The sequence below is a fragment of the Aquarana catesbeiana genome, linkage group LG03, assembly GCF_042186555.1.
Source record: "Aquarana catesbeiana isolate 2022-GZ linkage group LG03, ASM4218655v1, whole genome shotgun sequence".
Lineage (NCBI taxonomy): Eukaryota > Metazoa > Chordata > Amphibia > Anura > Ranidae > Aquarana > Aquarana catesbeiana.
The window spans coordinates 607,557,893-607,629,981 of record NC_133326.1 but is presented as its reverse complement, the minus strand read 5'-3'; the positions used below and the strand labels follow the sequence as shown (position 1 = coordinate 607,629,981).

Here is a 72,089-nt window from a genome sequence, read left to right as displayed (position 1 = left end):
GAAAAACTCCTAGGACGTTGCTAAGAGAAGCCTAGTTGTTACTGTTCACCTTCACCATCACATGAGTGAGCTCTCAAACACTGAGCTCAGAACTACTGAACCAGGGCAGAGAAAGTGCATGTGAGGGGTTTGAATCGCTCCTGTGATGCTGGAGGTGAACGGCGACAGCTAGGCATCTCTTAGCGACGTCCTTAGTAACGTCCTATCCTAGGAGTATTCAATTCAGGCTTCATGAGGTATGTAAATGGCCTACACTTATAGCAAGGGCAGGTGACTGACAGGTGACCGGTCAGGAAGGGTGCCACCCATGAATAAGGGTTGTAAACACATAAACATAATCAACCCATGGAGGTGTCAGGAAAATGCAGAGATGTGTAGTAATTAGAAAAACAACCCAAAGGCCTCATTCAGAGAGGCGCTGGCACCAATCCTGAGGGCAAGACCTGCATCTGTCCCGAGCTGCACAGCCTGTGGAAGAGGACAGGGCTGCTGTTAGAAATCATGGGGGCCCCATACTGCCCACCTTACAGGGCCCCGTTCCCCCCTCAACCCCTAGAAGATATCAAATTATATTTTCGCTAAAAATACCCCTTCTCCACTCTCTATCCTGAAACACCCCCAGAAGCTGCCAGCAGGAAAGGAGGGAAGCTGGCCAAGCTGTGGGGAAAAGGGGTGCACAGGGGGGCCCAGAAAGTAGAGGGATGGAGGGCGTGGATGCTACAACTGATCCCCCTGCAGTACAGCTGGAGGGAAAAAGGAGTGGAAGAGAAGCCTTGCAGCGCTACAGGGGAAGGCAGAAGGTAGTACAGCTGGCTCTACTGCTCAGCAGGTGTCTGGGCCCCACTTTTGGTCTGATGGGGCCTGGGTCCAGTACTGAAGGGCTGGCTGTACCGCCTTATCAGTGGCCCTGGAAGTGGATGCAGGTGCAACAGCTCGTGGATGCAGCTTAGGGTTGCCACCCGTCCAGGATTCACCCAGACAGTCCGGGTTTTGACTCATGTGTCCAGGTTTCAGACCACCTGAAACCTGGACACATTATTCTGACTGGTCTGTGGCTTCAAGTAACCGAGTGCCATCACCACCAAGTTTTTTTGAGGCACAGCACACCAGGGATTAAAATGTGGCCAGGACATTTGAAGCCCAGTAGCTAGCAGATACATTGTTGATAAAAGGTGCCAATGCCTGATCCTCCATCCTCGGGTAAGGGAGCTCACCATCCACTCTCTGTGCCTAAAGTCTCTCCCTTCCCTCCCTTCTCTCTCCTACCTCCGAAGGAGTGAGTACACTAAGGTAAGGGGGACTCAGATGTAAGGGGTGCTCTGCAGACTATGATGTAAGGGGGGCTTTGGGAACCTTGATTTAAGGGGGAATGCTGGGAACTCTGATGTAAGTGAGGGCTTTGGTGAGCAGAAACCCCCCTACTTCAGAGTTCCTCTTTACACCAGAGTCCAATTTGCTGTGCGCCGCTAAAGTGTTCAGGTTTGGCTTGAAGAAAAGGTGGCAACCCTAATGCAGCTGCATGTTGAAATTTAACAGGTGTTCAGGAATGGGTGCACGGACCAGAACACACACTGAGGGACAAAATCTGTAGCGGCTGTGCATGGCAACCAATCAGTTTGTATCTTTTCTTTTCAAAGCTTAAAGTGGAACTTAAGTCTTAGGCTTGGTTCACACAGGCATATCTAGGCATATCTCAGAAGCCACAGGGGAGCCCCTAGTTGCACCGGGTAGCCGCAGGGGGGTTCCTAGTTGCACTGGGTAGCTGCAGGAGGCCCCTAGTTGCACTGGGTAGCCACGGGGGGGCCCTCGTTGCACCAGGTAGCCGCAGGGGGGCCCCCTAGTTGCACCGGGTAGACACAGGGGGGCCCTTAGTTGCACAGGGTAGCCTCAGGGGAGCCCCTAGTTACATGGGGTAGCCTCATTGGAGCCCCTAGTTTCACGGGGTAGCCTCAGGGGAGCCCCTAGTTTTACAGGGTAGCCTCAGGGGAAACCCTAGTAGACATATCTTTTGGTGTTGAGACCAAATCATTCAATTTTAGTCTGGTCTGACCACCTTAAACGCACCTTGAGGATTCTGAGGCCATGTGGAAAAATGTGTTGTGGTCAGAGACTAAAATTGAAGCGTGAAGGAGACTAAAGAGTTAATTAGGGTTGATTGGAGTAAAGTAAGGGTTAATAAGGGGGTAAACAAAGGAACATTTTATTATTTTTTATTTATTTTTATTATTTTTTTTTTTTACTTGTCAGGATGCTTTAGCTGACATCATTTGCAGATCTAGGTTCATCCCTTTTATCTGCACATGAATGAACAGAATGATACAAAAGCAACACTATGTTACTTTGTTTCTTTCTATAATCACTTGTCCCCCGAAAGGTTTTACCCCTTTTATGACCATGCCATTTTTTGCTATTCTGCACTATGCTACTTTTGTAATTCCTTTATTTAACAAAAAGTTGCATTTAAAACATGTGCAGAAATAGTGCATAACAACGTCACATGAATAGACAGACTTGCAAAATCAGTGGTATGCACTGCGCTACTTTAACTGGCAACTGGGCGGTCATGCAACACTGTACCCAAATGAAACTTATATATATTTTTTCACACAAATAGGGCTTCATTTTGGTGGTATTTGACCATCACTGGGGTTTTTATTTTTTATTATATAAATGAAAAGAGACCAAAAATTTAGAAAAAAATAAATATTTTTTACTTTCTGCTATAACAGTTTCATAAAATAGGCCAAAATGTACTCTGCTACATGTCTTTGGTAAAAAAAAAAAAAAATCCTAATAAGTGTATATTATTTGGTTTGGGTGAAAATCATAGTGTCAACAAATTATGATATATACACTGGAATTTGTATTTTTACATTTTTTTTGTACTACTAATGGCAGCGATCAGCGACTTATAGTGGGCAATATGACACTAGCAGACACTGACTGGAGGGTAACTGATACTGACATCAATAGTGACACTAATACAGTGATCAGTGTGAATACTATACACTGTCACAGTACTAATGAAATGACTGGGAAGGGGTTAACATCTAGGCGCGATCAAGGGGTTAATTGTGTGCCTAACAGTGTGTAATGTGTGTACTGTGTGCTGCTTTTACTAAGGATTTTTTTCCCTGCTTAGCAGGGAATAAGAAACAGCAAGATCCCCTGTCTGTGAACAGAGTTCTGTATTGTTTACAATCACAGAGCTCCGTACCATTAAACACTGTAACGAATCACAGCACAGCCAGGCTGGCAGGCATGCAGATCATGTACTAGGTACGTAATCCAGCACAGAGCGGCCACACTGCCGTCGTAAATGTAAGTTAGGCAGTTGGCAAGTGGATAATCACCTCTGGAGCAGTGCTGTTTATAAACACTCATTCAAACTGCTTTTTTGACAGCTACCGCTGCTGACACTTTTTCTGAGTACACAAAAATTCCAAGTTTGATTAATCAAAGCTGGCAATTACTGTATATAGGAAGGGGGTCCCAACAGCAGGGCAGAGAGACAGAATGCGTTCTACGCGTTCTACCTATAACGTGCCCAAATCTGCAACTAGTTAAAAAAAATAAACATGTAATACATACCTGCTCTGTGCAATGGTATCAGGATTGGTCCTGATCCTCCTCTTCTGGGGTCCCCCACTGGCACGCTCTACTCCTCCTCTTCTTCATGTGCCACCATAGGGGGCACACCTGCAGGCTCACTCTCGAGCCAGGCTGTGCGTGTCTATGGACACACAGCCTGGCTCAGCCCCGCCCCCACTCCCTCCTCACAAGATTTGACTGACAGCAGCAGGAGCCAATGACTCCCCCTGCTGCTTCTGTGCCTGTGTGAACATGGAGAGAGAGCAGCACTGGCTGCAGACGGGCACAGCGCTGAATCGATGTAAGACTCAGGTGAGTAAATAGGGAGGTGAGGGGGCGATACACTAATGGAGACACTTTTTACCTTAAAGCAGGAAATGCGGTAAAAATGTCTTGCCTTTAGAACTTTAATATTAGTTTTAGGTGTCCTAAATATGTGCTGAAAAATCATGTGTGGCATGTCTGTGCAAATTATATGTACAGGTGGCAAAAATTCACTTTTATTTTGCGTTCAAGGATCTGATACCAGAACTTTATGTAACAAAAAAATTTGCATCAATACTTTTACATGAAAGAGGATCACCCTAGTTTTTAAAAGCTGACAAAACAAAAACAAAACGAAGCAAAGAAAAAAAACCAAATTTCCATTACCCTAAAATGATTGACATGCAATTAGCTTCATAGTTCATGTAAGACAAGATATCCCAAGTATCAGAACTTTTAAATATTACAATTTTTGTTTGGGAATGGTATGAGTAATCCTTACATAGAATTTTGTTATATTTTCTATTATATAACCAACACATTGTGTGGGCCTTGCTGTGCTGCTAACACATTTGTTGTAATTGTTCCCTGGCTGAAGACACAAGAAACAGTCACATCCAAGCATGTAAGCTGATCTTGATGGATTTGGAAGTGCGTTGGGAGAGATCCTATCAGTGGATAATGTCTCCTTTATTCCCTACCCAGACACACACACTGCAGTCTTTATGTCCTAGCAGTCCCCAGCAGAATGCAACTAGAGTTACCCGCGTTCAGCCGAGCAAGACTGTTGGAGAAATAGGCCTCTCAGGACCCCCCAATAACCAGCACTGTAATTTTACTCTGGGCCTGGGAGCACGGACATGGGGGCAACTTGTAAGTGAGAAGTGTAGGATGTCCTGACCTAAACACAATGGTCATTGTCTCTATCCTGTATTCTGATATTACATCCCAAAAGGTGCTGAGTGCACAAATCACGGAAATATTTTTAATACGTAATTATTTTCTTTTTCTATTACTTTGATTTATGAGTTGAACAAAAAAGTGTAGATTTAAAAGCATAGGGAAATGTTCCCATTTAGATTGTAAGCTCTCAGCAGCCCTCTTGTCCTTGCATTGCAACTGTATTGTCTGCCTTTAAAACAATGTGCAAACTGTTGGTGCTATACAAATCATGAATAATAATAATAATAATGTGCAATTTCTCCAACATAGACAGCCAAAAAATGTTTTTTGAATTCTAGGCTTTTGTAGATTGCTTCTACTCCACAACAATATATTTTCATCTGTTTTAAGAATTTTTTGACCTGGTAAGATACCCTTTTTGATATTTGGTACAAAAAATTAATACTACCTGCCTAGATGTCAACTCCAGCATGGATGAGGGTGTCATCCAAGTGTTTGTGAAACAAACAAAGTTGGTAATGGTAACAGTAATTTCTTATCATGTGTGCATACTTGGTCATCGGGCAGGGTACACTAAAGGCTCCATGCACATTGGGTGCATGAGGCATCGGCATTGAACTGCGGGAGGAGGGCATAGGTGCACTGTCCAGTCCTAAATGTTCATACCATGGCAGCTGTCACCCTCTTGTAGAGTTTGACAGGCTAACGGCAGCTTAACACCTGGAGCCTCATGCACCATGCACCAAGTGTGCTCGGGGCCTTACAGTATACCTGTCATGAAAAGAATGCATAGGCTGTCATTACTAGTCTCCTTTGGAAAATGCTAGGTCCTTGCCTGTGTCTGACTTCAGTGCTTGAGGACTCTTTCACCATTGTTGGTAGATCACTTTTTAGAGGTGGCTGTGAAGAGGTTTGCAGGCATTCAGGAGGTGATTTATTTTTACAAAGGATGCGCAGCACATGCAATGCAGAGTTAAGCCTTCTTCACATGGACAATTGTGTGCACACACCAAATTCCAGCAGCAAGAATCAAAGGATTCTTGCGCAGGGATCACACATCTATAGAAGCAGCGGTGGACACTCAGACTGTAAAAAATAATGACAAGCTGAGAGGAGCCATTGCTGTTTACATACAGTACTATGCAAAAGTCTTAAACAGGTGTGAAAAAAGCTGTAAATTAAGAATGCCTTCAGAAATAGAAATTAATAATTTTAATAGTTAATAGTTTATTTTTATCAAAATGAACAGAAGAGAAATCCAAATCAAATCAATACAATATTTGGTGTAACCACCCTTTACCTTCAAAGCACACAGTTTTGAAGGAACTCAGCAGGTAGATTTTTCCAAACATCTTGGAGAACTAACCACATGATGTTGAGATCAGGGCTCTTTGGGGGCCAAACCATCATTTCCAGGACTCCTTGTTCTTCTTTACTCTGAAGATGGTTCCTAATTATCCTTATTATTATTATACAGGATTTATATAGCGCCAACAGTTTGCGTAGCGATTTATAATATGAGGACGGACAGTACAGGTACAATACAGGAAGAATAAGAGGGCCCTGTTCGTTAGAGCTTACAATCTAAAAGTGAGGGTCAAGTTATACAAAAGGTAATAACTGTGGGGGATGAGCTGATGGAGAAAATAAAGTACAGTTATTAGGTGGGGGCAGGATAAGCTTCTTTAAAGAGATGGGTTTTCGGGAATCGTCTAAAAGTAGACAGAGTAGAAGACAAACGGGCAAATTGGGGTAGGGAATTCCATAGAATGGGAAAGACTCAGGAAAAGTCCTGGAGGCGAGCATTGGAGGAAGTGACAAGGGAGCTAGAGAGCAAGAGGTCTTGGGAGAAATGAAGAGAGTAATTAGGTTGGTACTTTGAGACTAGGTTAGTGATGTGGCTGGGGGCAGGGTTGTGGGTGGCTTTGTATGTTGTTCTTAGCATTTTGAATGTAATTCTTTGGGTGAACAAAAGCCAATAGAGGGATTGGCACAGAGAAGTAGCAGACCCTGAATGGCTGGTAAGGTGGATAAGTGTGGCAGTAGCATTCATAATGGACTGGGGGATAGCCTATGTAGAGGTAAGCGAACGAGGAGGGAGCTGCAGTAGTCGAGGCAGAGATGACCAGGGAGTGAGTTAGAGGCTTTGTGGGGTCATTGGTTAGAAAGGGGTGTATTTTGGAGATGTTGCATAGGTTGGGGCGGCAAGCTTTGGACAGTGATTGGATGTGGGGCCGAAAGGATAGTTCAGAGTCCAGGATTACACCTAGCACCTTGGCATGTGGGGACGGGTTTAGGTGTCATCCATGTAGAAATGGTATTGGAAGCCATGGGAGGCTATCAACTGACCCAGGGAGGAGCTAAAGATCGAGACTAGGATAGGTCCAAGAACAGAAATTTGTGGGGCCCCGATGGAGAAAGGAAGAGGAGAGGAGGAAGTAAAATTGTAATTGACGCTGAAAATGTTGTGGGATAGGTAGGATGAGAACCAGCGAAGAGTGCAATCACGGCGACCAAAGGAGTGGAGTTTTTTGAGGAGGGGATAGTCCACTGTGTCAAAGACAGCAGAGAGGTCCAGGAGTAGGAATACAGAATAGTGCTCATTAGTTTTAGCCATTAGTAGATTGTTTGTTTTAGGAGAGCAGTTTCAATGCAGTGTTGTGAGCAAAATGCAGACTGAAGGTTATCAAGAAGGTTATTTTTCAGTGAGATGGCTGCTCAGTTGGTTGTAGACTAGACGCTTAAGAAGTTTGGAGGAAAAAGGCAGCAAGGAGATGGGGCTTAGATTAAGATTGGTGGGGTCCAGTGAGGGCTTTTTAAGTATGGGGGTGACTAGTGCATCTTTTAGAGTGTTGGGGAAGATGCCAGGAGAGAGGGAGAGATTGAAGATGTGAGTTAGACAGTGTAGGATAGAGCCAGAGGGTGAACGTAGCAATTGCGAGGGAACAGAGTCTAGGGGGCAGGTGGTTTAGTGGGCATCAGAAAAAAGTTTAGCAACCTCGTCTATAGTAGTGAGGTTGAATGAGGAAAGTAATGATTGTACCTGTCGACATGGAGTGTTAAGTGGGGGTGATATCTGTACAGAGGAGATCTCATCACAAATTGTATCAATCCTATTTTTTAAGTAATTGGCAATCTCCTGGGCAGTGAGTGAATTAATGTGTGGAGGCAGTGCAGGAAAAAGTAGAGAGTTGAAGGTAGAGAAGAGTTGATGGTGACTGGATGAGAAGGTGTTAATGAGAGTGATAAAATAGGTCTGCTTGGCAGTGTGGAGGCAGGGATAGTATTTTTGTAGGGCGGGTTTATATTGGTTGAAATCTTTCTGAGACTTAAGCTCCATACACACTATTAGATTTTCTGCAGACTTTTGTCTTCAGATTTACTAAAACCATGTAGTGCAAGGGCCTGCCTGATTGCATACAAATTGAAACTCTTAAGGTTTGACCTCATATTATATGGTTTTAGTAAATCTGAAGACAAAAATCTGCAGAGAATCGAATAGTGTGTATGGGGTCTTATGCCCTGTACACACGATAGGATTTTCCGATGGAAAATGTGTGATAGGACCTTGTTGTCGGAAATTCCGACCGTGTGTAGGCTCCATCACACATTTTGCATAGGAATTTCCAACACACAAAGTTTGAGAGCTTACTATAAAATTTTCCGACAACAAAATCCGTTGTCGGAAATTCCGATCGTGTGTACACAAATCCGACGCACAAAGTGCCACGCATGCTCAGAATAAATTAAGAAACTAAAGCTATTGGCTGCTGCCCCATTTATAATCCTGACCTACGTGTTTTACGTCACCACGTTCAGAACGATCGGATTTTCCGACAACTTTGTGTGACCGTGTGTATGCAAGACAAGTTTGAGCCAACATCCGTCGGAAAAAATCCATGGATTTTGTTGTCGGAATGTCCGATCAATGTCTGACCGTGTGTATAGGGCATTAGTCTTACACCACAGGAGCTCAAGAGGGCAGCTATGTTTTTTCAGACTTCTGGTGTCATTGTCATAAATTTGGGGCCAAGTACACGCCTCCCTGATGGTATGGCATGATGAATGAGTATCTGCCTTTATTTCTCAGCATTGAGGACACCATTGATCCTGACCAAATCTCCAACTTAATTTGCAGAAATGTTGCGCCAAACTTGCAAAGAACCTCCACCATGCTTCACTGTTGCCTGCAGACACTCATTACTGTACCAATCTACAGCCCTTCGCAAACAAACTGCCTCCTGCTACAGCCAAATATTTAAAAATTTTGACTAATCAGTCCAGAGCACCTGCTGACATTTTTCTGCACCCCAGTTCCTATGTTTTTGTGCATAGTTTAGTCGCTTGGCCTTGTTTTCATCTCCTATGCATGAAAACATAGGAACTGGGGTGCAGAAAAATAGGAGCAGGTGCTCTGGACTGATGAGCAAAAATTGGAAATATTTGGCTGAGCTCCTGCAAAGTCCTGATGTCAACATCCACGAGTCTGTCTGAGATTACATGAAGATTACAGCCTACCTGCGGATTTCCTGCAAAAACTGTGCAGGTGTACCTAGAAGAATTGATGCTGTTTTGAAAGCAAAGGGTGGTCACACAAAATATAGATTTGATTTGGATTTCTCTTCTGTTCATTTACTTTCCATTTTGCTAATTGATAAAAAATTAAACTATTAACACTTCTGTTTATGAAAGCATTCTTAATTTACAGCATTTTTTCACACCTGCCTAAAACGTTTGCACAGTTCTGTATATCCACACCCCCACCAGCAAGTGAAGGAAGTCCTTTATTTGCTGTAGCATGTGTACAAACCCTTCTGGAAGCTGTGTTAAGGCTTAGTCGCGCGAATGGAGGACGGTAAAAAGATAGAATTACCATCTGTTTTTATAGCCCCTTTGCGGCCCATGTGAATGGGACCTAAGAGTCATAATACCAGAACAAGCATGCAGGATTTGACAGAGGAAGCTGAAAATTCAAGTATATACCTTTTCAGTGAAAATACTGAAGTCAAAGCCTAAGTAAAACAGTTAGACAATGGTCATTTTCTGTATTAGAAGTGAGCAAGTGCAGGGGGCGCATGCGCGGGAGTGAGAGAGATGGCTGCTTGATCCTCTCGCTCCGTGCCGCCGGAACACTGACACCCGGCCGACGAGGCACAGGCACAACGCCGGTGCACATAATCCGACTCCCGAGGCGGTGGACAATCTCAGGCTCCAGGCGGGCATGCACCGCACAACCCGCAGTAACCAGCGGTACCGTCCACAGGCGAAGGTCTCTCCTGCAGGGAAAGGCAAAGGCAAGGGCAAGATGTCGCCGGAACCTCCGGAGCCTGATGACTCCACGCGGCTATCAGCAGCAGACCCTGCTTCCCCAGCAGACAGCCTGAACCAATTCCCATCGGATCTGGTAAGCCCCTTACCTGTTGAATCAGATGCTTTGCTGTGCAAATTTAGTTCTATAGTGAGGCATGAAATAACAATGGCCTCCCGCAAACTCTCAGCAGACTTAGTAAAAGGATTTAAAGAGATAGGCCACCGCACTAATCAGTTGGAACAGCGAATGGACCTCGCCACTACCGTTCTTGAGGGGCATGAAGAGGAGGTAGATAAGCTGAACGCTGAACTTGTCAGTTTGCAGGATAAGCTGGAGGATGCCAAGAATAGGCCCGCAGAGATAACCTCCGCATCCGCGGGGTCCCTGAGGCCATCACTGATTTGCAGGGTACTGCTAGGGAACTGGAACCCGAGATACCCATTGAACGTTTGGAGTTTGATCGTATACACAGGTCCCTTGCCCCCAAACCTACTGATGGCCCCCCAAGAGATATCATTATCAAGTTTCATTACTTTTGCAACAAAGAGCGTCTCCTGTATGCTGCAAGGGATCGCCAGGATCTCTCCTTCCAGGGCAATTCCCTGCAACTCTTTGCTGATCTTTTCCCAGTTACCATCGCTAAATGGAGGAACCTGAAACCTTATCTGCGGGTTCTGCAAACAGATGGGATCAGGTACAGGTGGGGATTTCCCTTTAAGCTCCTTTCAAGATCTCACCTAGGCCGCCAGTTTCACGACTCTTCCCCATCTGACCTGTGGCGTCATTTTCAGGACCTACAGTTTGCCCTGCCCCCTCACAAAAAGAGATGCCATCCTCTTCTGCTCGCCTGAGACCTACTCAACCCTCCCACAAGTCTTCTCAACTGTCTCACCAAGGATCCCAGGCACTTCATTCCCTTCACGAACAGCGATTCCAGGACGTGCCCACAGGATGACAGAGCGGACTACACTTAAGTGACATGCTTTTTACTCCACCCGGAGTCTGACATTTCCTCCAACTCACCTGCCTTTAATGCCCATTGAGGGCCTTGATCCACATTTTGTTGCCAGTCCTATGGAGCCCCAGTCCAGCAGTACGGCCCCATCAATACTGTGTCTTTTACCTGCCAGTTGGTCCCTTAATGGAACTGGATACTCCTTACCTTCCCTGGGGGGGATTCCTGTATATTGGTCCTTCACCTTGGCTTGCCCAAGAGAGAGATGGCAGTGCAGGGCTGTAGCGACTTGACGATTTATTATGAACATTTCTTCGTACCCCCTTATCCCCCCCCCTTTTATTTATTTTTTTTAAGGGCTGGCGGTAGGAACACTCAGTCGCTTGCAACTGGGACCTACCCGGTGTTGCTCAGGTGGTCTTCACCTGGTTGTACGAGACTGCTTGCTGACCAGGGGCTCCTGGCTGAGTTTTATTGCCTCAATAGCACCAACTAACAGACGTGGGCTGTGCTGTTTAATGTTACCCTGAAGCACAACGTTTTTGACCATGTTGTGGCCGCATTGCAAGATTATAATTACTGATGTAGCTTTGTTACCTTTATAGTGGCTCTCCGCCTTGGGTTCCCATGCTTATACGAGAAGAGCCTCGGGCTTTGGTAGTTTTAGTAATTTTAGTTGAACCCCTATCCTGTATATTTGACTGTATTGGATGCTGGGTGGTTGTGACAGACCACTGCTCCCCCAGATGTGTCGGAACTTGGCAAGGACATCTGTCCTGGTCAACTTCCGTCCCTCCAGTGGGCCCTTCGCCCCACTAATAGTGACAACTCTGTTAAATGGATTTACACTATTCCGAGTTTTACTCAGCCTTTTCCTGCGTCGTTACATACTTTTCTTTTGTCCTTTTCTGGCATCTCTTTCCCTTTCTTTTCTTCTCTCCCTTCTGATGTCCACGGGGGTTGTGTCTGATGGAATTGTTCTATCTTATCACTTCGCCTCACTATGACGCTAAATTGGTTGTCCCTGAATGTTCAGGGCATAATTCTCCTCAAAAGCGGGTGAAAGTTTTTAAATATCTCAAGAGACAGCAGATAGATATAGCTTGTTTGCAGGAAACACATTTTTAGCTGCCTCCTGTCCTAAATATTTTGATGCTCAATACCCCCAGGTTTTTACAGCTACGGGCCCAACCAAACAAAGGGGGTTACTCATCACCTTTCGCAAGTCGGTCCCTTTTAGTTGCAGCAAACAGTAGCGGATCCAAAAAGTAGGTATCTTTTACTTCAAGGTACCATCCAGGACTCAGAAATTAGGATTATGACTTACTATGCCCCTAACTCTACCCCGGGATCTTTTTTGACCCATGTCTGCAGCCTTTTGTCATCCCACCAAAGGTGTACTCTCCTAGCGGGAGATTCGAACCCAGCCTTACATCCCTCCTTGGACAAATACCCTTCAGAACACTACCCCAACCCCTGACGCTAAAAAGTTTGCTCGCTCCTTACAGTCTCACGATCTGGTTGATCTCTGGAGGGAGCTCCACCCCCTGGGCAGGGATTACACGTATTATTCCCACCCCCATCATTCCCACTCGAGAATAGACCACATGTTTATGCTGAGTGGTATCTTCTTATATTCTAGCTGCCCCATGGTCAGATCATGATCCCATCTTGGTTGTGTGCCGATCCATTCTTGACAAGCCTCAACACTCACCCTGGATCTTGAATGATTCATTATTGTCCCTCAAGGAGGTTCAAGCTGTTATCTTAGAAGCTTCTGTGGAATACTTCAGCACTAATGCAGGCTCAATATAATCTCCTGTAACTCTCTGGGAGGCGTATAAGGCAGTTCTTAGGGGCTGTATTATACAGTTAGCTTCAAAGCGTAAACGAGAGCGCCTCCTAAAACAACGGGACTTGGAGGCCCGTTTGGAGGTACTCTCCACTGCTTTCAAGCAGGCCCCTACTCCCGCCAATCGCAAGCTTTTAGACCAAACTCCCCACGAGTTGGATCTTTGTCTCATGGACAGGGCTGAGCGCATTTTGCTCTGGTCCCGCAAGAAATTATATTCTAAGGCGAATAAGCCGAATCGGATGATGGCAAACAGGGTACGCACTTTCGCCCCTAAATTCACCCCTATTACTCTAAGAACTCAAGCATAATGTGCTCACTGGTAATCCAGTGCGAGTTTTAGAGGAATTTCGCTACCGCCTTGCCACGTTATATGAAGCTTCATCCTAGATGTATAGTGGGAACACTGATACCTTCCTGAGTCGCGTCTCGCTTCACACATTATCTGAGGCTCATGTGTCCCTAATGGACCGAGATATTCAGATCCCAGAGGTTCTCCAATGTATTAAGGATTTGAAAGTGGGCAAAAAGCCTGGCCCAGACAGCTTTACAGTACTATATTATAGGAAGATGGCTGCCGTTATAGCCCCACATTTGACAGCTATGTACAATTCTGTTAAAAATGGCCAAAGATTCACATCAGACCTCATAGTGATGCTCCCTAAGCCTGACCATGACCGCTCTTCATGGGCTAACTTCAGGCCAATTTCCCTGATCAACGTGGATATGAAAATACTGACAAAAATCCTGGCCAATCGCTTGAACACTTTCCTTTCCCGTTTAGTTAAGAAAGACCAAGTGGGTTTTATCCCGCAAAGACAAGCAAGGGACGCTATTCGACGCATACTGTAGCTGCAGCATGTAACCCATAGTCGCTCTTTGGAATCGATGCTTCTGTCTCTGGATGTGAACAAGGAATTTGATACTCTGTCTTGGCCATATCTTATGTCCGTGCTGCGCCACTATGGTTTTGGAGCATCATTTTTGCAATGCATGACAGCACTTTACCACTCTCCTAGGGCCAAGATTAAATACTACGGATTTGAGTCATCTGTCATTAATATTAGGAGGGGTACCCGTCAAGGTTGCCCGGTCTCGCCGCTTCTTTTTGTTGTGGCCTTAGAACCCTTGGCAGAAGCAGTCCGTTCCCATCCCGATAGCAGAGGTATCGATATAGTGGGCTCCACACATAAAATATCTTTGTTTGCCAATGATATTTTGTTAAATTTACCTTCCCCCCGAATCTCCCTACCAAACCTATTCTCCCTTTTAGACTCCTTTGCTTCCCTCTCGGGACTAAGAGTTAACCCCTCTAAATCCAAAGCATTATCAGTCAATCTCTCCCCTCCAGTACTGAGGGACTTGAAAACAGCTTTCCCATTTCACTGGCCTTTTTCCTTGCCCTACCTGGGCATCCGCCTCACTTCCTCCTATGCGGAATTGTATCAGGCCAACTTTCCACCTTTGCTGAAACAATTGTCCGACATGTTATCCTCCTGGTCTCCCTCACCTTTATCTTGGTTTGGAAGGATAACTGCGGTTCGCACGTCTTACCTTCCGAAACGACTTTATTTTTTTAGCGTTTAAGCCATTCAAGTGCCTTCATATATCTTACGGATACATCAGCGTAAGCTCCAATTTTCCTGGTGGACCGCGAATGGCTTCACAGATCTCCATTCCCTGTTTACTCCTACTAGGATCCTAGCTTTTGATGCCCTATGCTCTTCTCACAATATCCCTTTGCGAGAACATTACAGCTATCTTCAACTTAGGCACTTTCTTCAGCAGCTTATTAAATCTCGCCCTACTCCATATACTCTGACTCCTTTTGAGAGAATATGCAGAGCTAGACCCCACTCCCTGGGCATTATAGCCCTGGTATACTCCTCTATAATTTCGGTGAGAAAACCCCCGTTGAGGCCATACCAACTCCAATGGGAAAAAGAACTAGGGAGGCAATTAGACCCAGAGGACTGGCAAATAATGACTATAAATCTTTCAAAGTGTTCCCACAATGTCCTTATCTTAGAGAATGCCTATAAAGTACTATATAGATGGTACTACATGCCGGCTAGATTGGCCCAGTTTATCCCATCCTACTCTCCACTCTGCTTTCAGGGGTGTTCACAAGAAGGGACAATGGCACATATTTGGTGGTCTTGCCCAAGGGCATGCAGGCTGTGGGTCAGAAGCTATGCTCTTCTACACAATCTATTTCATGTTGACCTCAAAAGAGATCCCTACTAGGCAAGCCAATTGTTGAACTACTTCGCCCGGAAAGGCAACTGGCCCAACATCTGTTTGCCTCGACTAAATTGACAATTGCTAGGGCATGGAAGACTCCTGCGCTTAGCTTTGAGGTTGTTAAAAACCGCATGAATGACATTATGGTAAATGAGAAACTAACGGCCATTCTCTTGGATACGCACGATAAATTTCTCAAAGTTTGGCAACCGTTGATCACATATTTTCATCCCTCCCGCTTCGACAGTACGCTCCTCTCAATTTAGCACTCCCCCGACACATTTCCCGTGGACTCTCCTCACTCCCCTTTTCTTTCTTCTCATCTTTCAATTTCTTATCTTTCCTTACTTTCTTCTTCTTCACCTTTTCTGTTTAATATGCTTTATGCATTCAGTTAATGTGGATTTCGGACCGACAGGGATTAGCCTGGTTCAGGTGGTTATTTTGATTATATTGTTTTTTACGTTACCATTGTACCTTTTTTTTTAACCCTCTCCCACTGGGGGGCACTGGACTATGCCTTCATTCTCGGATTTCACATCTGGTCATTTGTGTCTGTAGGCATGAAATGTTATTCATTATACCCCGAAAGGTGGTTTTTGGACTCTTCCTTACATTCTTATTCACCTAGGCCATTATGTTTGTGACTTATGTAAGGTTATTGTCTATGTTCTCCTCCATTTTTTTTTTGTTTTGTTTGTTTTTGTTTTATTTATATATTTATTTATTTTGACCTTATGTCTGTTTATTACAAATCGTAACCATCTCAATGTTGTCCGTATATGTTGGATTGTTTATTAATAACATTTTTGTAAAAGAAGTGAGCAAGTGTAGCCAACATATGACTTAGGCTCGGTTCACACATGGGCGGCACGACTTGCAGGTCGCCTCAGCGAGGCGACCTGCAAACGACTGCCGGGGCGACTTGCGAGACGACTTCTGTATAGAAGTCTATGCAAGTCGCCCCAAGTCGCCCCCAAAGTAATACAGGAACCTTTTTCTAAGTCGGAGCGACTTGCGTCGCTCCAATTAGAACGGTTCCATAGCACAGAACGGGAGGCGACTTGTCAGGCGACTAGGTCGCCTGACAAGTCGCCCCAGTGTGAACCGAGCCTTAGACCTCTTTCTTTAGTTTAAATTAGTTTAAAGATTAATTTCATCATCTTTCCACACCCTGGAAGCCCAGTTGCAGTGTACGGCCTCCCATAGCCATGAATGGCTGTGTGCTGCTGTATTCTGGTATATGCCACTGCTAACATAAACAAGGAGTATAGTGTATGGGCGTATGCAAAAAAAAAAAAAAAAAAAAAAATCTTTTTTTGTTGCATGCTTCTACAGGATATGATATACTTGTGCTTACAATAGCACTGGCGTTTATCCGAGTATAGCAGTGCACAGCCATTCACCTGGGCTTCCTAGGTGGAGGAGACACCTCAACATTTAAGTTGAACGTGCTCAGTCACCTGTGTGCAAGGACACTTATTCTGCTGTGTGCTGGAGATTTTGAACTGTGCACTTACTTGAGAACTGTCCCTCCTGTATTTACCTCTATTTCCAGTAATAATGTGATTAATTACAATTTGGCCTGATAACAAATCCCTCCAATACTGAGGAAATGTCCTAATATGTACTTGAAATGGTTATTATCCTTATAACATTTAAATATTTGAAACCTGCATATCCACATCAGGTTTTAATCAAATCCAAATTCCTGCTTGACAATTAAATATCAGAGGCAGGAGAGTCTGGAGCTTGTGCAGGAAATTAAAGCCTCTGTCTCAGCACCCCAGATTTCCTGGTTCAGCAGGGCTGGCACAAGTGTCCAAATCTCTGCCAAAACAACCAATGACACAGCCTGCAGTAGACTCTAGAATATTCACAGGTCGGCAGTATTTGCCATATTTACATTGCACTTCTCTTGTGCGAAAAGCAGAGATTCGCCACTTATTTTACTGAAAAAAAAAAAAAAAAAAAACAAACGTAAAATTTTAATAGTTTTAATGTTAATTGGTTATTATTTTAACCACAGTTTCCCTCAAGTATATGTAAAACAATTATTGTGTTGCGCTAATAAAGTGCATAAGCAATCCATACAATAATTCATGTGGTAAAAAAATATTAAATATATCCCTGAATTGATGAATAATATATATAAAAAAACCAATAAATATTGCCAAAATGTATAAAGTTCATATAGTATGAAACAGATCAGTCCTAAAGAAAGTGCTGAAAAAAAATCAAGGTCCTCTACTTGTGCATCAGAAAACATCCAAAAATTCTTGTGCTTTCAGTGATCACCAGAATGTACTCCACCAAAAGGGATATTAAAGCCTCTTCCCAGATTCTAAGACCTTCATGAGAAAGGTCTAACCGCGCTTAATGGAGAAAACCCTCCAATGGATGGATGGAATTGTGTTTTTTTTTTTTTTATTGTGTTTTTCAACACAAGTTCCTTTAATTTGATACTAAAATTATTCTAAATAGAATTGTAACTCTAATTGTGCATGTCAGACCCCAGATACTGAGCAGCGCACAGCTAAGGGAAGTTCTTTCAGAGGCAGACTCCACTCTGAGATGTCACATGACCCCACTCTAAGATGTCACATGACCCAAAGCAGAAGGGAAACCTAGAAGGACTTCCTGTCAATTTGCACCAGGTGCTGCTCGGAATCTAAGGTCGGAGAAAGATTTAGCATGGAGGGAGGGAGAGGACAGATCATTATTGGAGGGTGAAATTGTGCTTGGGGATAGCTGAATTGGTGCTGAAGGAATTGGCAATATATTGTTTGCTTGTTGCCCACATATTGCCACAATTGCCCATATTCTGCTTGTGTATGAAAACTGTTGAGTTTGTTGCACCTCCTATATTACAATTGCCCCTTTGTTTCCAATATATTGTAACAATCAACTGTTTGTTGCCTGGGTAATGTATACAATTGCCCATTTGTAGCCCATGTAGTCAGCATTGCCAGTTGGCAAGATGCAGGTTATGTCATTGTTTGTAGACTGGGCTCTCTGCTGTTCTTGGTACCCCCTGAAATAAATCTGTAAATACCATTTAATCATGCCAGTAGAACCACCTGATACAATGCCAACACTCTTCTTCACCTTCTTTTAGGACATTTAACATGCCCATGTGACTTGAAAATGCATATTGCTCCAAAAGGAAAACAAATAGAAGCATTAGATAGATTTTCAAAGCAGACACACATTGCACATAAGTGGTCCATTGTCAGTAACAGTAAGACTCTTCTGAGCAATGATGTGCTGACAATTCTGGAGCAAGTGGAGGTGAAGTGGCTAGTCGAGATCAGCACAACAGAAACTAAGGGATTGTGTTAAAGCTGATCTTCATCTTTTAGTGAAGCTTAAATCGTTTGTTTGGACCAAACTGGTCCAAACAAACTTTTACCTTCACTACTAGATGAGCTTGCAGTGTTCGCTGTATTAACCCAATGTAGCCTCACCTACAGGATACAGCGCTGTGTTCTGGCAGTGGGACAAGACCTACCTGTCCTGCTCCCACAGCAAAAAGTCGAGCTGAGCACCACTCAGATTCATAGGGAGCTTTGTAATTTACAAATGAATACAAAGCTTTCTCTGATTGGCTGAGTCGGCACACCTCTCCACCTCAGTCAATCAGAGGAAGCTTTCTTCATAGCAGTGCTTAGCCCGACTTGATTTTGTACCTGGAGCAGCTGCCAGAAAACAGCACAGTATACTGTATGTAGATGAGGATACATACAGCACTAACAGTGGGCTTGGTCTAAAAAAAAGTCACTAAAAAGATAGAGATCAGCTTTAACACACAAAATACAAATATACTAAATTCACAATCACCCTCCTCATATGTACAGGGGAGGAACCATATTTACTTAAAGTGGTAGTAAAGTCTGTGTGTTTAAAATCCGCTGAAAGGCAGGGTTTTCATAAAAAGAGACCATGAGGCTGTGTTCACATAGCAGGAGAATATGACTATCTCTCTATGGAACCACTTTAGATATCTCCGGGGCGGCTGCGGAGCGCACTGCACAGAAATGCTGTGCATCTTTGGCTCCGTTTCAGGGCCGAATTCAGGCACAGATTTGGCCCTGAACCAGAGAATGGGGACGTACAGCGTTCCTGTGCGATCCACAGCCAGTTCCAGTTTGAACCGAGCCTAAAGGTCTCTTCTGACAGAAGTGTCCCCTCTGTGTGTCAGCGGGTAATGTGATCTGAGCTGCACATGCGCAGCTCATATCACATTTAAACCTGCTCTGTGTGCTGCAGCGAGATCGCTCCTGTGCGCATGCGCAGGAGTGACGTCACCGGAAATCCAGAAGGAATACCAGGGGAAGACAAAAGCGCCGGGGGAAGCCGTTACAGCTCCCTGCTGGAGGGCTCCGTTTGCAGGTAAGTCTGTCATGATGTGCTCGTACGTGGTGCATACTAGTACATTATGACTTAAACCTGCAGGGGGACCAGCTTTTTTATTTTTAGGACTGGACTTTACTACCACTTTAATACATTGTCATGTGCTTTCTGCTTAGTCATTTTGCACAGTGATTATTCTGTTCTATTCTCTCTCAAAGCAAATCTATCAGTTCTGTTTAGAAACCTACAGGCTGTCTATTGAAAGCTTACTATTAACCTCCACAGCTATTCGATTTTGACTACACAGCTGATATAGACCACCTCTACAGTGAAATCCTGAAAATCTAACCATGTAATTATGATACAGCAAGCATTTAAAAACGTGATATAAAAAATGACTCGGTTAAATGATACAACAGTGCAAAAAATGTGAAAACACTAAATTAATGCAATTAACTAAAAATATGATAAATCACACAAAGACTTCCCTATAAATTATGTTTATTCATAATAAATCTGATGCATAAAAGCACATGATGTGTGACAGTGACTTAATGTACATGGCATGAGCAATCGGCTTATATATATAGAAAAACCACAGAACCAGTTACCACACACAGCCAATCTGTTAACCATTCCGTTACAAGCAGCTTGCACAGCAGCAAGATTGTCCTGGAGAGGAGGAAGGTGGTAGAATAGGGCACCAGTCAGCAGCAGCTGTCATACTGGAATGTGAATTGGCATCACAATTGCACATTTTACGATCTGTTTCAGTCAGAGCTGCCCAAGTTTCAGCCAATCAATGTATGTGTATAAAAACTGGTACTCTTTGTGTGGGCCACATCACAACTACCATTTAAGCACTTCAAAATGTGCCAAGTGAAAATAGGATCAGCACCAACTTCATAATGAAAAAGTCACATGTCTAGCGTTATACAAAGGAAAAAAAAAAAAAAAGAAAATTAGGGAAAAGCTTAAAAAAAAAAATATTAAAAACGCAAGAAAAAGTGAGCCAGGAAAGGGATAATGTAATTCTAGCATATAGAAATAAATAATAGGATGACAGAAGGGGAATATTCTATTATGCTTTATCAACAGGCCACTCAACTGACAGCCTGGCACCAGAAAATCATGTCCACCCCAAAACCGCCTCCATCTGTGAGAATGAAATCCCCCATCATGCAATGAGCTTCCTCAAGCCATTGTCTGTTCTATACTTTCTACACATCACTTCCACTCTACTGCTAGAGAAATACAACAGATACTGTAAGAAAGATGCCATAGCACAGGAGTTCCATACAGTGATCAGAACATTGGCACAATCCCAAGCCCAGGATTCTCCCCTGAAAACGATATCCATTCCGCTAAGCCATCTTCATCCGTCTTCTCTGCATGTTCAGCCATAAAGACAGCAGGCTGGCAGGGTCACCGATTGGCACGGGAGGGGGCACTGGGTCCATGAGGTAAAATAACGAGGAGAAGTCATGAAGGATGATAGATATGGGAATGGCGATTCAAGGAATGTCAGGGAGGACGGTCTTTGAAGCAGAAAGTATTTACAGCACAAAGGATTGGTCACCTGTGTAAAGAGATGGTGCACAGCTAATTATTCACTTGTGGGTAAAATGATTTACACCGAGACCTACACCCACCAAGCGTACCCATTTGTCATGTACAGGTATAAATAGATAGGGACCCCTACTGTGACCAGAAGTTAGATCCAATGGTTGGCAATACTTTCCTTTGATCTGTTGGTTTTCTCCCTATTTCCAATGCTGTATCTCCCAAAGTGATTGGAAGTTCTGGTACTGAAGTCAGAAGATTCGATATATAACTAATGACCGAGGATCTTGATTATAGCAGACCCCTGTAGCAGGGCTCCATACAAGGGTAGAAATGTTCCTTTACACAGGTGATTAACACATCCTGCAAATTCCAGCAGCAAGAATCTGCGGATCCCTGCATCTGGACTGACAGGTGTGCGTCAACAGCTGAAGTGATTGTTTGCACAACCAGCAATTAACTGCAGTTATTGGGGGATGATCCTGGCTGGACACAGTGGGATTGATTTACTATAACTGTAAAGAGCAAAATCTGATGCAGCCCAGCATGGTAGACAATTAGCTTCTAACTTCAGATTGTTCATATAGGGCTCTTTTCACAAAGGTGGACCAATTAGTTTTTTAGGCAGACCCAATTGGACCATCCATTGCCCTTTATGGAGCAATGTGTCTGTCGACACCCGCCAACATCCGATCTTATCAACTAAACACAAACAGACAGATGGGGGATCCGATCCCCATCCATCTGGTGAATCAGATGACAGTCGGATGTAAATGGACAGGCAGTCCGTTTACATCCAACTGCCCACGGAGAAAAGCAGACTGTGTCCGTGTCCGCTCTACATAAGCGGAGCAGACAGGGACCTGTCATCTGCCCACTCAGCGGACAGATATCCCGCTGAGCGGGCGGATCCGCCCGTGTAAAAGAGCCCTGACAAAAAAAACCTGGAAGCGGATTGTTTTTATGCAGAGCTGCACCAGATTTTGCACTCTCCAGTTTTAGTAAATCAACCCCAGTCTGTCTGCATCCAACCAACCACATCCACTGTAGGCAAATGCTGGCTGTGCAAACAGCTCTTTAGCACAGATTCCTACATCTGGAGTTACAGGTGTGTAATTTCCAGTGTGAATGCACCCCAATTGCACAGATATATGTGGATATCATTTTAATTTTTTTTTCCATCTTTATACTTACCAATAGCAAACACCAGGAACGTGAGTTCTCTGATGCCTCTCTCTACAGGTGTTGTGCTACAAATAAACTCCAAAAGCAGACACTGGGCGCCCGTAAGAGGAGCACAGATGGACCTCAGAAAGGAGTTTCCTGGGGGATAGTATGGGCAGGGGAGATAATACAGTAAGAGCTTTATTTTTTATCCTTCTTGGCTACAGGATCTTTAATTTAGCATCAGAAGTTAATTCACTAAATCAAGGTTTTCCTATTTTGTCCCTGCCCCTCCCTCTTACACAAACGCTAAAATAAAACAAAAAATAATAAAAAAACAAGGTGCTGCAAGGTAGTACTTCCTGGTTTCCAGCCTAGGACAGGCCCCGCTGCCTCCTGGAATTGCTAAATCACAGCTATCCCAGAAGACACTGGAGTTTATTTACTAAAACTAGAGTGCAAAATCTGGTGCAATTCTGCTTACAAACCAATAAGTTTCTAGACTTTATTGCCAAAGCCTAAATTGAACTAGTTAAAGTTATGTGCTGTGCCAGATTCTGAGTGCACCAGTTTTAGTAAATCTCCCCCAGTGAGTTTCTAAGTCACAACTTTGCATATAATTTCTGTGCATGCTCACAACTGCCGCAGGGCGCTATAGAGCCCATCTACTAGAAGCTGGTGGCATATGTGCGCATGTGTAGACTTCTCACTGTGCATGTGGAGATGCACCACTTTAACCGCTTCAGCCCCGGAAGATTTTACCCCCTTCCTGACCAGAGCACTTTTTGCGATTCGGCACTGCATCGCTTTAACTGACAATTGCGCGGCCCTGCGACGTTGCACCCAAACAAAATTGACATCCTTTTTTCCCCACAAATAGAGCTTTCTTTTGGTGGTATTTGATCACCTCTGCGGTTTTTATTTTTTGCGCTATAAACAAAAAAAGAGCGACAATTTTGAAAAAAAAGCAATATTTTTTTACTTTTTGCTAAAATAAATATCCCCAAAAATATATTAAAAAAAACTAAGTTTTTCCTCAGTTTAGGCCAATATGTATTCTTCTACATATTTTTGGGGAAAAAAAAAAAAAATTCGCAATAAGCGTATATTGGTTGGTTTGTGCAAAAGTTATAGGGGATAGTTTTATGGCATTTTTATTATTATTATTATTTTTTTTTTAATTAGTAATGGCGGCGATCTGCGATTTTTATCGTGACTGCGACATTATGGCGGACACATTTGATACTATTTTGGGACCTACCACTGACATGACAGCGATCACTGCTCCCGATCACAGGGAGCGGTGATCTCTGTCATGTCACTAGGCAGAACGGGGAAGTGCCTTGTTTACATAGGCATCTCCCAGTTCTTCGCCTCTGTGACACGATCAACGGGACGCCGGTGGACTTCAAGTCCACAGGTCCAGCGGGCACGGTCACACTGTGCGCGCCCGCTAGCCCCTCTAATTAAAGGGGACATACAGGTACGCCCATTTGCCCACCGCTGCCATTGTGCCGACGTATAGCGGCATGCAGCGGTCAACAAGTGGTTAAAATGGTAGTGCGGAAGAGGGAAACCATTCGTGCACAGTTAAACTGATCAAAAACCGTTACACCTTTCCTTTAAGCTTAAAGTAGAACTATAGGCAAAACTTTTTTTGTTTTTTTTATTTTATTTTTTTTTTGGATAGAGCAAGGGAAGGTTATAACCTCGGTCAGATTTTTTTGTTTTTCGCCACCTCATTGCAGAGACTTCAAACAGGAAGTGAAATTCTGGCAAATTAAGGAAATCCCTTGGGGACCTCCCAGCTCACCAGAACTTGTGTCCCCATTGGAAGGTTTCCCCTCTATTACTTTTCTGGGGACAACCCAAAATTTGTGATTTTCTTTTACTTTAACTTTCAATGATAATGGTAAACAGGACAAATAGAGAGGGTGAATTACCCTAATGGGGGCACAGAAAGCAATAAAAACTGACAGGGGTTCTAATCCCTCTCCACTCCATCCAAAATTTAAAAAAAGTTTTGTCTTTAAATATACTTTAATCCTACTATGCTTTTAGCTGAGTATTTTTTTTTTAACAATATTCTCTTTAGGTGACTGCACTTCATACCTGTCACCAGCTTTTTTTTTCCTCTTTAAAGCTATTACAATAATACAAATAAGGAAGATAACTCAAAATGTATTCCTTGCATGTTTCAATTTGCACCAAATGCACCATGAGACTTCCAATTTGAAAGTATAAAATCGTTCTTTTAATGCAAATATGTGTGAAGCAAACCACAATAAAATTCACTGCATTATAGATCAGACTACAATAGAAAAAAAAAAATATTACAATAAAAGTGAATGAACTATATTTTTCCAAATGTAAGTGTAACACTAAAGCTGCAGTAAATCCAGCACATAAATATTACCAATGATTTAATGTTCATTGGATGGATTGGTAATGTTTCAGGGTAGTATCAGTCCTTTTTCAAGCCAGGAGTACAAGCGTCAAAAACATTCTCCTCCCTTTAAATAGTTGGGTAAATCACCAACAGAGGTGTGATAAAAATGGCCAATCACAGAAGAGCACAGTGGAGGAACTGAAGACAGGAAATTGCATGATATACACTTTACTCTGAGATCAGCTGTTTTTACAACACCTCTATTGTTGTGATAGCTGATTCACTTAAGTGTTTAGAACTCCTGTGTCAAACACAAGGCCCGTGGGCTGAATCCGGCCCTCCTGGTCATTTCATGTGGCCCTCACTCCTCTCCTCCAGCTGCAGCACTCCCCTCATCTCCACCACCCCGTTTTAGCAGTCGGCAGCAGCGAGGACAACAGAACTCCTCCTTGAGATCCTGCTCCTCTCGGTAAAGCTCCCCCCCCTTGTCTCAGCATTCAGAAGACTCAAGCCCTCCTCTGGTCCTCCTCAAGACCCTGCACTTTCTGCTTCCCAGTTCTGCCCCCCACTGTGATGGAAGTTTTGAAAGAATGAGAGCGCCACACCAGCTTGTACAGCAAGACCCCACAGTTGCTGGGGAGCAGCCTCTAGGACCACAAACCACCTATCTCATCAAAACACATCCGTATAAGATTCAGTGCTTCTAGATCACAAAGATTGCATGTACCCACTGTGATGTAAGGAAGGGTGGGGGGCTCTTGACTTTTGATGGTGGGGGCTCTTGGAATCTAATGCAAGGTGGGTGGTGTTCTGGACATTGTCTTGGATACAAGCAGCCCTTTGAGGGTGACCATAATGCTGATGCAGCCCACAATTAAATCAAGTTTGACACCCCTGGTTTAGAATATATAAAGTGTTTTTTTTACCTTAATGCATTACCTGCATTAAGGCAAAAAACCTTCCACTAGTTGTCTCCCCCCCCCCCCCTTCCCTACATACTTACCCGAGTCCTGTATTGATCCAGCGATGTGCCCATCTGCAGCAGCGCTGGTTCACTCTCTCCCCTCAGAGAGGCTCTTGTGCCTTTCAATCAAATGCTGTATGGAGGGAGCAGGGGGCAGGGCCAAGCCGAGCTGTGCGTGTCTATAGATGCACACAGCCAGAACAGGAGGAGCTGAGAGTGCTGGTGGGGACACCAGAAATGGAGGTAAGCAGGTAAGTATAACATGCTTGCTATTTAAAATAAATAAATAAATAAATAAATTTACAACCACTTTAAAGAGATGTGGATTTTTTAAAATTACTGTACCTTTGGCTTGAGAAATAATTGATACTAGTCCATGCAATTGCTGTATAATGGAGAATACTGCACTTTATTTTGCTGGTGGCATATCTGCATTAAAATAGCTTTTTTATAGTCACTATATCTTTATAGAAATTTATGTTTTGCTCTGGTTTATTCCAGCAATGCTGCTGTCAATGCATTCGGCAATTTTCAGATACATTTTGCCACCAATCTTTCCATTTTATGAATTCTTAAAGCTGATGAAATAGCTAACCATCACATACCTGTCCTATCTGCCAGTCAGACTTCTGTCCTCGTAGATTGTGATTTCAATCTGTATGTTATGTCAAGGAATGGGATCTACATGTTTATCAGTTCAACATACACAATATTTCCCTATAAACTTTTGTTAACGCTTGATTGTTTGATTTTTGTTAAAATACACTAGTTATTAACATGACATGTTACACTGTAAATGGCTGTTGCTGGGCACATCAAAGTCTGAGTCACATTGTCCTCAAACAAGATATTTGGGGGGCACACCCTCTCATTATAGATGGTGCAGCCATAAGACCATACAGTAGAAGAAAATTTTACAGCGCACACAAACATTTAACTCCAGCAAGGCTAGTTTAAAAACACCTAAACATTATCAAAAATAGAGGGATTTGGTCTCACCATATTGCTATATGGTGCTAAGCCCACTTACTGCGACAAAGTACCCCATGATTATTGGGTCCTACACTGTCCATAGACTGGGAGATCCTGCATCTCTGAACCATGAGAGCAATACACTCTTCTAAATGGGAGAATCTTGAGGTCTCCACCTATGACACAAGTGGACACTGTAGGACCCACTAATCATGGGGTACTTTGTCGCAGTAAGTGGGCTTAGCACCATATAGCAATATGATGTGACCAAATCCCCATATTTTTGATAATGTCTTTTTGAAAATGTTTAGATGTTTTTAAACTAGCCTTGCTGGAGGTAAAGGTTTGTGTGCGCTGTAAAATTTTCTTCTACATTGTCCTCAAATTCTATAACTACTCCATAACAAGTGGGCAATTTGTGCCCAGGGGGGGGTTTTAGGTCTCCCTACTTTGTCAGGTGACCCCAAGTGAAAGTTGGTACATTCAGCTCATTAAAAGATAAGAAGTGCATTTACGCTACTATCTAACCCCCTGACTGAAAGCACACTCCCCATTGCAGATGTATACTTACTTGGAGTTCACAGCCAAAGTTCACCAAACATTTGCCCACAATTGAAATCTTGGCAGTTTCTGTGCAGTTGATCCCCATACACTTCTATGGCACTGTCTCTTGAGCTATATACACACACCGGCCACTTTATTAGGTACACCTTACTAGTACCGGGTTGGACCCCTTTTGCCTTCAGAACTGCCTGAATTCTTCATGGCATAGATTCAACAAGGTGTTGGAAACATTTTTCAGAGATTTTGCTCCATACTGACATGACAGCATCACACAGTTGCTGCAGATTTGTCGGCTGCACATCCATGATGCAAATCTCCCGTTCCACCACATCCCAAAGGTGCTCTATTGGATTTTGATCTGGTGACTGTGGAGGCCATTGGAGTACAGTGACCTCATTGTCATGTTCAAGAAACCAGTGGCGAGATAATTTGAGCTTTGTGACATGGTGCATTATCCTGCTGGAAGGAGCCATCAGAAGATGGGTACACTGTAGTCATAAAGGGATGGACATGGTCAGCAACAATACTCAGGTAGGCCGTGGTGTTTAAATGATGCTCAATTGGTACTAAGGGGCCTAAAGTGTGCCAAGAAAATATCCACCACACCATTACACCACCACCACCAGCCTGAACCATTGATACAAGGCAGGATGAATCCATGATTTCATGTTGTTTATGCCAAATTCTGCCCCTACCATCTGAATGTTGCAGCTGAAATCGGTGACTCATCAGATCAGGCAACGTTTTATCAATCTTCTATTGTCCAATTTTGGTGAGCCTGTCCAAAATGTGATTTTAGGTTTGAACTTCAGCAAGTCATCTTCACGACATCTAGATGCCTAAATGCATTGAGTTGCTGCCATGTGATTGACCGATTAACTATTTGTGTAACCAAGTAACTGAACAGATGTACCTAATAAAGTGGCCGGTGAGTGTGTAGTTGCATGTACAGGTCCACTTTAATGCAGATATACAAAATAGAGATTATCTACAATTACTTTAGTATATCTGCCAGAAGGCCTACTTAATCATGGCACAGATCTACTATTCAAGAGGAAACAAAACAAGAATCACCAGTTAACAGATCCAAAGGGTGATGAGGCTAAAAAAAACTTGTAGGCCACTGGCAATATTGGAATAATAGCATACTTAACTAGTAAGGGTACATTCACACCAGTTACAATGCGGTGGCTGGTGTGCAGTGTAATCCATTCAGGTCAGCATAATGCTGATGCGCCAATCTCCGTGCATCACAATGTTCACTTTTTTTTTTGTAAAAAAAACTTTATTGAGGTGTCACGCAGACATCTCTTAAAATTTAATTGGCCTTACATATTTTTCTCATGATAGGTGCACTTTAACCGTAGATCTACTTGTAAAAGACATTGAATATAAAACATTTTAGAAGCAGTCAGATGAGAAAAGGATACCACCCGGAGCCCCCTCTCTATAGGGTCAGTGAGGAGAAGGCCTTGCGGAGCATAAATCTTCTCATTCTGCTCCTGAATAAACTTTGCAATCTTCTTCAGAACCTGAGCATACAAGAAATAAAAAAGAAGATGAATAAACACAACACATACAAAAGGAAAACAAAATAAAAAATTTATAGAAAGAAAAATGAACTTTCCTAATAATATTGAAACATTTACAGATGGTGGACTCTACAAACTGCCCTTCCTTGTAATGAAGTACTGAGGAAAACATGGAGGCTGTCATTGCCAATTTTCACCTGCCATATTTTTCTAAGCTGACTGACCCAAAAGAAGCTTGCAGTGAGAGAAGTCTGAACTGCTTATGCTAGTTCTAGGCCAGTGATTCTAAATAGAGAAAGCACTGAACTGGGATGAAAGTCGAGGGAGAGAGAAGGAGAGAGAGAGGGAGAGGGAGAGGGAGAGGGAGAGGGAGAGGGAGAGAGAGAGGGAGAGAGAGGCTACAAATTTCTCTTAGTAACATTTTCTCTTCATGTTCCATAAGTGGTATTAGAACCCGTTCACACAACATGCAGTGCTCTTTTCTCTGCATCAAAAAAAAAAAAAAAAAAAAGAAGAGCATTGCAAGTAGGTTATACGGGTTACAAGGGCATAGTTCACACCAGCATAGTGCGTTCCAGTGCTTTACAGTTCCAAAAAAAAAAAAAAAAAAAAGTACATCATGCTGTTTTTTTCTTGCACAGAACTGTACTGGAATGTGGAGAAAAGCATTAAAAAGAGTTAGAAACACAAATGCAGAAAAGCATCCGAAAAGAATTTGGAGGATGATGTTTTTGTGGTGTGAACAGGCACTTACAGTCCTCTAAAAAAGTACAAATAAATCAATACCAAATCATAGCAGTAGTAAAAATGCACAGCAAAAGCTGTGATCAGGTTCCCAAATGGCCTGCAAAGAATTTCCCAAGAACAGCAAATAAAAAAAAAATAAGTGCTTTCAGGCCTTATCGATGACAATAGTCACCAGAATAATCTCTCAGGGCTGCCTTTCCCAGTGCTCTATGGGAAAATGAGAGGAGTTGAGTGTTTCCCAACTTTAGGCATTAAGTACCACCAACAAGGCAAGTTTTAGGCTGCAGCCACACTTCTTTTAGACACATTTTTCATTGAAATAGATGTAAAAGTACGACAAGGCACACTGATGGGCTCTGGAATAAGCATTACAATGCACAATGTTGCATTTAAACATGTTTTAGCATTAGCTGACACGTTTCCAGTTACTCCAATGGAAATGCAGTGCAATAAAAACACAAAGGTTTCCAGATTTCCTTTGGATAAAATGTAAAATGATGAAAGATAGAAAAACATGATTTACTGTGAGACAGACTGTCCAAGACAAAACGAAAATGATGTTCTCAGACCAAAATTTATTATTTTTTTTCTCATTAATCAGCATTGTCTTGACCAACATCTCTGGAACCATATGGGTTAATGGACAGGAACAGAGTGATGAAGTAGTATATAAACCCCATTTCTTAAGTGCATGTTTGCTTTATATATCTCTGAAAGAGGCGAATTCATCCACAGCCACCACTTTCCTTGAGCCATTTAAGAACTGTCCAACGACCCAATATTTACTGTCAGGTTGAAGGGGGGGGTGTGTTGAGGACACTGGCTGCTGCCTATTAACCACTTTGGTGTTGGGCCCAATAGTATACATAGGAAGGCTGCTTCCTGATGCTCGGTGGAAGAGAGAGGGTTTACCGGAGTCTGGCCAGCCCTGACTGAATAAATAAATCCAGGATCTGTCTGTACGTGGCAAGCTATTTCATCTGCAAGCTGCTGAAAGGTCTCAATTCATTCTCCAAGAAACCTCAACTAAAACACAGCTGACTGCAAATAAAAAGGGCACATTTTAAATCCGCACTCAGCTTTAATTCTTCAGGAGGAAAATAAACGACTCGGCAGGGGCTTAAAAGAACTAATATGGAGGCTTGCAAAACCTTTTCCTTCAGTAGAATAGACATGCTATGGCATCTACAGGCCCTGCAACAGGGTGCAATCAAACCTGGCCGAAACACCCACCTTCTCGTAGTGCGTCTCCATGCACAGGAATATAGTATAGGCAGTGAGACAAGCAAGGCAGCCTTCCAGATACGACTGTCCCCCTAGCTTCTCTGCCTCAGCATACAAGTTGTTCAGTGTCCTCACAGTCTCTTCAAACTGCTGTCTGTCAATCTGGGAAAAGAGAGAGCAAACGGTTAGGAAATTATCTTATAATTTATCTGCAAATCCATGATAACTATTATTTATGGTTCTTGCATCACTGGCACATATTAAATGTCATGGTTCAACCACCTACTATTAAGCCAATGATGTATATAATGCATGTCTGAGAATTTACAATAACAAAATGTTATATACAGTGCTCAGCATAAATAAGTACACCCCTTTTGAAAAGATTTTAATCAATATGTCAATGAACATAACAATTTCCAAAATTCTGACAAAATTGAGTTTATAGAACACTTGTTTAGCTCATTACATGAACATAAAGTTATTAATATAACTTAGGATTACAAAATCTTCAGGTTTTACTCAAAATAGTTGATGCAAAAATGAATACACCCCACAACAAAAACGACTACAGCTAGTATTTTGTATGACCTCCATGATTTGTAAGGACAGCACCAAGTTTTTCCGGCATGTAATGAACAAGTTGGCAACATATTACAACATCTATCTTTTTCCATTCTTCAAGAACAACCTCTTTTAGAGACTGGATGCTGGATGGAGAGTGATGCTCAACTTGTCTCTTTAGAATTCTCCATAGGTGGTCAATTGGGTTCAGATCACAAGACATACTTGGCCACTGAATCACTTTCACTCTGTTCTTCAGACATGCATGTAATCTGTAAGCCAATGGCCTTAGATGTGTGTTTTGGATCATTGCCATGTTGGAAAAGTGCACGACGACCAAGGGCACGGAGTGATGGTAGCAGCTTCTCTTTCAATCTATAGCAGTACATCTGTGAATTCATGATACCATCAATGAAATGCAGCTCCCCAACACCAGCAGCACTCATGCAGCCCCACAGAAGGACACATATTCCCTGGCCACCTATTATGACCAACCATTTTTAATCTATTTCCCCGTTCCAGGCATATATATATATATATATATATATATATATATTATTCAATAATTTATATGTACCGGTATATAATAAACATCATTTTATCAATGAATACTTTTTAGTCAAATTAAATTAAATTGGTTTATTTAAATTAATTTAATTATTTCACATTTTAATTATTTATATCCCTATTCATCACTTGTTATTTAAAATTATTCATATGAACTCCTATCCCATTACATTATTGCATTCTTTTTAATCAATCTCCCAATTGACTTATATAGACTGTCTGTGATTAGTGGATGATATAGAATAACCTTTTACTCTGCCTATTAAATTATTTTTTTCCGTGTACATATGCAGCTATTTTCAGTCAGTCTGCAGGGTACATCCACTTACTATAATGCCGTTTTGTATATATTTGGTTATACTGGTTTTTACCTTACATTATAGTGATATTATCATCGCTTATATGATGCATGAATTGTTTCTCTTTCCGGTGTATTTTATCATTAGGATTTATGTGTTTAGGCTGATGCATATTAATTTCTTGCTTCCACCAATGTTTATTACACCAACCTCTCTGACCCCTCCCCTCTGCTCCACTCTTTAAGACTGTCCCCTTATCCTATACACTATGCTTGAGAAAGGAGCGTGGCTACCATAACACTCGTGGCACGCATGCTAAGCAACGCGTCACATTTTTTGTGACGTCACTGCCCTGTACGCTGTCTCTTGCTTTTCAAGCCTCGCTCTGGATTACCCATTGCATGGCTGTTCTCCATCATAGCGGTAACCAGCAAGGACTTCAGGAGCCCGCAGAGCTGTAAGAACCTACAGGCTTTGACAGTTCACCACCCAATCTTTCCTTCCTGGGATCTGATGTGCCACATATCGCCAGTGAGAAGTGGATATTCTGTGACCTGGTCACCCTCCCTACTCCTGGGCACAACTCAGCCCAGAGATAAACTCAACTTTACCTTCTCTTATGTGAGTGGATATTGTTTTTACTATTAAAGTGTTTGATTTATACATTCAGGAGGTGCCCCTCTCCCTGTTTTTTCTCAGCTTCACTGGAATTGGCTTCTTGTCTCCACTGGTGGCAGCCCTGACATACAGACCTACTCCTCTACACGCCTACTTGGACTATTATGGACTATAAATGGTCATATTGAGGTACTAGAGTACTGCGCCTTTTACTTGTATATATTTCCATATTGCTGCAACACTTCCTAGGAGCACCTTGAAATTACATAAAGGTCTTCTGTGTTCCTATAAATAAATACTTACCTGTACTGTACATAGAGATTGAATTGGTTTCATTGGTCTGCTGTTTCAAGATCAACACTGGGACTTATAGGATGTCACATTAATATATGATAAACCAGCCAGTATGCACATACTGTAAAAATCTTGACAACTATATACTGATTGAAATTGAATTTATAATAATATATGATAGCATCCAGTTGGATATGTTGATGATTGGGCATAACCTTGTCATTCCAGAAGCAAGAATCCATCGTTAGCAACAAACTGGCCGCATGAAAGGGGCCTTATTCTTTTTTAAATGATAGCAGCCATTTTATTTATTTATTTTTAGGCACAAAGGCTCCTAAAATAAAGTAAGCCTTATATTTTAAGCAGTTGATCTGTTTATACAGTAACAGTCATACTTAACAGATATATATATTTCCGGCTATCCATCCTCACAAATATAGATTTTGTTCAGGCCATTACACTTTAGGGCGCCCACATAACATCTTACCCCACGTTGAACCTCCTCTATCTATGGAGATGGTGTCTAATCACTGCGCACATCTTTATAGCTCCATAGACAAACACTCCCAGGCAGACACAGGACACAGCTCTCTGTGTGGTAGAACATACAGCAGAGAAGAGGTCTGAACTGGAGAGAGATGACCTGCAGAAGATGGGGTCTCGGCCATTTCATTTGCAGCTTAAAGCCGAGCCAACAAGATCAAATCAGACCTGGATTTCGTACAGAAAAATATTAGTTTTATGCATGTGATATAGAGAAGCCCTGAGGCAGCATAGAACAAGGAATGTGGAGAACAGAGCACAAATGATGGGAGAACTGATACATGATGGATTGCCTCCTTCCCTCTTCCTGGATCATGGCTGCTATTACACAGTAACATAATGCTCTCTGGAGACCTCTAAATTACAGCTGACTACTGCTTTCTGCCTCATTTTCTGCAACCCAAAATCACAGCAAAAGCAGAAATGACACTGAAACACAAAAAGACATAAATTTAAACTGGCTAGGCACTGTACGAATGTCGTCTGGTTCCTGACGAACCAGTCAAAATCTGCTTAGTCGGTGGCCCCCTCCCACCCAACATCTTTCGACTGACAAATCGAAGGAGAAAAACATTGCCCAAACTGTGGCTACACCAAATGCAAATCTTGCAAGAACAAAACCGATGCAGGGTTTTATTTATTGCGTCCACTGACACCTGATTCTTGTAGTTCCTACTACTGATGCCAATATTGGGGGTTATTATTGTGTCCACTGACACAATGCTGGAGGCTATTATTGCAGTCACTGACACCAATGCTGGGGGGTTATTACTCTGTCCAATGACACCAACGCTGGGGGTTAATATTTTGTCCACTGACACCAATGCTGGGGGTTATTATTGTGTCCACCGATGCCAATGCTGGCGGTTATTATTGCATCCAACGGCAATGCTGAGGGTTATCATTGCGTCCACCGACGCCAATGCTGAGGGTTATCATTGCGTCCACCGACGCCAATGCTGAGGGTTATCATTGCGTCCACCGACGCCAATGCTGAGGGTTATCATTGCGTCCACCGACGCCAATGCTGAGGGTTATCATTGCGTCCACCGACGCCAATGCTGAGGGTTATCATTGCGTCCACCGACGCCAATGCTGAGGGTTATCATTGCGTCCACCGACGCCAATGCTGAGGGTTATCATTGCGTCCACCGACGCCAATGCTGAGGGTTATCATTGCGTCCACCGACGCCAATGCTGAGGGTTATCATTGCGTCCACCGACGCCAATGCTGAGGGTTATCATTGCGTCCACCGACGCCAATGCTGAGGGTTATCATTGCGTCCACCGACGCCAATGCTGAGGGTTATCATTGCGTCCACCGACGCCAATGCTGAGGGTTATCATTGCGTCCACCGACACCAATGCTGAGGGTTATCATTGCGTCCACCGACACCAATGCTGAGGGTTATTATTGCGTCCACCGACGCCAATGCTGAGGGTTATTGTGTCCACTGACACCGATGCTTGAGTGCCTACTGCATCCACAGACCACGATGCTGAGGGTTATTATTGCAGTCATTGACACAATACTGGAGGTTATTATTGCACTCACTGACACCAAAGCTGAGGGTTTATGCTGCCTCCACCGACACCAATGCTGGAGGTTATCATTCCGTTTACTGATATTGATGCTTGGCGTTTCTACTGCATTCACAGACACCAATGCTGAGTGTTATTACTGTGTCCACTGACACCAATCTGTGTGTTTTTATTGCATTCACTGATACCGATGCTGGCAGTTCCTACTGCATCCACTGACACCAATGCTGAGGGTTATTATTGCGTCCACTGACATCAATGCTGGGGGTTATTATTGTGTCCACTGACACCAATGCTGGGGGTTAACATTGCGTCGACTGACACCAATGCTTGGCTTGGAGTTCCTACTGCACCCACTGACACAATACTGGAGGTTATCATTGCACTCACTGACATGATACTGGAGGTTATTATTGCACTCACTAACATGATACTGGAAGTTATTATTGCACTCACTGACACCAATGCTGAGGGTTAATACTGCCTCGGCCGACACTGATGCTGGGCTTATTATTGCGTCCACTGACACCAATGCTAAGGGTTGTTGATGTGTCCACTGACACCAACACTGGGGGATATCATTGCATCCACTGACATCGATGCTTGGGGTTCCTACTGTGTCCACTCACTGACACCGATGATGGGAGATATTATTACATCCACTGACAGCAATGCTGAGGCTTTATTATTGCGTCCATGGACATCAATGCTTGGAGTTTCTACTGTGTTCAATGACACCGATGCTGAGGGTTATTGTAAGCTAAATACGCTGCTATTGTGCAGCCATCTGGAAGGTCTAATTTCTTTAGTGCAAGATAACACGAAGCCCAGCTCTAAATGCCATACTGCAAAGCCTAAAATCAAGGGGGGGTTAAGGAATTACCATTCCATACCATTAATGCAATATGAATGTAAGAGCTGTGAGGCTACAGGTATATCAAACTCTGTAACAGTTGTGAGTAAACCATGATACAATGTGCCAGCTGTGAGGGTACACATATGTAAAATTCCTTAGTTATAACCACTGAGAAGATACAGGTACAATAAATTCCTTGTAAGAATCTGAGCCTGACAAAGTAGGTGGTCACAAAATGAATGCAAAATAATCTCAGTAGATTCTGCACTCTCCAGTTTTAGTAAATCTCTCCTACAGTCTACTATTATAAGTAGTTCAGAAAACTTGAGAATTGAATGGGATATCACCCAATTTAACCACTTGCCGACTGCCTGAGAATTTATGTTATGACTGACATTAAATACCAGGGTTATGGCTGCAGCTAGATGGCCGGCTTTCAGATAAAAGTGGTCCTTGCGGCGGATTCGGCGCGGGATCACTTTTAGAAGCAGAGGGAAATGTGTCTGCCCTCCCGTTGCTCCCGGGCTTACCTTACCGATCAGTGAGTCTTGGAACCATCTGGTGTTTTCCCATAGAGATAAGCGATGACAAGATGGCCAATACTCATCTCTATGCCCTTGGAGGACCAAAGCGATATCATGATGTTACTTCCAGTTCTCAGGCCATGTAAACATGTTTTTTTTTATTTTTCTTAAAGCAAAAGTTCAAAATGTTTTTAAAGGTAAAAGGATTCCTTGCGATAGCAATAAAATTGATCAAAACTTTTTTTTTTTTTTAAAAGTCAGTGTAAAAGTTAAAAAAAAGTATTAAAATAAATATTAATAAAAAAAAAAAAAAAAAAAGGTTTTTCTTTTTTTAAAGCACCCCCGTCCCCGTGGGCAGTAGTGAACGCATACATAGGTTATGCTCACATATGTAAATGGTGTTTGCACCAGAACACATGTGAGGTATCGCTGCAAATGTCTAAATGAGAGCAATAATTCTAGCATTGGACCTTCTCTGTAACGCTAAGCTGGTAACCTGTAAAAATGTTTAAAGCCTGGTCTATGTAGGCTTTTAAGTACCGTATTTTGGCACCATTCCACGAGCGCATGAAATTTTAATGCATGACATGTTAGGTATCTATTTACTTGGCATATCATCTTTCATATTATACAAAAAAATTGGGGTATTTTTTAAATTCATTAAATTGTATATTAAAAAAAAAATATATATATATATATATATATATATATATATATATATATATATATATATATATATATATATATATTTTTTTTTTTATTTATTACACACACACACACACACATATGATGTCTGGGGGTTCAAAGTAATTTTCCAGCAAAAGATACGTATTAAGGAAGGGCAGATCTCTCATCATCCGCTGTTTTAGGTGAGCAATTTGCCAGAGCCACCAATTTGTGTAGAAAAAAAAAAAAAAGCAAGTATAAACCATGGAACAGCCTGTGTCCATGGAGTCCAGGTCTGGCAGAATTGGATGCCTGTTCAGATGCAAATGATTACTTTACAACCGTCGGCAGCAGAGTGAATACAGCTCTGTGAAGAGTGGCTTGTCAGCGTAATCTTTCCATGAGATACAATGAAGATAAAGCACAGACCAGCATTTGTAAAAGCTCCCAAACTAAATATGCAGCTCTGCAACACAAGAGGAAAAAAATAAACTTTGCAAATCCCCTTCTGAACAAAAACGGTTATGGGCTGGCTTTCTTGTCAAATGATATTTTACACCATCAAAATATGGGCAGAGATCTAGGAAATTACATTCCTGTCAATATCACCCTCTCACATTAAATATCCTAGCTGAATATCCACAGCACTGCCAGGAACGTTTTACTCAGTATCAGACAAATGTCATCAAAATGTTCATAAATCGCTAGCAAAGCTTATTTTCAAATAAAGGAGTTGCCAACCAGCCTAAGAAAACATAAAGAAGCTTTTCTTCAAGGCCTTCAGAATCCAGCAGCAGTCATTAAAGTATTCAGGCTAAGTTGTCTCTCTGAAACAGGTGGAAGTTATCCCTTGAAATAGCCTCTGGTATAGGTCACAAATTCTCAGCTTGCCAATTTGTATAAGCCTATTCTCGACTCTTAAAATTAAAAAAAAAGGCATGTTGTACAATGAAATTAGAACAATAAAACATGCATAAGTATTGGGCTTTGTCTTACTGATGTAACTGTCAACTCTTTGAGACCCTACAATAAATCATGTGAAAAAAAGTGCATATGTAAATGTGATGAAAATGTCTGCTAGATGGCTACATTGACCTTATCTAAAACCTTCCCTAAAAATCACAATAAAAGCTGGGGTCTCCATTACCTAATTTTGCACCAATGTTAGTCAGTTAGGCAAGCAGCTTTTATGGGTGCATACTAAACAAAGAAAAGAGAAAAGTTGGGAGGGCTGGTTAGCCCCTGACCAGCAAAAGTGCACAAGGGATAGGCAGTTCCCTAATAGCAGTAAACTGTAAAGCTGGCCATAGACGGTGCAATATTTTCCTGTAACCTGCGAAAATTGCTTGATTCAACTCTCAACACAGTCAGTGTTGATGGGGGGAATCCCTCCCATGGAGCTATTATGTTCTCTGGATGGGGGGGGAGCTGTCCCGGCCAGAAGATCACACAGTGGGGTTGATTTACTAAAACTGGAGAGTGCAAAATCTGATGCAGCTCTCCATAGAAACCAATCAGCTTCCAGGTTTTCTTTTGTCAAAGATTAATTGAACAAGCTGAAGTAAGACTGGCTACCATGCACAGTTGCACCAGCACTCACCAGTCTCAGTAAATCAACCCCAGCGATTATTGGCAGCGGCTATAGTCACTGGCAATAATCGCATGAAAAATCCGTTGTGCCCAAGTTGATCGATCGCTTATCTTGGCTACAATCAGCCTGCCTTTTACAATGTTCAAATCTCTGCCGGTCCCTGCTGAACTGGCTGAGATCTTTGGCCGGCTTTACGGGCAGTTTTAAAATATTGAAAAAGTCAACTCCACTAACCACAGCAGCAGGGACTAGATTAAATGCAAGCAAACACAGCTAAGCCCTTTATAGCTTCTGAAACTCACATTTTCTCAACTCATGCAATGCCTCGGCCAATAGGATAACTTTATAAATGCTCTGGAAGATCTATTACGCATTATCAGAATCCGGCTTTTAGGAGTGTTGGCCTGCCACATCCCGCACCTCACTATTGGTCATAGAGACTATCCATCACATTGATAGGTCAATATCCAGGGTACCAGGAGGGGGGTGGAGTGTTGTACCACTTTGTAAATAGAATATGACTTTAGATAAATGGTCTTGGGCCTTCTGAGCGGTTTATGAATATATAATTGACTAAAAAGAAATAAAACCTAAAATCTAAAAAGGTGCCTAAACACCTGCTTCAACCTGCAGTTGTTCCTTAGTTTGCCCATCTCACCCTGCTTCACACATATTCCTATTGGTCCGTGAGGCAGTCCATCATGGTGAGGAGCCAATAGAGGTGGAATGAAGAAGTGATCAAATTAGACACTACTAAGAAATCATGGAGCTTCGTCCAATTAGAACAGCCCAGTGATTTGGCATGGCAAGATAGGTGGGGGGGGGGTTATCCTAGAAGTGAAGATCCTATCAGAGATGAAATCTAATAATCGTGCTCCATTAAAAATGGTAAAGAAAATGAGTGGAGTTCTGTTTTAATATTCCTCATTGCCAAGCATGATAAGATCATCTGCCTATACACATACCCGGGTCTCCAGTTCAGAGGGGAACTTCGTCTGGAATTGACACAACGTGCCATTGGTGTAGTCCCTCTGGATAAACACTTTACCGGCCACAGCCGCTTGCGGTCTCATTGCCACAAATCTGAAAACAATTTTCAAATATATACCATTAGTGAACTGTACCAATCAATGTTAAGAACAAAGACATATACCATTTAAAGCAGAACTCTGGGATCGGCAAAAAATCCCCTATTAGTACACCCCCCCTACACAAAACACTAAACAGTTATTAAATTTGTGAAATTCCTTACCATTGAAAAGAAAAGTCGAATTGAATTTTCAGGAAGTCAGCTCTCTAATTCAAAAAATGCAGCCTGTTTTCTGCCAAGGAGGAGCTGTTAGAACAGTGATTACATCATATCCTCCAGTCTCTCTCTGCACTGTAATCAAACTACACTTCCCATCATGCTTCGGAAATTGGAGAGAATGTGGGAGGTACACTAGGCCTGTACATGTTAAATGTGAACAAGCCCACTTTAACATAAATCACACCCTTCATTCTGCAGACAGCAGCCACACTACTCAATAACACACAGCACGATAGGTAGGTTACTGCCTTAGAAATGCAAAGCATGTTTGTGCTCTCCCCCTCCAGCTACAGCAGGAGATAAACTTATTGCCCTTACGTAATCATTCCTGAACTGTAGACACATGCCCATAATTATATATTATACACGCCGTACTCTGCTGTAATTTAGTGTTATAAATATTCCTCCTCTTGCTGTAGCTTTGAGATCTTTCTAACAGCAATCAGTGCTTGTTAGGGAGAGAGAAAGGAAGGAAAAGAGAGAGAGAGAGAGAGAGAGAGAGAGAGAGAGAGAGAGAGAGAGAGAGAGAGAGAGAGAGAGAGAGAGAGAGAGAGAGAGAGAGAGAGAGAGAGAGAGAGAGAGAGAGAGAAGAAAGAAAGAAAAAGAAAAAGAAAGAAAGAAAAAGGAAAGTAAAGAAAAAGAAAGAAAGGCCCCTTTCACGCGATCGGACCGTTCAGGCCCACCTGTCAGTTTTGACGGCGGACCTGAACGGGCGCTCCATGTTGGCCTATGGAGCGACGGATGTCAGCGGTGACATGTCCGCTAACATCCGACCCGGTCCGATCCGCAAAAAGCAGACGGATAGCCCTACGTCCAGATCCATCACTGGCGGATCGGATGACATCTGATGAAAACGGACATGCTGTCCGTTTTCATCCGATCCCTCCATAGGCAGCAGCGGTGCTTGACAGCGGAGCGGAGAGGGACCTGTCATCCGCCGGCTCAGCGGAGATCAATGGAGAGATCTCCCGCTGAACCGGCGGACCGAGGCGGACTCCGTGGAAACGGAGTCCGCCTCGTGTGAATGAGGGCAAAGAAAAAGAAAGAAAGAAAAAGAAAGAAAAGAAAGAAAACCACCTCCATGGGTGGTATAGACCGGGGGCTGTGAGACCCCTCCGCCCACCACAGCAACCGGGGATGGAGGTAGAAGTCCCAGCTTGCTATAGAGAACTACAACTTGGAAGTGCCAAGACCCCTGGCTGGAAGTAAAGGAGGAATAGCAGCCAGCGCTCTTACAATCAGGAAATAACAGGGGATTAACATTTTTTTCTTCAAGATCAGCAGGCTATTACAGGGGAACTACAGAGTTCAGAAGACGATGAACAGCATAGTCTAGGAGGATAGGAGGTCAGCAACAAGGAGAAAAGTTTTTCCTCAGAGTTCTGCTTTAAGTATGCAGGCATCTCTCAATACGTACAGAAATAAATGGAGGGGCCAGTGAGCTACTGGTGGCAGGTCACCCAAAACATGAAACTTGCAGCTATAGTTATTATATAGTTATATTATATAAAATACTATGTGCAAAATGATCTGATCCATGTATTTGGTAAGCAAGTACAGAATGCACCTAAAATTAACTAACAATATAAGATCAAAACTGCAGTTAGACATCTACAGTACACATCTGGCAATAGAAAGCAGAAAATGCGGCACTTTGCTGAATACATGAAATGGATGTCTGAACCGACAGTCCTTGTGTGAAAGGCTCTGTGTCCCAAGTATGAAGCAACGCCAGCACACTATAGTAACAGTACAAACAGCAGCACATTTTTTTTCCGTCATCAAAAATGTGACAATTTGAAAACCGCCAAGGACCCCTTTTTCAGCCAGCCCCTAAATATCCTGCTACTATGATGTGCTGCTGATGCTTCAAACTTTGGACTAGTGTTGCATCGATACTAGAATTGGTGCCGATACCGAGTATTTGCACAAGTATCGGTAGTCGTGCAAATGCACCGATACTTTCAGGCTCGGTTCTTTGAGCTGTCAGTGGGTCTTCCCTGTTGACAGCTGAAGTGTTAAAGAAGTCCAGTAATTGGAGCTGTGAAGCCCTGAAGCACTAAAATAAAAAGAAACATTGTTTCTTTTTGAATCCTTCCTTTTCTTCATCTGCAGATCAAAACAAATGTTCCTCTGTTTAACCCCTTATAAACCCATAATTTACTCTAATCAGCCTTAAAGAGGAAGTAAAGCCTCTTTTAAAAAAAAAAATACACTCTGCAAGGCAAATGTATAATGAGCTAGTATGCATAGCATACTAGCTCATTAAGAATTACTTACCTGAGATCGAAGCCCCGGCATCGGCCCTCGTTCACCTCCTCCGACATCTATCCCGGAGTGACTTCTGGGTATTGCGGGTCCGGCGCTGTGACTGGCCGGAGCCGCGATGACGTCACTCCCATGCATGCGCGCTGGTCCTGCCACTAACGGCATGATCGCTGTTAGAAACGGAACGCTCAGTGCGCATGCGCCGTAGACATCGGTGACGCTATTCCTGCAAATACTTCCTAAACCTTTTAGGTTTGGGAGATATTTCTTGCACCTACAGGTAAGCCTTAATCTAGGATTACCTGTAGGTTAAAGTGGTTGTAATGGGTTTACAACCACTTTAACTCTCTAGTCTCCTCCATTTAATTATTTTCCTGCTTTTTTTTTTTTTTTGTTCACGTCTATTTTATAAACGATAAACAATTAAAACTTTTTTTTGTTTGCTTTGTTAGTGAATATTTTTACACATATATATTAACATATATTTACACATTTTTCATTGAAAAAGTGCAAAATAAAAAAAAAAAAAAAAAAAAATCTTTTGTCATTTGTAAATAACTTTTCGATGTTTTGTACCATTGCTGACAGCTGAAGTGAAAACAAAAAGTTGCGGTAGGTATCAATAATTGGCATCGGCCAAAAAAAAAAAAAAATTGTATCGGTGCATCCCTACTTTGGGCTATACCTTGCATCATTTTACTTAAAGGAGAAGTACAGCCAAAGCTTGTCTGGCTGTACTTCCCCTGTGGATCACAGGAGTTCAGTTCGTTCTGCACTCCTGTGACCCTTTTTCAGCAGACAGCAGGCCGAAGCCCGCTGTCAGCTGACATCACAGAGTCCAGGCTGGGGAAAAATCGCAACTATATGATCGGGATCCACTCAGGAGCCTGGACCGGCACCAGCTAAGCTTCTCCCGCCCCCTCTTTAGTCCAGTGCTTCAACTGCTCTCTCCTCACTGAGAACTGAGCGATCAGCGCTGTTTGTTCGCTCGGTTCTCAGCCTTAGAGCTGGTGGGGGACCGATGCTGCATCCACCTAGGTAAGTATGATTCTAAAAAAAAAAAAAAAAAAATAACAATCCATACTTCTGTTTTAAGTACCCCTAACTATTTTAAGCGGTATTAAACCTAAAGCAAAGATTTACTCATTTGCAGCTTACCAATTCTTAGATAAGATGGCTGCATTAGTTTTCTTTTTGGGGGGTTGCTTTCTTCTATTTTCACCTGGTGATCCTGCTATTAATTCTGGTGTTTTGCAACAGAACAAGCTCTTTTGCAGATGTATCAGTTAAAGGGATGAGACAAACCATTTAACATTGACAGGGGTGCATACAATGATCAGCTTTGGGTATGTAAAACCTTTATCCCAAAAGCAAAAAAAAAAAACAAAAAAAAAACTGTTGCTGTAACTGCTTATAAAGTACCAGATGGGGTTTGGCTTTAATTTGTTAGTCTGGTAGTCCATCTAACACCCCCCTCCCCCAGAGGCAAATTATGACTTAACTAAAAAAAAAAAAAAAAAAAAAAAAAAAAAAAAAAGGCTCTTTAAAAAAAGTTTAATTACCAGTCAGTCCATCAGGTATAAATAAAGGAAAAGAAAGCCTTAAAAAAAGAAAAGGAATGCAGCCACCACGTGTAAGGGCTGGTAACCTGCAATATATTCCACTTTTTGTTTTTTGGTCTTAAATACTCTTGAAGCCTGTGCGAATAAGGCCTAATGCTAAGGCTTTAGTACTTTGAGTCACTGACCTGGAACAAGAATACAGATGGTGTAAATCAGCAGTCCATGTCAGAAGGATTATTCTGGGTCAGTGACTCAAGGTAACAAGGACAGAAAGTCATCAGTTTCAACTGGAGAGGTCATCACAGCCAGCCTCCATATTTCTTTTATGTCATCTTTAATATAAAAAGAATACGTACTTGTCTCCAAAGTCAGTAACTGAAGTTGAAGGAAATCGATTACTCCACGTTCAACACAGAAAAGTTAGGAGCCAGGTGTGACTGGTCTTCTACTTCAACATATCTGTGCAGCCCTGCCATGCTGCATATTATTATTATTATTCACGATTTATATAGCACTAACAGTTTACACAGTGCTTTACAATGTAGAGGGGGGACAGCACAATTAGAGTATAGTTCAATACAGGAGGGCCCGCTTGTAGAGCTTACATTCTAAAGGTAGGGGATGGTGGTACAAAAAGTAATAGATGCGGGGAATGATCTGATGGGGGTGGTTCGGGGACAGTTGTTAGGTGGGTGTGGGATAGGCTTCCCTGAATAAGTGGGTTTTCAGGGATCTCCTAAAGGTGGACGGGTTAGAGGCTGATCGGACATACCGGGCAGGGAGTTCCAGAGGATGGGAGAGGCTCTGGAGAAGTCCTGCAGGCGAACATGGGAGGAGGTAACAAGGGAGCTAGAGAGCAGGAGGTCCTGGGAGGAGCAGAGGGGACGATTTGGGCGATATTTGCAGATGAGGTTGGTGATGTAGATGGGGGCGATGTTGTGAATGGCCTTGTATGTTGTGGTTAGCATATTGAATTTTATACGGTGGGGTAGGGGAAGCCAGTGAAGATATTGGCAGAGAGGGGCAGCAGTTACGGGTCGATTAGTGAGGTGTATTAGTCTAGCAGCAGCATTCATAATAGACTGAAGGAGGGATAGCCTGTGTAAGGGTAGCCATTAAGGAGAGAGTTGCAGGAGTCAAGGTGGGAAATAATCAAGGAGTGAATAAGTTGCTTTGTGGTGTGCGGAGGTTAAGGCGGCAGGATTTAGCCAGTGATTGGATATGTGGGGGCTGAAGGAGAGGTCAGAGTCAAGGATTACACCCAGGACCCTGGCATGTGTGGAGGGACCAATGGTTGTGCTGTTGATCTTAATGGTGAATAGGGGGGGGGGGGGGGGGGAAGGGAGCAGGAAATATTACAATAATACCCATACAATGCTATGTAAAGGCTATTACCAGTAATAAACCTGCATGTGCCAAGCTGTTTGAACATAAATCTGTAATTTATAAAAGATAAGTGTACAGTTACTACACACATAGCATCTCAAAATGAAAAAAAACAACATTAAGGGCCAGTTCACACCATAGAAACGCAGTCCAGATGCTTTTCTGCATGCGCGTTTTTAATGCGCTTTTGGGGCAGTCCAGTGCATTTTTTTCCCCCCTATTATTATCTTAACCTTAAATATGAATGTGTGTGTTCCAGTGCATTTTTGGTGCGTTCCAGTACAGCCCAATGCAGGAAAACGCAGCATGTTCTACTTTTTACTGGAACGCACTGGAACTGCAAGCACTGGTGTGAACTATGCCATTGAAAACCATACAACATACTTTCCATGAGTTTTTGATGCAGAAAGACAAAAAAGAGAACCTGTTACATTTGCCATTCAGGACAAAATGACATGGTCTATTAAAAGGATTCCTCTGTCCACTATATACTCACCTTTCCAGAATATTAGAATGAGCAGTGGATGGCGGGTGCAATGCCAGGCTCCTGCAGACTCTTCCTCCAGCTCTCTGCCTATATCGAGGTACAGACTTTCAGTTGGAGAGCTGGAGAAAGTGTCAATGGACTACGAGTGTGGCCATCACCACACTTGTGTTCCACTGAGAACTACAAGTCCATCTGCCACAGTGGAAGACAGGACTTGTAGTTCGGCATTCACAAATCTCTGTGAATGAATGATGCAGTTGTGCAGGTGGTGATATCATAGTTTTGCACCATGTTACACCTAAATATGGGTATAACATGGTACAGAAGGTGGTGTTAACCTTTCCAGTGTATGTAAACCCCAACAAGAACTCATGTTATGGAGAAAATAGGGAGGTGTTCTGTAGCCCTCACACACCTTCTGTCCTAAGGTGACAACACTGTTTCTTAATAGATATAGTGGAGCGAGTGTTGTCACCTTAGGACAGGAAGAATCACCAGGTGTGGCAGGTTTAGATACTATGATAAATATCAGGCTGAAAGTCTCCAGGAAAAGAAGAGCTCTTCTAGGTGTCCCCTTCCTCCTCTCCGTTCCAATGCTGGCAAGCCTCTGCAAGACTATTCCACATGGGTGTCAGAGGTCTGTGCCCCCCACTACATGCTGTGGTTTCTTCCTCAGAACCCTCCGTCACTGCTGAGTCCCGTTGTGATGAATTTTTTTTAAGGAAGGAACCACGGCACACGGTGGAGGACAGACACTCCCAGAAAAATCAGATTCTGGAGGAGTGATGGAAAAGAGGAAAGTTAGGAGACCCCATCCACTGCACAGGTGAGTAGATTACCTTTTCCATCAAAGGAAACAGTTTTTGCTGGATGTTTAGAGCAGCAACGCAGCTGGCTTACAGCTGTGCTAAACCTTATCATTTTTATCTAAAACACTTTGTTCACAAATAAATGTAGCAGCAGCTGATAAACCATTCCTTGTCAAACAGTGCGGAAGGAGTCACATGACTCGTTGTTTACAGCTTCACCCTCCGAATATCTCATCGCCGATCACATGAACTCCCAGGCGGGGAGCACTCACTCTACAAGTAACCTGGGTACACACAGCTTGGTTTTTGTTTAAAAGCAAGGTAGATGGAGGAATCTCTCCCGCCAGGACATTGTATTGACAGCAGGCACTCTCTGCTGGCAGAATACAATGATCAGCACTGCAGCCGACTGGCTGCAAGCCACTAATCAAAAGAAGGTTTTCCAGCAGGTCCATTTGAAAGAAGCCAATCAAAATATTGAACCCTGACGAACAATGAGTGCTAAACACGATCAAAATTTAGCTGGTCCCTGCTGAACTGGACAAATTTTGATCCGTATGTACCCAGCTTCAGTCAGCTGATCACAGTATTCAGGACCACAAGTCCCATCAGTGATTGCGATACCACTCAGGTCTGTCCCTTCATTGATAAAAACTGCCCTATGTTAAGACGCTGCCTGTGCTGTGGAGCTGCTGTCATCCCAGGGAGCTGTCTTCTGTTTGTTTTCATCTCGGGCTGCAGGCAGTGTCCACATTTTGGCATAGTCCTATCCCAGGGAGCGGGCACACACGGGTGGCTCCATAGGTCCCTGCAAGGGAAAGGAGACCCTAAACCAGAAAGAGAGAAGAGGCATCGATGATGGGACTGGAAAAAACTGGAAGAAAGGCAAATATTTTCCATTTCAGCTGTGGGCTTCTTTACCTCCACTGTATGTCTGCCTCTCCTTTTTTTTTACAGATTGCCTTTAATCTTTTTGTCTTGTTGTACCATAGTGCGCACTCTTGCAATGAATGCCAGGTGCAATAAAAAAAAGTGAGCACATAAGAAGTGAAGCACACAAATGAGTGCACATGGTGTACACTTGGTCCTCCTCTGAAGAGAAAGAACCCTGTCCCTGATCCCCTTGAGGCACAAGACTCCTAAATGGGAGACTGGGGCACTCATGGTCCACCCGGCTCGAATTAGGTGGACCCCATTCTTCAGAGGACCTGCCGAGGAAGACCCGCCAAACTACTAGGTGGGGCTCCCCCAAATGGAGACGTGCCCTCCCCCCCAAGAATTTCAGGGCAAATCTGAGAACCTGAAGCGAGCAAAATAATTACTTTGCAGTGTCAAAATGCTAAACAGTGGCGGGCCTCCTGTTCCTGCAGGTCACATCACCGCTGCAGCTTTCCTATTTTCTGGTGTACATTGTGGGGTCTGTGTGAACAACAAATTATCTCTTATTAATGTCCACCTGTGATATAGGAGGAGTCCTTTATTTCTCCCAGGGTTCAGAGAAGCAGGATCTTCCATCCTATGGATAGCGTAGGACCCACTGACAATGGGGTACGTTGACGCAGTAAGTGGGCTTAAGCACCGTATTGCCATATGATGTTACCAAATCCCCATTTTTTTTTTTTAAATGTTCAGGTATTTTAAATAGCCTTGCAGGACTTAAATGTCATTTTTGTTATGTGTGCGCTGTAATATTTTGTTCTGTTCTCCCGTGTGTGCGTGTGTGTGTGTGTGTGTGTGGACACCGACAGGCAGCCTCTGCTCCTTCTACCAGGGAAATGATTGGCAGTGACTCCGGAGGGAGGAGCGGAGGCGGGTCTTCAATGCCTTCTCTTTGGAGGAGGCGGGGCAAAGGGCAGCATCTTCACATCAGCTGAATTTTCTTAGGCCCCTTTCACACTGGGGCGGTGGGGGCGTCAGCGGTACAACAGCGCTATTTTTAGCGCTGCTGTACCGTCGTTCTTGCAGCGGTATTCGGCCGCTAGCGGTGCGGTTTTAACCCCCGCTGGCGGCCGAAAAAGGGTTAAAATCCCTCGTACAGCGCGGCTATAGCCGCGGTATTGCCGCGGTATAGCCGCGCTGTCCCATTGATTTCAATGGGCAGGAGTGGTGAAGGAGCGGTGAATACACCGCTCCTTCACCACTCCAAAAAAGCGGTTTGCAGGACTTTTTTCACCGCCCTGCCTGCGCACCGCTTCAGTGTGAAAGCCCTCGGGCTTTCACACTGAACAAACAGCGGAGGCTGTTTAGGGGCGGTTTGCAGGCGGTATTTTTAGCGCAATACCGCCTACAAACCGCCCCAGTGTGAAAGGGGTCTTAATGAAGGGGCAAGCATGAGCTGGCACAAAGCATGATGGGTTGTGTAGTCTCCACTGAGGTTCGTACTAATGACCAGGGAAATGGTGAACAGAAGACTGCTGGATGATGTGTCTCTAATATCATCAAAATGTAAGGTTTCTTAGAAATCCTTTGTTGCGTTGTGATAGTTTGGAAGACACTGCTACATTTATAAAGAAAAATAATGGACTTTAAAGCAGAGTTCCACCCAGAAATGGAACTTCTGCGGATCGAATTCCTACCCCCCCCCCCCCGGTGCCACATTTGGCACCTTTCAGGAGGGGGAGTAGATACCAGTCAAATCCAGGTATCGGCTCCCACTTCCCTGAAAAAACGCAATCTTGTGCGACGAACCATGCAATGTCCGGCCCCTAACCTCCCCCCCCGCCTTCTGGGAGACACACAGGTCCCAGAAAACAGCAGGGACCATTCAGAAAGCGCAGCAAGACTCGTGCATGCGCAGTAGGAAACAGGCTGTGAACTTCCTGCTTCCCTAAGTAAGGATGCCGGCGCCTGCACCCAGAGCGGAGGGACGGGTCTGCTTCGGGTGCCGACATCGTGGGCTCCCTGGACAAGTGAAGTGTCCATATATTAAAAGTCAGCAGCTGCAGTATTTGTAGCTGCTGACCTGTTTTTTTTTTTACCCAGGCGGAACTCCTGGGTAACTTATACTACTTATTTAACACCTTCTCATCTGGCCTATAGTACAATGAACTTCTGCGGAGCAAAATGCGTTGCGGCAGAATGGCACCGCATTTTTAAATGCCACTGAAATGAATGGCACCTGAACACACTGATGTGCGATTTGCCATTTTAACAGCGCAATTTGAAATCGCAGGCAGAATCGTGGCGATTCAAAATGCCAATGTGTGAATGTTGCCTTAGACGTACGCCTGAGACATGACCCCTCTGAAAAGCAATCCATGTTTCACAGGCGATTGACAAATGCGACGCCCACCTCACCTCCTGTATAAACCCCATCTTTGCTGACAAACGCACTGCACGTGGTTGTGGGGCTTCCACATTCACTTGAATTGGTCGTGTTCATTGAGCTCACCGGCCCCCTCTCCTCTCTGTGATGTAAGAAACAAGAAGAGATGGGCAACAAGGACTTATTTCGTTCCGATACTGATTTCATGTTTACAGGTTGTTACCAGGGTGGATAAAAATCTAATATTTTTTTTTTCTAATAATTTTTTTTTATTATTTAAATCAGATTTTTATTTTTTATCAAACTTATTTTAATAAAATGCTTTTGGAGTAAAAATATATCTAAAGATAGTTTTCGATTTAAGATAAATTAATAATTTAGTTTTTTCAGCATGAAATCGAGCTTAGTTATGTAGCATGAGGCTGTACATTCTGCAAGATTTACATTTTTGATAAACTCATTCAATGAATCCAAGCTCTGCGAGCCGAGATAGCATACACTGCATTCACACAGTTCCACAGTAACCACGAGACAAAACCAAGGTCAGGAATATTCCTTTATCCCATTGTTTTGCAAATCGATGTACACTACAAACTGTACGATTGAATCAGTTCTGATATTGTCGTTTTACTGACCTGACAGCTTCTTATTCTAAATAGGAAACCTTCATTTTGTTTGCAAATATCAAAGAGTCTAACAAGAATAAGTCCTTACATTTAAAGAGTACCTGTCATTTCAGATCCATCATGGCAGCGCCTGTTAGCGGACATCCACTCACCTGCTGCCGCCGCCACGTCCCTCACCTTGTTGTGTCACTGCCGCATCACCAGCCGTCCCATTAAAGTGAATGGAACTGTCGGTGAGTCAACAGCGGATCAGAGGAGGAGCCGCTGAGGGACAGAGATGACAGTTGCTCTTTAAAAATTATGATTTAAATCAAAGCATTAGTAGCGATTTAAATCGACTTGATTTAAATCAGCTCCACCCTGATTGTTATCGGCTTATACAACATCTGATCAAACAGATTTTCTCGGTTTAATCAGACGCTTCGGGAGGCCAGAGGAGTGATATGGGGATCTTTCAGTAAAGTGTACCTGTCACCGCCCATGCTGTCACAAGGGTTGTTGTTTATTTATTGTGATAGCAATAGAGCTGTAAAAAATTAATTATAAAAAAAAAAGTTTTTTAAAGCGACAGTGTAAGAAAAAAAGTTTGAAATAAAATATAAAACATTTAAAGTGCCCCCGTCCCCGTGAGTACATATGTGGGTCCCGCACACGTATGTAAACATTGATCTCACCACACGTGACGGTACAGAGTCATTTTCTAGCAAAAATGACAACTGGGGTAGAAGTGGATCTGTCAGCACCAGGTAAAAAAAAAAAAAAAAACTATTGTCTTATTTGGAGAATAAGATCATCGCTTAGTGTCACTTTATATAAAGCCTTATGTCGGAATCCCACCAGGAAGGTGACATGGACGGATACAATCCTCCCCGAGCTGGGTGTGATCCCCCCACCCCCATACACAGCACTACAGGACGGACTGTTATCATCCCCGGACCGCCGCTCTGCGGAAATAACAAAGAAAAACAAAACACAAATAGTCAATAATCCATCCGAACTCACCCGACTTCCGATAGCTGCAACCAGCGATGCTTTGCGGCAGCCGTAAAGGAAGCGAGGGCCGAACCGAGAGGGATCACGTGACCGAGAACGGGCCCACGTGACAGCCGAGACTGTCTCATCTCAGAGGCATGTGTGTCGGAACTCCGATAGATAGGAGACACTGAGTGTAACCATGGTAACAATCATACATCATATCATCAAATCAGATAATGATGATTACAATAATAATATTGAATATAATATTAATAACACTGATTATAATATTGATACTACATATAATATTACACAATACAGTAATAATAATAATACTGAATAGAATAAGCAGCCTGTCCATTGGGGGGTACAGAGGCGCCACCCCTATAGCTCCCAACTGTCCCTGATTTCAAAGGACTGTCCCTGATTTGGAGCATTGTCCCTCTGTCCCTCTTTCCTCCTCATTTGTCCCTCATTTTGGTCTGATCCATATAGTTGTATATAAAATGCACTTTTTATCTATCAAAAAGTGTTTCCCAGTGCTGAACCTTTCATCTGATTTCTAAATTGTTGCATTTGGAAATTCCAAAAGCCACTATAAAGGAATAGTAATGGTAAAAAAAGCACTTTGGGTGGGTTTAACCAATCTTGCTTTTTTGTACAATTCACCACTTGCCGACCATCCGCCGCAGTTGTACTGCGGCAGAATGGCGCGGCTGGGCGAAACAACGTTATGTAACGTCGCTTCGCTCTGTGGCCACTAGGGGGCACGTGCGTGCTGCCGGAAGCACCTGATTAGAGTCATAGGCTTTAAAAGGCCTCAGAAGAAGTGGACATGGAGCGCAGAGCATTGCACATGCAGTCCACCCAGGCATGTTAGAAAAGCAAATTAATATTTGCTTTTCTAACACTGAACTGCCTCTCCGCCAATTAGGAGGCATGGGTCTAATACTGGTCACCTGATTGGCTGAAGGCACAGGCGATCCCATTGGCCAGCTAGCAGAAGCGAAGAAGAAATGCACGGAGGACACAGGAGCCATCGCCTGAGTCCTGCTACCCGTCCCACAGCTCACCCCCGTCACCCGCTGTCTGACCTGCCAACAAGATAGTGTGAGTGCCGGTCAGACAGCGAGCGGGCGGGGGCTCACAGTGGCTGTATATGATGGGCACAGAGGCTGCAATTGATGTGACACAGTGGCTGCATATGATGGGCACAGAGGCTGCAATTGATGGGGCATAGAGGCTGCATTTCATGGGCACAGAGGCTGCATATGATGGGCACAGTGGCTGCATTTCATGGGCACAGTGGCTGCATTTCATGGGTACAGAGGCTGCATATGATGGGCACAGAGGCTGCAATTGATGTGACACAGTGGCTGCATATGATGGGCACAGAGGCTGCAATTGATGAGGCACAGAGGCTGCATTTAATGGGCACAGAGGCTGCATATGATGGGCACAGTGGCTGCAATTGATGGGCACAGAGGCTGCATTCAATGGGCACAGAAGGTGCATATGATGGGCACAGTGGCTGCATATGATGGGCACAGAGGCTGCAATTGATGAGGCACAGAGGCTGCATTTAATGGGCACAGAGGCTGCATATGATGGGCACAGTGGCTGCAATTGATGGGCACAGAGGCTGCATTCAATGGGCACAGAAGCTGCATATGATGGGCACAGTGGCTGCAATTGATGGGCACAGAGGCTGCACATGATGGGCACAGAGGCTGCACATGATGGGCACAGAGGCTGCATTTCATGGGCACAGAGGCTGCATATGATGGGCACAGTGGCTGCAATTGATGGCACAGAGGCTGCATTTGGTGTTTTTATTTCAGGATTTTTCAGGATTTTTCAGTTTGCGCCCCCCCCCCCCCAACTATTTTGAGCACCAGCCTCCACAGCTTGAGACTGGGGCAGAGGTTCATCTTCCAGCAGGACAACAACCCTAAACATACAGTCAGAGCTACAATGGAATGGTTTAGATTAAAGCATATATAATGGTTTAGATTAAAGGCATAGTAAACACAGTTTACTATAAACGAATAAAAAAAAAAAAAAAAAACAACCCATCACTGACACTGATTTATTAAAACAAATAAGGGGTTGGAAAATGACACATTTACCGGCTCCTTCCCTGCTCTCCATTCTGACAAATCCCCCACAGCAGCCGGTGGGAGAGGCAGCACTTTGGAGAGGTATGAGTGGGGGGGGGGACCAGGGAAGGACATAGAGGCCTCAGGGCAGCAGGACAGGGATAGGGTGGTGACGAGTGTGGCATGTGAAGGAGCCAATGCCCTTCATTTCCCTCCTGCAGTCGCTGAATGTCTGCGGGAGGGAAAGGAGGGTTCAGAGGCTGCATGGAGGGATCGGTTCTTCTACATGCTGCCACCCTCACCACTCTCCTACCCAGGCATATAGGGGGGGTGCGCACGACCCCCTGCAGCAGGGGGCCGGGTCTCAATGGCGACCCCTGTGACCCCTGTACATACGCCCTTAACCACTGATCTATACTATGAGCAGAATAAACCAGAACAAACATATGGGGAGGATGAGTCTTCTGTACTCTTTATTTTTCCCCAGAGACACATTAGAAGCCCCAGGTCCCAGTTAGGTGTCAAATCTCAAAAATTAAATAGTTTGAGCCAGAGGGGTGCACAATCTGGGTAAACCATTGTCAGCACACAGTTCTTCTCACAGCTGGGGCCGACCCAAAAGTTGCTGTCAGTGTAGGGCTTTTGTAGACGGAAAAAAATAATAGTTACTTACCACAGACTCCAGCTTCTCAGAGGTTACATTACTCATCTCATTTTTCTGGTATCCTAGGAAAGCTGAGGTTCCCAAATCATGGTAGAATGTACTCCTGTACTTTGTGAGTGGGTCAGAGGCCAGGGTCTTCAATATGTACTGCTTTTTTAGTGCTAATGTGTTTTTTTAGGATTTAGATAGCATTTTGAGAGAGGGGTTCAAATAGATAGAGGTTAGTTATTTTTTTTAGAGAAAGGTCTGCATTAAAGCTGCTATAGATACAATGGTCCACCTTGCACCAATGTAAGAAGGCATATACCGTACATATGGCATAACTGTGGGATCCCTGTGGAAGCTGGAAATCACTGTAGTGATCGCCTGTCCTCCAGGTCCGAGTGGCTTCCCTGCTGCATAGTGAACCCAGGGGTTTGCTCGCTCGGCATGGTCTTCATTCACAGAACACCTTGCATTTTTTACAAGGCGTTCTCTGATTGGAGTAGGTGGAGATCAAGACGTCAGCGCCCCGCCTCTCTGCCTCATCCAATCAAACAAAGCCTTGCAAGGTATTCTGTGAATGGAGCTAAGCCAGCAACCTCCGTGTGGTTACTATGCAGCAGTGCAGCGCCTCCGCACGGGACCGGAAAGGAGCAGTGATCAGTAGAGCAATGGATTTTCAGCTTCCACATGTATCCCACAGGTATGGCATATGCATACTTGCATTAGTCCAAGCTGAACCAATGTATCTATGCTATAAAATTCAGATCTGGAATTCAGCTTAACCACTTCAGCCCCGGAAGAATTTACCCCCTTCCTGACCAGAGCACTTTGTGCAATTCGGGACACTGCATCGTTTAACTGACAATTGCGCGGTCGTGCGACGTTGTACCCAAACAAAATTGACATCCTTTTTTTCCCACAAATAGAGCTTTCTTTTGGTGGTATTTGATCGCCTCTGCGGTTTTAATTTTTTGCGCTATAAACAAAAAAGGGCGACAATTTTGAAAAAAAACTTTTTTTTTACTTTTTGCTATAATAAATATCCCCAAAAAATATATAAAAAAAACAATTTTTTTCCTCAGTTTAGGCCGATATGTATTCTTCTACATATTTTTGGTAAAAAAAAAAAAAAAAATCGCAATAAGCGTATATTAATTGGTTTGCGCAAACGTTATAGCGTCTACAAAATAGGGGATAGATTTATAGCATTTTTAAAAATTTATTTATTTTTTACTAGTAATGGCGGTGATCTGCGATTTTTATCGTGACTGCGACATTATGGCAGACACATCGGACAATTTCTACACATTTTTGGAACCATTGGCATTAATACAGTGATCAGTGCAATTAAAAATGCATTGATTACTGTAAAAATGTCACTGGCAGTGAAGGGGTTAACATTAGGGGGCGGTGAAGGGGTTAACTGTGTTCCCTGGGAGGTGATTTTAACTGAAGGGGGAGGGGACTAACTAGAGGAAGTGATGGATCATGGTTCCTAGCTAATAGGAACACACGATTTGTCACTCCTGTCAGAACAGAACAGGGAAGTGTCTGTTTGCACACACTCATCCCTGTTCTGTCTCTTCTGGTCACGATCGCTCATGGCCGGCAGTCAACGTGACTGTCGGCCACGAGCATCAGCACCCCTGCTGTGCAGCGCATGCGCGTGCCTGCTATCCAGACCCCGCGAGCCAACGTATAGTTACGTGGTTTCGCGCAGGGGAGCCAACCTACCGCAGTACAACTGTGGCAGCTGGTCCGTAAGCGTTTAAAGTATAACTAAAGGCAATTTTTTTTTTGGATACAACGGAGAAGGGTTAGAGCACCTGTCAGGTATTTATTTCTGTCTGTACCTCTATCATCCAGATTCACCCTCGCTATTTAAAAGTGAAAGAGAATCCAAAATATCGGGTTGTCCCCAGAACAGTAAAGAACAGAACAGAGGTGACATTTTCCAGTGGGGACACTAGTTCTGGCGACCAAATTTTCTCTCACTTCCTGTTGTGGCTTTTGGACAGGAAATTAAGGTAAATCTCCTCAATGGGACACAGATAGGAAAAAAAAAACTGACAGTGATTATAAAGCCTAGTACACACGATTGTTGGCCAACAAAGCGTCAGACTTTTGTCCGAAGGTCGTGTGCCAGGAACTTGTCTTGCATACAAACAGTACACAATTGTCGGCCAACAAACACGAACGTAGTGATGTACTATGTGGAATTTCAGCTCTTGAGCGCCACCTTTTGGGCACCTTCTGCTAATGTCGTGTTTGGTGAGCACTGATTCCGAGCATGCGTTTTTGTACTTTGGACTTTTGTGTGACGGACTTGTGTACACACAATACGAAAATCTGACAACAGACTGTTGTCTGCCGAAAATGTACTAGCCTGCTAACCAACATTTGTTGGCCGAAAGTTGGACAACAATTGTCTGAAGGAGCGTACTAACGGTCGGCTTTTAGGCAAACAGTCTGTCATCAAATCCGATCGTGTGTACGAGGCTTAAATCTCCCTTATCTAAAGTGAAAAAAATGTTTTGCCTTTAGTTTACCTTTTTTCAACCTTTGTTGCAGCTCTGCAACTTCCTGTCTACGTACATGCACGTCAGCAATGGCTGCATTGCATTTCTCAAGGCTGGCCTATTGGTGACAACAGTGAATTGTACCCATGCCGTGTATGCTAATTTTCCCTTTACTATTCTCCATCAAAAGCCCCAGTAGCAGAGTAACTATACAAGAGCACAATTTAAAAATAGGTACAAAGCTTTGTCACCCTATAAAAGGAAGTGCCTGAAAAAAATGACCTTCATGGCAGGATCACTAGGGATTTTTTTTTTTTTTTTTAACAGAAGACTAGGGATTATTTTAAAGCTAATCGAAAGTTACCCTTGCAGTGAGGCTGGCCCGCACTGCAAGAGTTAAATGCTCGTGTATGTCCAGGGGAACATTAAAAAGCATTTTTACTTACTCAAATAATTAGTACAATAAATATTATTCGAGGGTGGTTACGGATTCCCTCTATTTATTGCATATATGTATTAGCTTGTCTATTCCCATAGTTAGCTAGTCTATTAAAACTCTGATAAGCACAATGATATAAGGGTAGCTATGAAAACAAATACACTGCTTAGTAAAATAATGTCTTATTTATTTCCCAAGAAAGTAGGAATATGCTAGCATGGAAATACTATAGAGAATTATACAGGGTATAAAAGAACATCAAAGATACTTATCACAATGCTTTCCTCGAGATATTGTTTCGTCAGCTGGGCTCAGGATGGCAAAAGAGAGGGAGCCATGCGGCTCAGAGAGCCACCAGGCTTGAGCCAAGAGAGAAAAGGGTAGAGAGAGGAAGCTCTCTTGTTCAGTCCTTTTATACTTCAATCATACACCATCCAGACCCAACCACATTGCCATCCCATCTAGACTTTTGACGAATCACAGTACTTATGGGGCAGTCCTCCTCAATTAATTATATTACTGTCCATCCTGCTGTATTGGCCTCTAGGGACAGCATTGTCCATGTCTATGTATCCTGGTCAATTGTCAATGCCTTTGATCTTTTGATATTCTGTAGCAGGACATTCACCAATCATCTTGTCCACTATGGTCCCTTTCAAGCTTGCTTGCATAGCATTATAACAAAAGAGGGTCCGGAGCCAAGCGTTGTTCAGCCTTTATGGAGGCCTGATCTCTTCTTTCAGATTTGCTACAAAGCTTTGATGTGCAACCTGTTACATTCCAGACCACCCCAAGAAAGCAAAGGCTTAAAGCGGGGGTTCACCCACACCGCCAAAAAAAAAAAATATTAAAAGCCAGCAGCTACAAATACTGCAGCTGCTGACTTTTAATACATGGCCACTTACCTGTCCCAGGGTCCAGCGATGCCGGCAGGGGACGCCGAGAACCCGCTCGGTTCTCGGCAGCTGCCGCCGCCATCCTAGGTGAGGGAATCAGGAAGTGAAGCGTTGCGGCTTCACTTCCCGGTTCCCTACTGCGCATGCGCGAGTCACGCTGCGCGTCCCAAATGGTCCCCGCTCTCTCCTGGGAGCTGTGTGTTCCCAGGAGACAGCGCGGTGGAGACGGGAAGAGGCGTAGACTCCCATGGGAGTCTATGCCGAAGTGGGTGCAAATACCTGTCTTAGACAGGTATCTGCACCCCCCTGAAAGGTGCCAAATGTGACACCGGAGAGGGGGAGGGTTCCAAAAAGCGGAAGTTCCATTTTTGTGTGGAACTCCGCTTTAATTGTATCAACCAGAAAGAAACTCCAAAAAATATGATATTAAATCATGCTGCCTTCCAACACTTACCTTATCTCTTTCTCCCTTCACTTTCCAGCTGGCGCTCTCTTCTTCTCTCTGTCTTCATTTATAATGTAGGACTGCTGGTCCTGCATTGTACCTGATGAGTGTCTGCGACCAGCATAGCAGTGAAGAGCAGCAAATTTGGGGGACTAGTCCCACGGGGAGGAGGAAGTATGTTGGAGTGAGGAATAAGGTAAGTAAAAATTCTTTTTAAAGTTCTACTAGACATTAATGAGCATTTAACTCTTGCAGCGCTGTGGGGCTCCACTGTGGGGGTAACTTTAGCTATTTACATTAACATGTTAAAGCTTATATAAGATTCTGGAGATTTGGTTTACATCTACATCAAATTTCCTAAAATAAAACTGATAAAAGCCATGACAAATACAGCACTCCACGTTGTGTCATATAAATTCTAAATAAAGTACAGACAGTGTAACTGGAATATCAACTTTACAATAATAGAATTCTTTACCAGGAAATAACAGAGCGGAAGTCTCCTTTATTATCTAGTGTGTTTCATTTAATCTTCAAAGTGGAATGTCATCCAGCTAAGCTGAATTTCAAGCAGATGTAGAAGAAACACATTAAAGGCATCACTTTATCATTAACAAATAATCAAATATATCTTTTTTTTATTCAACCGATGTAAGCTTGATATTATTCTCTTTCAATCACCTGTACAGCAGTGCTCAGACTGGCAACAAATAGTAAAACTAGTGCGCAAAAACCACACTCTCGAATAGACGCGGGGAGCCGTCAACATAAAGGAATGTACTTACAAAACTCAAGACAAATCTAAAATACATAAATAGTGCTCAGACTGAGAAAGGGAGGGGCAGCACTGGGATCCAGTCAGGTGTGCTGCATGTAGCTATGCTGAAAAGGAAGATGTTGACTGGAAGAGAGAACAGAATAAGCGGATTGGTAATCTCATCAGGTCTCCTGCTGTTTCTTTACTATTTAACCACTTCCATACTGGGCCTATTCTGGTACTCCTCTCCTACATACATAAAAATCATCATTTTGTTGCTAGAAATTTACTCAGAACCCCCAAACCTTATAAATGTTTTTTTTTTCAGCAGAGACAATAGGGAAAAAAATGGCGATCGTTGCAACTTTTTACGTCACACGGTATTTGAGCAAGAATTTTTCAAACGTGTTTTTTTTTTTCATGAATTAAAAAATAACAAAACAGTAAAGTTTGACCAATTTTTTTGTGTAATGTGAAAGATAATTTTACGACGAGTAAATAGATACCTAACATGTCACGCTTTAAAATTGTGCACACTTGTGGAATGGCGCCAAACTTTGGTACTTAAAAATCTCCATAGGCGAGGCTTTAAAAATTTTTGCAGGTTACCAATTTAGACTTACAGAGGGGGTCTAGTGCTAGAATTGTTGCTCTCATTCTAACGCATGCGTTGATACCTCACATGTGTGATTTGAACACCGTTTACATATGCAGGCGCAACTTATGTGTTTGCTTCTGTGCGCAAGCACACGGTGACGGGGGCGCTTTAAATTTTTTTTTTTTATTATTGTTTATTTTACTTTCATTTTTTAATTTTTACACTTTCTCTTTACATTTTTTTTTTTTTTTAATCACTTTTATCAGAGAAGCACCGTAGGGCAGCGGGAGGGGGGAATGTTCCCTCCTGCCACCTGTAAAAACGATCAAGCAGCTGAACTACCGCTATGATTGTTCTTACGCTGCAAAGAATCGCTGGCTGTAAAAGATGATATCTGAATGATGCCTGCAGCTGCAGGCATCACTCAGATATCCCCATTCAAAGTCAAAGACGTGATGTGGTTAAAGTAGAATTACAGCTTTAATATAAGTTTGTGCTGGTTCAAGCTTGCCCCCTCCGTCCTGCCGCTTAGATGGACCAAACAAGCACGCTCCCATGGCAGTTAAAAGATTCCTCATATAAATATATATTGTACACATACTTAGATCTGTGCCTGGAGTTCATTTCTAAAATATGTCATAGTTATGTCACCAACAATTTCACTGCTACTAAATGAGTGCTTTGTTCTCTGCTCCGTGCAGAAATATTCTACCACATCCGTTCTGGACATTGTCACCATAGTGTGTATTATTAATGTAGCAGTGCCCCCGTGGGTTTGCTGCATGTAGTGGTTCCACACGTCACCCTGCTTGGCCAGGCATTCACTTCAGACACACTTTGCCAGTCAGTGAACAATCTTTAGCTTGTTTTTTTGTTATTTTATTTTGGGGATTAAACTTGGATGGGGAAAAGGAACATGGGATGCCCAGATAAATGAATCTTGCTTGTTTGAACAAGCATAGTTGAATCTATATTGACAGTCTCTAGAGCTCCACACTCCTCCAGCACACTACTTGAGATCACTTTGCTTTCTCTACTGTACAATCCTAGATTCCTGTTACCGTTAGCACATGGTTAGGCCTCACTCTGAATAAGTCCCAACAGTTCAATAATAGCCATTTGCTGGCAAGGGTCTGCAGTCCCCCTTGGTGCAGCAACCAAATAGCAATGGAAAAGGACATTTGTGCTAGCTGAAACTTGGTAGACTACTGATCCCAGAAAGTCCGGTGCAAATCTTGCCAACCGTCTTGGCTGCAGCAACTTGACTTCACCGACACCACAGTCTCTCCCTCTGGCTTCACATCCAATCCAGGCATGTCCTTTCCAGAGCTTCACACTGTGCTTCTCACTCACCGACCCCAGGATGGATCCTTCCTGAATGACTTGCCCGGCAGTGCTCCCCACTGTCCTCCTCCTGCTCCAGTTCAGGACACCTCTTATTGACCATGAAGAGAGAGGCTCCCTCTAGGGTTGCCTCCTCTAGGGGTTTCTCCCGGACAGTCTGGTTTTTGAATTATGTGTTCGGGATTCTATCTGCCTCAGACCTGGACACATCATTCAGACCAGACTGCACCGGGAATGACATGTCTGCACGACCATCTGATACAGTCAGGTCCATAAATATTGGGACATTGACACAATTCTAATCTTTTTGGCTCTATACAACACCACAATGGATTTGAAATGAAACAAATAAGATGTGCTTTAACTGCAGACTTTCAGCTTTAATTTGAGGGTATTTACATCCAAATCAGGTGAACGGTGTAGGAATTACAACAGTTTGTATATGTGCCTCCCACTTTTTAAGGGACCAAAAGTAATGGGACAGATTAACAATCATCCATCAAACTTTCACTTTTTAATACCTGGTTGCAAATCCTTTGCAGTCAATTACAGCCTGAAGTCTGGAACGCATAGACATCACCAGACGCTGGGTTTCATCCCTGGTGATGCTCTGCTAGGCCTCTACTGCAACTGTCTTCAGTTCCTGCTTGTTCTTGGGGCATTTTTCCTTCAGTTTTGTCTTCAGCAAGTAAAATGCATGCTCAATCGGATTCAGGTCAGGTGATTGACTTGGTCATTGCATAACATTCCACTTCTTTCCCTTAAAAAACTCTTTGGTTGCTTTCGCAGTATGCTTCGGGTCATTGTCCATCTGCACTGTGAAGCGCCGTCCAATGAGTTCTGAAACATTTTGCTGAATATGAGCAGATAATATTGCCTGAAACACTTCAGAATTCATCCTGCTGCTTTTGTCAGCAGTCACATCATCAATAAATACAAGAGAACCAGTTCCATTGGCAGCCATACATGCCCACGCCATGACACTACCACCACCATGCTTCACTGATGAGGTGGTATGCTTTGGATCATGAGCAGTTCTTTTCCTTCTCGATACTCTTCTCTTCCCATTACTCTGGTACAAGTTGATCTTGGTCTCGTCTGTCCATAGGATGTTGTTCCAGAACTGTGAAGGCTTTTTTAGATGTTGTTTGGCAAACTCTAATCAGGCCTTCCTGTTTTTGAGGCTCACCAATGGTTTACATCTTGTGGTGAACCCTCTGTATTCACTCTGGTGAAGTCTTCTCTTGATTGTTGACTTTGACATACATACACTTACCTCCTGGAGTGTAAATCAAACAGTTGATTTGGCCACCCCTAATATTTTTGCTATCTCTCTGATGGGTTTGTTTTGTTTTTTCAGCCTAATGATGGCTTGCTTCACTGATAGTGACAGCTCTTTGGATCTCATATTGAGAGTTGACAGCAACAGATTCCAAATGCAAATAGCACACTTGAAATGAACTCTGGACCTTTTATCTGCTCCTTGTAAATGGGATAATGAGGGAATAACACACACCTGGCCATGGAACAGCTGAGCAGCCAATTGTCCCATTACTTTTGGTCCCTTAAGTGGGAGGCACATATAAAAACTGTTGCAATTCCTGCACTGTTCACCTGATTTGGATGTAAATACCCTCAAATTAAAGCTGAAAGTCTGCAGTTAAAGCACATCTTGTTTGTTTCATTTCAAATCCATTGTGGTGGTGTATAGAGCAAAAAAGATTTGAAATGTGTCGATGTCCCAATATTTATGGACCTGACTGTACATGTCAACCCTCCCCGTTGTCCCTGCAGCCTGTCTCACTCACACAGCAGAACGAAGCTGCCTCCTCTCCCTCCTTCTCATTCTCAGCTCTGTATATACACACAGGAGGAGGGGGGAGCAGGAACAAGCTGTGATTTCAGGTCTGTACAAAGTTTACTATGCTTTGTATATGGACAGGGAGGAGGAGGAGAGAGAGTGGCTAGGAAGGAGGAAGGATGTACACTTGGTGGGGTGATTGGGGGGTTAGGAGGATATGTGCTGGAGGGGGGGGGCGCTTTGGTATGAGAAAGGACATATACCAGAAGTGTGGGATGAATTTGAAACCTGACAGCCACTTCCAGCACTAGCTCCCCTCTCCCTCCTAGATTGCCCCCAGCACATATCCAAGTTCTCACAGAGGGGATGATCATGGCATCTGGGACCCCCAAGAGATGGAGGACGTATGCCCTGGATGCCCACACTAGCTCCTACTTGGCAAATGAGTGGAGCCAAGTGCCAGAATGTGTTCCAGCACTGGGCTCCAGGACTCAGCCCGGATTCATGGAACGCTGGGATTTTGTTCAAATCACCCAGGATGGGGAGCATTTTGTGCTGGAAGGGGAGATTTGGGGGACAGAATTTGTACTGGGAGGGGGATTTATGCTTGGGGGGATGTTGGGGTGGGGTATTTGTGCTGGGATAGAGATTTGTGAGGTGAAAGGAGATTTGTGCTGGGAAGGGGGATATTTTTTTAGGGAGAGGTTTGTGCTAGAAGTGGGATCTCTTTTTTTTTGGGGGGGGGGGGGTGGGTGGAGGAGAAAGATTTATACTACAAGAGAGATTTTTTTTTTTTTTGGGGGGGGGGGGGTGTATTCTACTGGAATGGGAGGCTGTGTTGGGAGGGAGGATTTGGTGGTGGGAAAGGATTTATTCCGAGAGTAGTATTGGGGGGAAGGAGGGTTTGTACTGGTTGGGGAAGAGGATTTCTATTAGGAGGGGGAACTGAGGGGGGCAGGGATAAGTGCTGGGATGGGGGGGGGTTAGGACTGGGGATTTTGGGGATAGTGCAGGACGACTTGTGCTGAGGAAGGGGGGAATTGTTCTGGGAGGGGGAGAAAAATTTTTTGGGTGGGTGGAGAGTGAGCATAAAGATAAGTGCTGGATTTTTTATTTTTTTTGCAGGAGGGGGAGTTGGGATATTTGATGAAAGGGTAACATGGAGGAGAGTATTGCTTGCGGGGGGAATTTTGCACTCTTCTTACCCCTACACTGTGTGTTACACACCCCTGACTGCTGTGCCCTTTTTGTTTTGTACTCATGACTAAGGATGAGCTTAGGCGTGTTCGCAACCTGCACACGCAGAGCCCGCCAGGAAGTCGGCACTGCACGGCGCTAATCACAGGCAGTGAGACATTTTCCCATTCCGCGGCTGCAGAGATCGAGAAATGTCTCACTGCCTGTGATTAGCGCTGTGCAGTGCCAACTTCCTAGCGGGCTCTGCACGTGCGGGTTGCGAACACGCCTGAGCTCATCCTTACTCATGACTCCTACTATGCATTCCACACTCCTGTCCCCTGCATTTTGCACGGTAAATATTCCTGACCCTGTATTCCATGCATACTCACAATTCAACCACACCCACTGCGCTACGCATTACTGTTCTCCTTGAGGCAACCAAGTGTCCCAGGTCTTGTCTTTTACAATCTTATAGCATATAAAAAAAAAATAAAAAATGTCGTCCGCCACTAAAGTGTTCGGGTTTGGCTTGAAGAAAAGTTGGCAACCCTAGCTCCCTCCCAGCTCCCGAGCTCCAGACTCGTGGTTACCCCCCTCCCCCCTCCAGAAAGGGGGTTCCCTCAAGGGCCACGACAGTCTAACACTCCATCACTCAGTTCCTCCACCCGACAACTCCTCCCACAACAGGCTGATCATGAGTATATATAGGAGGCCTGCCCCCTGCCAATCCTAGTTGGGGATTGGTCAGGGCTCCCAGATACACTCCATGCCACTCCCATCCTCTGCCCCGCCTCTTTTCCAGAACCCTCTGGAAACAGAGGAGGCGCCAGAGAGATGAAGTACGTGTCAGTCACCTGCTGCTACACTAAACCACTCCCCCGCCACCAGATCAAAAACAAACAGGCCTAGCTCACAGCTAGGCCTGCCTAAATTTACCTGCACTGGCTGTAACAAAAACACACTACTCTAGCAACCTTCCTACCTAAGGTAGTGGGTGCTACACTATTGCTAGCCCCTTGGGATTGGAGAGTGTGAATCAGAACAATCGCTGTGAGTCGTCCAAGTATGGTAAAACGTTTATGCCTGCATGCACATGGATATATTAAAATCCTTCAGTCTATGCTGGATCTTTATGCCAGGAGTGAGCACATAAATCCAGTATAAAAAATGCTCATTTTGGCATGTAATTATACAAGTTTATGCGTGTTTGGGCATTTTCTGTGTGCCCTGTTCACATCACATCACTGGTGTGAAGTGCGGTGCTGTTCAGACCTGCTGCATTTTACACTCCACTGTATGGCACCGCATGTCACCGTACAGCAGTACAACGCACCATGCTGCTGTTCAGTGACATACTGTAAATGAAATAAAGTTGTAAAAAAAAAAAGCTGCACAATGTGCTGAAACATGCAGTGCACTGCTCCCTGCTGGAGCCAGCACTGCACTAGATTGCAACAGAAAAACGCTTTAGTTTTAGTTTAGGGAGTTTTACCATGCAGACTAGTGTAAATGTATTTTTGAAGGGAATGTGCTTAAACACCTTCTATTGGTTAGAATATTCATGAAGGCCCCTTTCACACAGCCGGTTTGTTGTGGCTTCCGGATTCCTGCAGCAAAAATCTGCAGATTCTTGAGGCAGGAATGACCAGGTTATGCGATTAGTATCGGCCACTCAGCCCATTTAAATTAATGGAGGGCTGACAGCGGCCGCTGCTGATCGCAAGTAGCCGCACACACAGGGATTAACTGCAGTTCTGGGATAGATGTCTGAGCCTGGACGCAGCCGCAACCGCAACACATTGCACTGCTTTTTTTTTTTACAACTTTATTTCATTATGTCACATTACAGTATGTCAGTTTAAATGGGCTGAGCGGCCAATGCTAATTGCTTAACCTGGTCATTCCTGCAGCAAGAATCCGCAGATTCTTGGCGCAGGAATCCAGAAGCCTCAACAAACTGGCTGTGTGAAAGAGGCCTTATTCTAGTAACTAAGATGAATTTACATGCATATACAGTAGGGACGGAAAGTATTCAGACCCCCTTAAATGTTTCACTCTTTGTTATATTGCAGCCATTTGCTAAAATCATTTAAGTTCATTTTTGGGGTGCTGTACACACAGCACCCCATATTGACAGAAAAACACAGAATTGTTGACATTTTTGCAGATTTATTAAAAAAGAAAAACTGAATTATCACATGGTCCTAAGTATTCAGACCCTTTGCTCAGTATTTATTAGAAGCACCCTTTTGATCTAATACAGCTATGAGTCTTTTTGGGAAAGATGCAACAAGTTTTTCATACCTGGATTTGGGGATCCTCTGCCATTCCTTCTTGCAGATCCTCTCCAGTTCTGTCAGGATGGATGGTAAACGTTGGTGGACAGCCATTTTTAGGTCTCTCAATTGGGATGCTCAATTGGGTTTAAGTCAGGGTTCTGGCTGGGCCATTCAAGAACAGTCACGGAGTTGTTTGTGAAGCCACTCCTTCGTTATTTTAGCTGTGTGCTTAGGGTCATTGTCTTGTTGGAAGGTAAACCTTCGGCCCAGTCTGAGGTCCTGAGCACTCTGGAGAAGGTTTTTGTCCAGGATATCCCTGTACTTGGCCGCATTCATCTTTCCCTCGATTGCAACCAGTCGCCCTGTCCCTGCAGGTGAAAAACACCCCCACAGCATGACGCTGCCACCACCATGCTTCACTGTTGGGACTGTATTGGACAGGTGATGAGCAGTGCCTGGTTTTCTCCACACATACCACTTAGAATTAAGGCCAAAAAGTTCTATCTTGGTCTCATCAGACCAGAGAATCTTATTTCTCACCATCTTGGAGTCCTTCAGGTGTTTTTTTAGCAAACTCCATGCAGGCTTTCATGTGTCTTGCACTGAGGAGAGACTTCCGTCGGGCCACTCTGCCATAAAGCCCCAACTGGTGGAGGGCTGCAGTGATGGTTGACTTTCTACAACTTCCTCCCATCTCTGGAGCTTAGCCACAGTGATCTTTGGGTTCTTCTTTACCCTTCTCACCAAGGCTCTTCTCCCCGATAGCTCAGTTTGGCCAGACGGCCAGCTCTAGGAAGGGTTCTGGTCATCCCAAACATCTTCCATTTAAGGATTATGGAGGCCACTGTGCTCTTAGGAACCTTAAGTGCAGCAGAAATTTTTTTGTAACCTTGGCCAGATATGTGCCTTGCCACAATTCTGTCTCTGAACTCTTCAGGCAGTTCCTTTGACCTCATGATTCTCATTTGCTCTGACATGCACTGTGAGCTGTAAGGTCTTATATAGACAGGTGTGTGGCTTTCCTAATCAAGTCCAATCAGTATAATCAAACACAGCTGGACTCAAATGAAGGTGTAGAACCATCTCAAGGATGATCAGAAGAAATGGACAGCACCTGAGTTAAATATATGAGTGTCACAGCAAAGGGTCTGAATTCTTAGGACCATGTGATATTTCAGTTTTTCTTTTTTAATAAATCTGCAAAAATGTCAACAATTCTGTGTTTATGTCAATATGGGGTGCTGTGTGTACATTAATGAGGAAAAAAATGAACGTAAATGATTTTAGCAAATGGCTGCAATATAACAAAGAGTGAAAAATTTAAGGGGGTCTGAATACTTTCCGTCCCCACTGTATGTGCGTTTACACGTGTATGTGCATACATTTTGCCAGTAAACTCCTCTGCCAACCCAGGTGTGGGGAATTTTTTTGTGCCCCAGAACGCTGCTCTAAATTACAAATCTACTTTACAATATGCATGGACACACTGAAATGAGCTGCATTCAGGGGCATTTTTTTCTGCTTGTGTGCATGAGGCCTTTTTAATGCTGTGAAGTGTCTGAGTACATGGTCCTTGCATCTTGAATTTCTGATTCTGGCATTTTGCTTATGCTAAAAATGAGAACTGCGGGATGCATGCATAGAACACTGGATGCAGTCAATACAGACAATAGTCCAACACTGGGCCCAGGCCCCAATGGGTTAGCAGGGGCTGCCTGTGGTGGACTATGTAGTATGAGCTGCTCTATTACTATCCCCATGCCGCCTATGGTGTCTATCCACTAGCACTGGTCCTGCCCAGGCATTATCATTGGAACTGATCACTTTCCCTTGATCTGGCCAGCACTAGTATATCTACCGCCAGGGCTGCTCATGTTTGGAGAGGAGGATCACTGTGCACAGCTGCTGCCACAGCTCTGTACTCACTCTGCTGGGATTAGCGTGTGCTATGTTTAGCAATGAGATATCATTGTATATTCCTGACTGGTCACTGCACAGGTCTTGGTTATTATTACATGGTACTGATAGGCTGTAAGGGACCGCCTGATTTTAAATGCAGGCAGTTCAGAGATTACTGTGCCGATTTAGTAGACAAATTGTAAACCTGGAAGTGTTTTTATGACCTCATTCACACGGGAGTACTTAAAAGCGTTTGTTACCCCAACACTTCATATTTCTGATATGTGCCTGCTGTACTTGTATGAGTATCCTGTTCTCTTTGTATTGCTTCCTTTGTGTGAAATCCCTGGTTTTACTGCCAGTCCCTCTGCTTTCCTATTAAAAACTGACCACAATAAGCAGGAGAGCACAGTGTGGTCAGTTCTCTAGCTGTGCTGGGAAGTCAGTGTGCTCTCCTCCAATAATCAGACTTGTCCTGACACGCCCCCGCTACACAATCATTAACTGTGAAGCTCAGTCTGCTGCTGCTTCTCCTCCCCCCAGCTCTTATGTAGCTGAGAACAGAGGGAATGTGATCACTTATAAAAAAGGGAAAAAAAGGTTTTTATAGTGTTTTTAAATATCTATATAAAAATGTTTTTCCTTTCATTTCTATTTTAAACTGAATGGGTTGTTTTACAAAGTGATCGTTTACAATCTCTTTAACCAGTTGCCGACCGCCTCACGCTGACGTACGTCGGCAGAATGGCATGGGCAAGCATAAGGGCTTACCTGTACGTCCCTGCCTCCCAGCGGGTGGGGGGTCCGATTGCCTGCTGCGGTCGGATTTGTTACAGAAGCGATCGGTGCTGAGGGGGAGGCCACGATTCATGGCCACCCCCTCACGATCGCTCCTGACGAATGGAATGCTTCCTCTGCTTCTGTAATGTAAACAGAAGCAGAGGAAGTGATGTCATCTCTCCTCGTGTCGGTCTTTTTGTTCCGGTGCCGAGGAGAGAAGACATCAAGTAAGTTTGCACCAACACTACACATACAGTAGAACATACAGGCACACTAATCACCCCCCAATCACCCCCGATCACCCCCCCTGCACCCCCTGTCACAGTGACACCAATAGCAGTTTTTTTTTGTTTTTTTTTACTGATTACTGCATTGGTGTCATTTGTGACTGTTATAAGTGGTAGGGCAGTTAGTGGTAGGCCCCTTTAGTTCTAGGGTACCCCCCCTAACCCCCCCTAATAAAGGTTTAACCCCTTGATCACCCCCTGTCGCCAGTGTCACTAAGCGATCTTTTTTCTGATCACCGTACTAGTGTCACAGGTGACGCTAGTTAGGCAGGTAGGTATTTAGGTTCACCGTCAGCTTTTTATAGCGTCAGGTACTCCCATATACTACCCAATAAAGGTTTTAACCCCTGATTGCCCCCTAGTTAACCCTTTCACCACTGATCACCGTATAAGTGTTACGGGTGACACTGGTTAGTTTAACCCCCTGATCAACCGGCGGGTGATATAAGTTAGGTTTTAGGGTCAGATAGGGTCTGCGTCGCCCCAGGCAGCGTCAGGTCAGTGCCAGTACCGCTAAAACCCATGCACTCAGCATACACCTCCCTTAGTGGTATAGTGTCTGAATGGATCGATATCTGATCTGATCAGATCTATACTAGCGTCCCCAGCAGTTTAGGGTTCCCAAAAATGCAGTGTTAGCGGGATCAGCCCAGATACCTGCTAGCACCTGCGTTTTGCCGCTCCACCCGGCCCAGCCCAGCCCACTCAAGTGCAGTATCAATCGATCACTATCACTTACAAAACACTAAACACACATAACTGTAGCGTTTGCAGAGTCAGGCCTGATCCCTGCGATCGTTAACATTTTTTTTGGTAGCGTTTGTTACATTTGCTGACAGTCTAGGAGCTTTTTTTACCTGTGAGTCTCACTACTGTACCAGTAAATTTAGAGCCCAAAATGGCAAATCGAAGGTACAGAAGTGAAGAGGCCTACATGTTTCTGAGCATGACAGATAGTGAAGAGGAAGTCACTCATCTGTCAGATTCAGGCTCAGAATACGAACCTGTAGACAGAAGCGGCTCTATGACAGATAGCTCTGACAACGGAGTTGTGGTCCCTGCCAAGGTCAGGCGTACCAGACCCCGATCTTCTTCTGCTGTTGAGGTGCAAGAACAGCAGGGCTATCGTATGGAGCAGAGAAGTACTAGTGCCGCTATTCCTTCTGGTGACCTGGCAAGCACCAGCAGCCTAGTACACCCTGGTCGTACATCCAGCACTGCAGTAACACTTGGTGACGTGACGAGTCCCATAAGTGCAGTTCAAGCTGGCGAGGTGGCAAGCACAAGTAGTGTCCCGCTGCCACCAAGAAGAAGACAAATACAGGCCCGTCGAGCCCATAGTGTACTTCCTGCAGAATTCGCCAATCCTAATTGGGAGCCCACCACTTCTGCAGCACCCATACTCCCCCCATTCACTGGCCAACCCGGCATTCAGGTGGAAACAGTTGATTTTACGTCACTTGATTTTTATTCGCTGTTTTTTACCGAAGATCTCTATAGATCTATTGTGGACCAAAGTAATTTGTATGCTGGTCAATTCATCGCCGCTAGTTCCCAGTCCTCCCTTACCAGAGATAAACCAATTACAGTTTCCGAATTTAAGACCTTTCTGGGCCCATCCCTTGACATGGGCATAGTTAAAATGAGTATGTTGCAGTCATATTGGTACATTGACCCAATTTACCATATGCCCGTGTTCTCTGCTTCCATGACCAGGGCACGATACGAGCAGATCTTGCGGTTCATGCACTTCAACGACAATGAACTCTGTCGTCCTCCTGGAGACCCTGGATACGATCGGCTCTACAAAATTCGGCCCCTCGTAAACCACTTCAACCAACGTTTTGCAGACTTGTTTACTCCCCATCAAGTTGTCTGCGTTGATGAGTCCCTGATTAAATTTTCTGGCAGCTTGTCATTCAAACAGTAACAGGGCCACAGGCTATACATGTAGTTTTATCGTTTACGAGGGAAGAGATAGCCACGTAGAGCCGACAGACTGCCCTGACTACATAGGAAGCGCTGGCAAGATTATGTGGGACTTGGTGTCACCCTTATTCAGAAAAGGGTATGTGAACAATTTTTACACGAGCGTGCCACTTTTTAGTCACTTGTTTGATCGTCAGATTGGAGCATTTTGTATTCTATTCTGCAATGTTTTATTGTTATTATTTTTAATCACGTTTGCTTTTCAGGTATGTAATTTTTTTATACTTTACTGTTTACTGTGTTTTCTTGTTAACCATTTTTTTGTTTTCAGGTACGCCATTCAGCTGCAGCGAGGATTTATTTATCTTGACAGAAACAGCGTTTGCTCCCACGATACATAAAGCCGTGACTCCAGGGCTGTCGGAGATGATTTCACCACCACAGTTAAAAAAGAGCATTTATGCCGAAGCATGGGGGCAGCAGGGGTGGAGGAGCGCTTTGCTCTTAACTTTTGGGGCAGATGCCCCCATGCTTCGGCATATATATATTTTAGGCACAGGTTGCATTAAAAAAGTTTTATTTAAAAAAAATTTTTTTTTTTTAGTATTTGCTTTGCAGGTATGGTAAGTCTTACTGTTATGCTGTAATGTTACTTTGTTTTATTGTTAACCATCATTTGCTTAGCAGGTACGCCATTCGGCTGCAGTGCGGATTTATTTATCTTGACAGCAACAGCAGTTGCTCCCACGATACCTAAAGCTGTGACTCCAGGGCTGTCGGAAGTGATTTCACCACCACAGTTAAAAACAAAACGGTGCAGGTATGCCCATCATTAGAAGTGGGTGG

The 72,089-nt window shown here is 43.6% G+C and overlaps 1 protein-coding gene across 1 annotated transcript; it reads right to left on the bottom strand.

The window, feature by feature from the left end:
- Positions 1 to 19,957: 19,957 nt before the first annotated feature.
- Positions 19,958 to 51,515, bottom strand: GOLGA7 (golgin A7). The gene is made up of 6 exons (XM_073622210.1): positions 51,371 to 51,515; positions 39,622 to 39,739; positions 30,602 to 30,754; positions 28,520 to 28,621; positions 26,159 to 26,208; positions 19,958 to 21,052 (listed from the first exon to the last, which is right to left on the bottom strand). Exons 1-5 carry the CDS (start codon positions 51,487 to 51,489, stop codon positions 26,164 to 26,166), a joined length of 537 nt encoding a protein of 178 aa, XP_073478311.1. The 5' UTR covers positions 51,490 to 51,515; the 3' UTR covers positions 19,958 to 21,052; positions 26,159 to 26,163.
- Between the last annotated feature and the right edge of the window lie 20,574 nt (positions 51,516 to 72,089).

Bases quoted from the DNA above. Each gene is read 5' to 3' on its own strand.
- GOLGA7 (XM_073622210.1), bottom strand. From the start codon at position 51,489: ATGAGACAGTCTCGGCTGTCACGTGGGCCCGTTCTCGGTCACGTGATC. The intron at 30,755-39,621 runs GTATGTGTATAG...CTCTTTTCCCAG, and splicing joins CCTCTGAACTGGAGACCCGG to ATTGACAGACAGCAGTTTGA. The intron at 28,622-30,601 runs GTGGGTGTTTCG...TTGTATGCTCAG, and splicing joins TGGAGACGCACTACGAGAAG to GTTCTGAAGAAGATTGCAAA.